Raw genomic sequence first — 72,089 nt, forward strand, 5'->3', positions numbered from 1 at the left:
GCTACAGAACGGGGTGGTTCCGAGATACAGTTTATCGTGTTCCAGGACATTGAGAGAAAGGTTCATTCCAGGACACGTGAGTCCTGGAACCCTTTTAGATCATGAGGCAGTTCCCAGGACGGCAGTAAATTGAATTAAAGTATCGACATACAAAGCGTTTTTGCCCAAGTCGCCTAAAAAGTGTACCGACGAAAGTCTCGGTAACTACCGTAATGAGTTTGAAAATCTCAAAAGATGGCGGCTTCAGGAATCAACATTATTTTGATTGAATAGGTTGTTCTGGAAAATACCATTCAATGTACCAATGAACCGTTGATTTTAATAGTTACGAGGGTAATTATTAGATATGCGAATATTTATTAGAGCAACATTCCTGGGTAAATCGTTGTAGCTATGGAAAACTAATAGATATAGAACAAAGGATCTGGCATTTGGGGATCCGTTTGAATGGTTCAAAGATAAACAAACTATTCGCTGTTAACCTGCATATGAAATATATGAATGAATTTCACTGTAGTGCCTATACATTTTCCGATGGAAATACAGCGTTTTTGGGCAACGTCGCGAAAAGAGTTTTCCGAACAAAGTCCCGGTAACTCCCGCGATGGTTTTGAATACCGTATAACATGGCAGCTTCAGGGACAAACATAATACAGGTTATAAAGTTTGTTCTGGAAATTTTTTTAAGCCCGGTAAATTTAGAAAGTAAAAACAACCCCTATCGCGCCTCGGGACACGACGTAGCAGATTTCTGAGAACTGTCATTTAACTTGAGAAGCACGAGATCGCGCAGCAGCAAGTACAACCTTCGGCACTGTAATTACGCGTGTAACACCGACAAACCCGCCAACTGAAAATAAGCTACCAGCTGCTCAGTTTGATCGTTCCGGTGTTGCAAGCGCACAAATATGAATGTTTTTTTTCGTAGCACTAATGCGATCTCAATTAAAAAATGATTGGGACTCCATTTTTATGTCAAATCGCGTGAAAAGTTCAGAGACGAAAGTCCCGGTAACTGCCGCGATGGTTTTGAATACCTTATAACATGGCAGCTTCAGGGACAAACATAATACAGGTTATAAAGTTTGTTCTGGAAATTTTTTTAAGCCCGGTAGATTTAGAAAGTAAAAACAACCCCTATCGCGCCTCGGGACACGACGTAGCAGATTTCTGAGAACTGTCATTTAACTTGAGAAGCACGAGATCGCGCAGCAGCGAGTACTACCTTCGGCACTGTAATTACGCGAGTAACACCGACAAGCCCGCCAACTGAAAATAAGCTACCAGCTGCTCAGTTTGATCGTTCCGGTGTTGCAAGCGCACCAATATGAATGTTTTCTTTCGTAGCACTAATGCGATCTCCATTAAAAAATGAATGGGACTACATTTTTATGTCAAATCGCGTGAAAAGTGCAGAGACAAAAGTCCCGGTAACTGCCGCGATGGTTCTAAATACCTTATAACATGGCAGCTTCAGGGACAAACATAATACAGGTTATAAAGTTTGTTCTGGAAATTTTTTTAGGCCCGGTAAATTTAGAAAGTAAAAACAACCCCTATCGCGTCTCAGAACACGACGTAGCAGATTTCTGAGAACTGTCATTACACTTGAGAAGCACGAGATCGCGCAGCAGCAAGTACTACCTTCGGCACTGTAATTACGCGAGTAACACCGACAAGCCCGCCAACTGGAAATAAGCTACCAGCTGCTCAGTTTGATCGTTCCGGTGTTGCAAGCGCACAAATATGAATGTTTTTTTTCGTAGCACTAATGCGATCTCCATTAAAAAATGAATGGGACTACATTTTTATGTCAAATCGCGTGAAAAGTGCAGAGACAAAAGTCCCGGTAACTGCCGCGATGGTTGTAAATACCTTATAACATGGCAGCTTCAGGGACAAACATAATACAGGTTATAAAGTTTGTTCTGGAAATTTTTTTAGGCCCGGTAAATTTAGAAAGTAAAAACAACCCCTATCGCGTCTCAGAACACGACGTAGCAGATTTCTGAGAACTGTCATTACACTTGAGAAGCACGAGATCGCGCAGCAGCGAGTACTACCTTCGGCACTGTAATTACGCGAGTAACACCGACAAGCCCGCCAACTGGAAATAAGCTACCAGCTGCTCAGTTTGATCGTTCCGGTGTTGCAAGCGCTCAAATATGAATGTTTTTTTTCGTAGCACTAATGCGATCTCCATTAAAAAATGATTATGACTCCATTTTTATGTCAAATCGCGTGAAAAGTTCAGAGACGAAAGTCCCGGTAACTGCCACAATGGTTTTGAATATCTTATAACATGGCAGCTGCAGGGACAAACATAATACAGGTTATAAAGTATGTTCTGGAAATTTTTTTAAGCCCGGTAAATTTAGAAAGTATAAACAACCCCTATCGCGCCTCGGGACACGACGTAGCAGATTTCTGAGAACTGTCATTTAACTTGAGAAGCACGAGATCGCGCAGCAGCGAGTACTACCTTCGGCACTGTAATTACGCGAGTAACACCGACAAGCCCGCCAACTGAAAATAAGCTACAAGCTGCTCATTTTGATCGTTCCGGTGTTGCAAGCGCACAAATATGAATGTTTTTTTTCGTAGCACTAATGCGATCTCCATTAAAAAATGATTGGGACTACATTTTTATGTCAAATCGCGTGAAAAGTTCAGAGACGAAAGTCGCGGTAACTGCCGCGATGGTTTTGAATACCTTATAATGTGGCAGCTGCAGGGACAAACATAATACAGGTTATAAAGTTTGTTCTGGAAATTTTTTTAAGCCCGGTAAATTTAGAAAGTAAAAACAACCCCTATCGCACCTCGGGACACGACGTAGCAGATTTCTGAGAACTGTCATTTAACTTGAGAAGCACGAGATCGCGCAGCAGCGAGTACTACCTTCGGCACTGTAATTACGCGAGTAACACCGACAAGCCCGCCAACTGAAAATAAGCTATAAGCTGCTCATTTTGATCGTTCCGGTGTTGCAAGCGCACAAATATGAATGTTTTTTTTCGTAGCACTAATGCGATCTCCATTAAAAAATTATGGGGACTCCATTTTTATGTCAAATCGCGTGAAAAGTTCAGAGACGAAAGTCCCGGTAACTGCCGCGATGGTTTTGAATACCTTATAATATGGCAGCTTCAGGGACAAACATAATACAGGTTATAGAGTTTGTCCTGGAAAGTACCGATCCATGCATCGGGGAATCTTCTATTTTGACATTTTCAGAATTAATAGTCGGATATATTGGAAATATTTATTGGAGTTAAATTGCTGTGTAATGTATCGTGGCACTGGTGGAAGATCAATGCATAGCAAAAAGAACAAAACTGAAAACCCTCTGGTTAGCAGTGTCCCATTACACTCTAGGAAAAACTGTAAAATTACAACATGGGATTATTCAGCAAATTATTATGCACCGGCAAGTAGAATATTATGTTGGATGACTGAATGGTTTATTAGCAAAAGAGAAATCCTAAAGCCCTTTAGGTGACGAACACTCTTTCTAGAGCGACATAGATATTATTGATGAAAGACCCAGAAACGACAGCGATGAGCAATTATGGTTACACAGACATTGCAAGGATATCTAGTCATCCTGCATGACAGAACTCGGCGCAGAGAAATTTGATTATTGAAAACACATGCAACTATCATAAGAATGTTGTTACGGCATGACAAGACTTTTTCATATGACTGTGAGGTCATAAAATGAAAACTGTCCCATCCAATTTCTTTAGAGTCAGCGTAAACTTTTTTGCAAGGAAATGCTATCCTTGATAATACACAAATCCTACAGCGGCAGGGACAAACATTGATTGACACATCGGTTGGTCTCTGGATGCTATTTTGGTAATTTATCATTTCAGGACACTGCGAAGAGATCTTTTAGAACTGAAAAGGAATTGGGCTATCACAAAAAAAGTTGTACTAGGAGAAATCAATCATTTATTGGCACAGCGGCAGGTTGACAAGTATAATGAAAGTCACCATGCGTAAGAGCACATATAGCGTGAATCACTTATTTCGATATGAAAAATACACTGCAACACAACTAAATCATGGTACATCACGAATAAACGCTCGTTAGATTTCTCGTTGCTGTATAAACGAACAGACATAACCGAACGTTAATAGCACTACCCAAGCAATGTTGCAGGTTAGGAACGTTGTGTCGATCGCGGAACTTTTCCGAAAGAGAAATGCATGATTTTTTTAGGCCCGGTGAATTTCGAGAGTAAAAACCACCTCTATCGCGTCTCGGGACACGACGTAGCAGATTTCCGCGAATTGTCATTACACTTGAGAAGCACGAGATCGCGCAGCAGCGAGTACTATCTTCGGCATTGTAATTACGCGGATAACACCGACAAGCCCGCCAACTGAAAATAAGCTACAAGCCGCTCATTTTGATCGTTCCGGTTTTGCAAGCGCTCAAATTTGAATGTTTTTTTTCGAAGCACTAACGCGATCTCCATTAAAAAATTATTTGGACACCATTTTTATGTCAAATCACGTGAAAAGTTCAGAGACGAAAGTCCCGGTAACTGCCGCGATGGTTTTGAATACCTTTTAACATGGCAGCTTCAGGGACAAACATAATACAGGTTATAAAGTTTGTCCTGGAAAGTACCGATCCATGCATCGGGGAATCTTCTGTTTTGACAGTTTCAGAATTAATAATCGAATATATTGGAAATATTTATTGCAGTTAAATTGCTGGGTAATGTATCGTGGCACTGTTGGAAGATCAATACATAGCGAAGAGAACAAAAATGAAAACCCTCTGGTTAGCAGTGTCCCATTACACTCTAGGAAAAACTGTAAAATTGCAACATGCGCTTATTCAGCAAATTATTATGCACCGGCAAGTAGAATATTTCGTCGGATGACTGCATGGTTTATTAGCAAAAAAGAACTCCTAAAGCCATTTAGGTGACGAACACTCTTTCTAGAGCGACATAGATATTATTGATGAAAGACCCAGAAACGACAGCGATGAGCGATTATGGTTACACAGACATTGCAAGGATATCTAGTCATCCTGCATGACAGAACTCAGCGCATAGAAATTTGATTATTGAAAACACATGCAACTATCATCAGAGGTTTGTTGCGACATGAAAAGACTTTTTCATATGAATGTGAGGTCATAAAATGAAAACTGACTTATCTAATATCTTTAGAGTCAGCATAAACTTTTTTGCAAGGCAATGTTATCTTTGATGATACACAAATGCTACAGCGGCAGGGTCAAACATTGATTGACACATCGGTTGGTCTGTGGTTGCTATTTTGGTAATCTATCACTTCAGGACACTGCGAAGAGGTCTTTCAGCACTGAAAAGGAATTGGGCTATCACAAAAAAAGTTGTACTAGGAGAAATCAATCATTTATTGGCACAGCCGCAGGTTAACAAGTATAATGAAAGTCACCATGAGTAAGAGCATATATAGCGTGAATCACTTATTTCGATATGAAAAATACACTGCAACAAAACTGAAACTTGGTACATCACGAATAAACTCTCGTTACATTTCTCGTTGGTGTATAAAAGAAAAGACATAACCGAACGTTAATAGCACTACCCAAGCAATGTTGCAGGTTAGGAACGTTGTGTCGATCGCGGAACTTTTCCGAAAGAGAAATGCATGATTTTTTTAGGCCCGGTGAATTTCGAGAGTAAAAACCACCTCTATCGCGTCTCGGGACACGACGTAGCAGATTTCCGCGAATTGTCATTACACTTGAGAAGCACGAGATCGCGCAGCAGCGAGTACTATCTTCGGCATTGTAATTACGCGAGTAACACCGACAAGCCCGCCAACTGAAAATAAGCTACAAGCTGCTCATTTTGATCGTTCCGGTGTTGCAAGCGCACAAATATAAATGTTTTTTTTCGTAGCACTAATGCGATCTCCATTAAAAAATTATTGGGAGTCCATTTTTATGTCAAATTGCGTGAAAAGTTCAGAGACGAAAGTCCCGGTAACTGCCGCGATGGTTTTCAATACCTTATAATATGGCAGCTTCAGGGACAAACATAATACAGGTTATAGAGTTTGTCCTGGAAAGTACCGATCCATGCATCGGGGAATCTTCTGTTTTGACATTTTCAGAATTAATAGTCGGATATATTGGAAATATTTATTGGAGTTAAATTGCTGTGTAATGTATCGTGGCACTGGTGGAAGATCAATGCATAGCAAAAAGAACAAAACTGAAAACCCTCTGGTTAGCAGTGTCCCATTACACTCTAGGAAAAACTGTAAAATTACAACATGGGATTATTCAGCAAATTATTATGCACCGGCAAGTAGAATATTATGTAGGATGACTGAATGGTTTATTAGCAAAAGAGAAATCCTAAAGCCTTTTAGGTGACGAACACTCTTTCTAGAGCGACATAGATATTATTGATGAAAGACCCAGAAACGACAGCGATGAGCAATTATGGTTACACAGACATTGCAAGGATATCTAGTCATCCTACATGACAGAACTCAGCGCAGAGAAATTTGATTATTGAAAACACATGCAACTATCATAAGAATGTTGTTACGGCATGACAAGACTTTTTCATATGACTGTGAGGTCATAAAATGAAAACTGTCCCATCCAATTTCTTTAGAGTCAGCGTAAACTTTTTTGCAAGGAAATGCTATCCTTGATAATACACAAATGCTACAGCGGCAGGGTCAAACATTGATTGACACATCGGTTGGTCTCTGGATGCTATTTTGGTAATTTATCATTTCAGGACACTGCGAAGAGATCTTTCAGGACTGAAAAGGAATTGGGCTATCACAAAAAAAGTTGTACTAGGAGAAATCAATCATTTATTGGCACAGCGGCGGGTTGACAAGTATAATGAAAGTCACCATGCGTAAGAGCACATATAGCGTGAATCACTTATTTCGATATGAAAAATACACTGCAACACAACTAAATCATGGTACATCACGAATAAACGCTCGTTAGATTTCTCGTTGGTGTATAAACGAACAGACATAACCGAACGTTAATAGCACTACCCAAGCAATGTTGCAGGTTAGGAACGTTATGTCGATCGCGGAACTTTTCCGAAAGAGAAATGCACGATTTTTTTAGGCCCGGTGAATTTCGAGAGTAAAAACCACCTCTATCGCGTCTCGGGATACGACGTACCAGATTTCCGAGAATTGTCATTACACTTGAGAAGCACGAGATCGCGCAGCAGCGAGTACTATCTTCGGCATTGTAATTACGCGAGTAACACCGACAAGCCCGCCAACTGAAAATAAGCTACAAGCTGCTCATTTTGATCGTTCCGGTGTTGCAAGCGCACAAATATAAATGTTTTTTTTCGTAGCACTAATGCGATCTCCATTAAAAAATTATTGGGAGTCCATTTTTATGTCAAATTGCGTGAAAAGTTCAGAGACGAAAGTCCCGGTAACTGCCGCGATGGTTTTCAATACCTTATAATATGGCAGCTTCAGGGACAAACATAATACAGGTTATAGAGTTTGTCCTGGAAAGTACCGATCCATGCATCGGGGAATCTTCTGTTTTGACATTTTCAGAATTAATAGTCGGATATATTGGAAATATTTATTGGAGTTAAATTGCTGTGTAATGTATCGTGGCACTGGTGGAAGATCAATGCATAGCGAAGAGAACAAAAATGAAAACCCTTTGGTTAGCAGTGTCCCATTACACTCTAGGAAAAACGGTAAAATTACAACATGGGATTATTCAGCAAATTATTATGCACCGGCAAGTAGAATATTTTGTAGGATGACTGAATGGTTTATTAGCAAAAGAAAAATCCTAAAGCTATTTAGGTGCCGAACACTCTTTCTAGAACGACATAGATATGATTGATGAAAGACCCAGAAACGACAGCGATGAGCCATTATGGTTACACAGACATTGCAAGCATATCTAGTCATCCTGCATGACAGAACTCTGCGCAGAGAAATTTGATTATTGAAAACACATGCAACTATCGTGAGAATGTTGTTGCGGCATGAAAGGACATTTTCATATGACTGTGAGGTCATAAAATGAAAACTGTCCCATCCAATTTCTTTAGAGTCAGCGTAAACTTTTTTGCAAGGAAATGCTATCCTTGATAATACACAAATGCTACAGCGGCAGGGTCAAACATTGATGACACATCGGTTGGTCTCTGGATGCTATTTTGCTAATTTATCATTTGACGTCACTGCGAAGAGATCTTTCAGAACTAAAAAGGAATTGGGCTATCACAAAAAAAGTTGTACGAGGAGAAATCAATCATTTATTGGCACAGCGGCAGGTTAACAAGTATAATGAAAGTCACCATGAGTAAGAGCACATATAGCGTGAATCACTTATTTCGATATGAAAAATACACTGCAACAAAACTGAATACATCACGAATAAACGCTCGTTACATTTCTTGTTGGTGTATAAACGAACAGACATAACCGAACGTTAATAGCACTACCCGAGCAATGTTGCAGGTTAGGAACGTTATGTCGATCGCGGAACTTTTCCGAAAGAGAAATGCACGATTTTTTTAGGCCCGGTGAATTTCGAGAGTAAAAACCACCTCTATCGCGTCTCGGGATACGACGTACCAGATTTCCGAGAATTGTCATTACACTTGAGAAGCACGAGATCGCGCAGCAGCGAGTACTATCTTCGGCATTGTAATTACGCGAGTAACACCGACAAGCCCGCCAACCGAAAATAAGCTACAAGCTGCTCATTTTGATCGTTCCGGTGTTGCAAGCGCACAAATATGAATGATTTTTTTCGTAGCACTAAAGCGATCTCCATTAAAAAATGCTTGGGACTACATTTTTATGTCAAATCCCGTGAAAAGTTCAGAGACGAAAGTCCCGGTAACTGCCGCGATGGTTTTGAATACCTTATAACATGGAAGCTTCAGGGACAAACATAATACAGGTTATAAAGTTTGTCCTGGAAAGTACCGATCCATGCATCAGGGAATCTTCTGTTTTGACAGTTTCAGAATTAATAATCGAATATATTGGAAATATTCATTGGAGTTAAATTGCTGGGTAATGTATCGTGGCACTGTTGGAAGATCAATACTTAGCGAAGAGAACAAAAATGAAAACCCTCTGGTTAGCAGTGTCCCATTACACTCTAGGAAAAACTGGAAAATTACAACATGGGCTTATTCAGCAAATTATTATGCACCGGCAAGTAGAATATTTTGGAGGATGACTGAACGGCTTATTAGCAAAAAGAAACTCTTAAAGCAATTTAGGTGACGAACACTCTTTCTAGAGCGACATAGATATTATTGATGAAAGACCCAGAAACGACAGCGATGGGTAATTATCGTAACACAGACATTGCAAGGAAATCTAGTCACCCTGCATGACAGAACTCGGCGCAGACAAATTTGACTATTGAAAACACATGCAGCTATCATAAGAGTGTTGTTGCGGCATGAAAAGACTTTTTCATATGACTGTGAGGTCATAAAATGAAAACTGTCTTATCCAATATCTTTAGAGTCAGCGTAAACTTTTTTGCAAGGAAATGCTATCCTTGATAATACACAAATGTTACAGCGGCAGGGTCAAACATTGATTGACACATCGGTTGGTCTCTGGATGCTATTTTGGTAATTTATCATTTCAGGACACTGCGAAGAGATCTTTCAGAACTGAAAAGGAATTGGGCTATCACAAAAAAAGTTGTACTAGGAGAAATCAATCATTTATTGGCACAGCGGCAGGTTAACAAGTATAATGAAAGTCACCATGAGTAAGAGCACATATAGCGTGAATCACTTATTTCGATATGAAAAATACACTGCAACAAAACTGAATGCATTACGAATAAACGCTCGTTACATTTCTTGTTGGTGTATAAACGAACAGACATAACCGAACGTTAATAGCACTACCCAAGCAATGTTGCAGGTTAGGAACGTTATGTCGATCGCGGAACTTTTCCGAAAGAGAAATGCATGGTTTTTTTAGGCCCGGTGAATTTCGAGAGTAAAAACCACCTCTATCGCGTCTCGGGACACGACGTAGCAGATTTCCGCGAATTGTCATTACACTTGAGAAGCACGAGATCGCGCAGCAGCGAGTACTATCTTCGGCATTGTAATTACGCGGATAACACCGACAAGCCCGCCAACTGAAAATAAGCTACAAGCCGCTCATTTTGATCGTTCCGGTTTTGCAAGCGCTCAAATTTGAATGTTTTTTTTCGAAGCACTAACGCGATCTCCATTAAAAAATTATTTGGACACCATTTTTATGTCAAATCACGTGAAAAGTTCAGAGACGAAAGTCCCGGTAACTGCCGCGATGGTTTTGAATACCTTTTAACATGGCAGCTTCAGGGACAAACATAATACAGGTTATAAAGTTTGTCCTGGAAAGTACCGATCCATGCATCGGGGAATCTTCTGTTTTGACAGTTTCAGAATTAATAATCGAATATATTGGAAATATTTATTGCAGTTAAATTGCTGGGTAATGTATCGTGGCACTGTTGGAAGATCAATACATAGCGAAGAGAACAAAAATGAAAACCCTCTGGTTAGCAGTGTCCCATTACACTCTAGGAAAAACTGTAAAATTGCAACATGCGCTTATTCAGCAAATTATTATGCACCGGCAAGTAGAATATTTCGTCGGATGACTGCATGGTTTATTAGCAAAAAAGAACTCCTAAAGCCATTTAGGTGACGAACACTCTTTCTAGAGCGACATAGATATTATTGATGAAAGACCCAGAAACGACAGCGATGAGCGATTATGGTTACACAGACATTGCAAGGATATCTAGTCATCCTGCATGACAGAACTCGGCGCAGACAAATTTGACTATTGAAAACACATGCAGCTATCATAAGAGTGTTGTTGCGGCATGAAAAGACTTTTTCATATGACTGTGAGGTCATAAAATGAAAACTGTCTTATCCAATATCTTTAGAGTCAGCGTAAACTTTTTTGCAAGGAAATGCTATCCTTGATAATACACAAATGTTACAGCGGCAGGGTCAAACATTGATTGACACATCGGTTGGTCTCTGGATGCTATTTTGGTAATTTATCATTTCAGGACACTGCGAAGAGATCTTTCAGAACTGAAAAGGAATTGGGCTATCACAAAAAAAGTTGTACTAGGAGAAATCAATCATTTATTGGCACAGCGGCAGGTTAACAAGTATAATGAAAGTCACCATGAGTAAGAGCACATATAGCGTGAATCACTTATTTCGATATGAAAAATACACTGCAACAAAACTGAATGCATTACGAATAAACGCTCGTTACATTTCTTGTTGGTGTATAAACGAACAGACATAACCGAACGTTAATAGCACTACCCAAGCAATGTTGCAGGTTAGGAACGTTATGTCGATCGCGGAACTTTTCCGAAAGAGAAATGCATGGTTTTTTTAGGCCCGGTGAATTTCGAGAGTAAAAACCACCTCTATCGCGTCTCGGGATGCGACGTAGCAGATTTCCGAGAAATGTCATTTAACTTGAGAAGCACGAGATCGCGCAGCAGCAAGTACTACCTTCGGCACTGTAATTACGCGAGTAACACCGACAAGCCCGCCAACTGAAAATAAGCTACCAGCTGCTTAGTTTGATCGTTCCGGTGTTGCAAGCGCACAAATATGAATGTTTTTTTTCGTAGCACTAATGCGATCTCCATTAAAAAATTATTGGGATTCCATTTTTATGTCAAATCGCGTGAAAAGTTCAGAGACGAAAGTCCCGGTAACTGCCGCGATGGTTTTGAATACCTTATAACATGGCAGCTTCAGGGACAAACATAATACAGGTTATAGAGTTTGTCCTGGAAAGTACCGATCCATGCATCGGGAAATCTTCTGTTCTGACAGTTTCAGAATTATCACTCGGATATATTGGAAATATTTATTGGAGTTAAATTGCTGTGTAATGTGTCGTGGCACTGGTGGAAGATCAATGCATAGCGAAGAGAACAAAAATGAAAACCCTCTGGTTAGCAGTATCCCATTACACTCTAGGAAAAACTGTAAATTTACAACATGGGATTATTCAGCAAATTATTATGCACCGGCAAGTAGAATAATTTGTAGGATGACTGAATAATTTGTAGGATGACTGAATGGATGACTATTTTAAATATTGATTGGAGTTAATTTGTTGTGTAATGTATCGTATCACTGGTGGAAGATCAATGCATAGCGAAGAGAACAAAAATGAAAACCCTCTGGTTAGCAGTGTCTCATTACACTCTAGGAAAAACTGGAACATGGGCTTATTCAGCAAATTATTATGCACCGGCAAGTAGAATATTTTGTAGGATGACTGAATGGTTTATTAGTAAGAAGGAACTCTTAAAGCCATTTAGGTCACGAACACGTTTTCTAGAGTGACATAGATATTATTGATGAAAGACCCAGAAACGACAGCGATGAGCAATTATGGTTACACAGACATTGCAGGGATATCAAGTCATCCTGCATGACAGTACTCGGCGCAGAGAAATTTGACTATTGAAAACACATGCAACTATCATAAGAGTGTTGTTGCGGCATGAAAAGACTTTTTCATATGACTGTGAGGTCATAAAATGAAAACTGTCTTATCCAATATCTTTAGAGTCAGCGTAAACTTTTTTGCAAGGAAATGCTATCCTTGATAATACACAAATGTTACAGCGGCAGTGTCAAACATTGATTGACACATCGGTTGGTCTCTGCATGCTATTTTGGTAATCAGAACACTTCGAAGAGGACTTTCACTACTGAAAAGGAATTAGGCTTTAAGAAAAAAAGTTTCACTATGGGAAATCAATCATTTATTGCCACAGTGGCAGGTTAACAAGTAAATGAAAGTCGCTATGATTTAGAGAACATTGCATGAATCACTGGGGGAATGGGAATATCATGAAACTAAATCTCCAAGTTGACAAGTACCAGTAACTTCGCTCTATATCACGCGTTGTCGTACACGAAATACACGAGTTCCTCAGCATTCAAATCACTGCATGAATAACTTAGTTGGTTAGGAATGAAGCTGATCACAAATCTCCTACCAAACTTTTACTCTTGCAATTCATTCCGTCTACGTTCTTTTACCTAGTCCTTTAATGCCGTTTGTTATCAAAATGCCGTATAAACGCAGCCATGGTATCTGCATAATCAAACATTATTTTGAATAGATAGTTTGTCCTGGAAACCACCGTTCGATGTAACCGTTTTTTAAACATCACCAGTAAAAAGAATTATCATACCGAATATTATCCTCTTTTTCCATTAAACATATCACGACTTCAAAATCATTCTTTTTCTTTTAAACAGTCTAATCTGTACTGCTCAAATAAAATTCCAATTTATAAATGGTTTTGGCGGCTAACTTCACGGAAGTGTTGTTTACATGTTCTCTCAAATTGGCGGTTCAAATTGGCGGTTTCGTTTCTGCTCAGTCTCCTGTACCCGGTGTCCGCACTTACACGTGATTTCTGATATATTGTTATTCTAAATCAGTTCTGTTTTTATTTTTCTATTTTGAGTATTAGTTGATTTCGTTTCAATGCCGAAATATGCGTTATTGTTGGGATCAGATGACGCGTATTATGTGCGGAAAACCTCATTTCTCAGGCATCACAGTGGCTTAACGTACGAAATAAAAAAACAACGTCTCATGACGAAATTGATCTGCTTCCACGGTAAGTGCACAAATCTTTTTTTTATCATTATTTATTAATTTGTTGATAGCCAAAGTACTAGAATTTCTTAATATTTTTTTATTCTAGCAAAACGAAAAGTTCTTGTTGAGCTCCGCAATAACCTTGTATCAAGTCGACCATCATTGGAACTATCACCTGCTGAAATTACTTCTCAACCTGTTAATAATGAAGGTTACCATTTATTATTTCCTACATTTATAAAAGGCACATATATTGGCCCTTTTTAATGAATTTCACGTTTTTTTTTTGTGTTTAGTCTCTAATATAAATGAGACTAGGTCGAATGGGGAACCAGTGGCCATCGGAGAGGAGTCGATAGATCCGGGTCCAATGATTTGTGATTTCACATCAAGGGACAATGAAATTGAAAGCGATTTTCTTGGGAATGTTGGTGAGTTTCAATGGTCGGAATGTTTTATCAGTAATAGTATTTTCGTTCTGTTATCTATGTGATTGATACGTTCAATCTATATTACGTTTAGTTTCTTGTTTGTTATATATAATTGTTTTAGTTCAATATTTTTATCTTACACTGGTAGATATATATTATTTCTTTTAATTATTCGCATTCTGAGGGTGAACACTTTTAGTTTGCATGATCTATTATCCAGTGTTCTGAGTTACATTCTCGTCTTCCGCAGATATTCAAACCTATTAAAGGATTTGCCGTAAAGAGATATTGTTTTCTGATTAGAGCGTATATTGGGCATCCATTTAGAAAATGTTCCACTGATTTCGGTGGCAACTTATTGTATATTGAGCATAAGACTTTTTCATCCGCTTTTTATGCGCATAAATCGCCCTATATGTAGATAGTAGAGCTCTTATCACACTGGATCTGAATTGTTTTTTCTTTATACAATATTCAGTAACTGTTTCAATTTCTCTAAAATGTTATTTACTGAGATGCCATTTAATTATCCATTGATCCAATTTTCTTTGAAAAATTCCTCAAGTTTGCCAATTTATATAATTATTTTAAACCAATTAAATACTTAATTAATTTTAATACCAATTACTTGAGTTAATTCATTATTAACTTGAACCAATTAAATATAATTACTCATGTCGATATCAGTAAAATCTTGAGTTATCGATTAAGCAAATGCTATCTTCGGAAAACAGTTCGGTCTCATTTCAAGGAATTCCTCCACATGCAATACCGTTTTCCGTCTTTTTCCATAGAAAGATTTTTTTGTATTTGTAGAGCGTGTATTTTTTATTTCTTTCTTAAACTAATGTTCATTGTAAACTTCTCTAGCTATGGCATATGCTCTCTTGTGCCTAAAATTGTAAGTGTTGATATTCCATTTCCGTTCACTAGGATATACAAGCCGTCGCTTTCCCTATCTGTCACATGATCTTAGACAGCTTTACTCTCAATATTATTGCATAATTATCCATTAATTTGACCAGTTTCAGTTTATCATATATACAGCATGTTTCATTAATGCATATTATTGCGGTGTCTTCCCTACGGTGGCTTTACTGGATTGTGTTGTGTTATGTTTTATTTCAATGTTTTGTATCGGAGTACTGTTTTCAAACGATTCTTGTTCTGACGAAATGAATTTTTCTATTTTCGAGCAGGAATAGATACTTTCATCAACGACCAACTGGGTTTCAATGAAGCAGATGAGTTGCAGCGATGTGATTCACCTGAATACCCTGATAAAAGCGAAAAAAACGCTTGTGAAGACGAACAAAATGATTCAAGTCGTACAGGTATGTTATGGAAATACTAATATGAATTTCAGATACAGCGCAAGAAAACTCAAATATATATTGTCAGAAAAGAATAATATTGTTAATCGCAACAGGAGCCCTTCTAAGACTGACAGGATAATATACGTTGTCAAAAATCAACTCAATTACTAAATTTCAATGATTAGCATGAAATAAAACATGATGAAATCATAATAAATATTTCAGCAGGCCGATCTTTGAAAATAATCGATGAATTAGTATTACTCTAAGACATTCAAACATTTACATGCAGTCATGGAAGTTTTGATTTTTTTCATAATAATATTTTTTTTTTCATATTGATATGAGTAGATATTTTTTATACGATGCATGTGAAATCTAGAGTAGCGATAGCAGCTCAAGATGAGTGAATGTCCAAAAGAGTTCGATTCAAGATGTTCCAACTAGTTTCCAACACTTTCATCAATTATTCATTATTCCAATTCTTTCGGCAATTTGAATTTTTATGAAGAATTTGAGCTCGTCCAATTCTAGCCCATGAAAGGTTAATTTGAAGTATAATAACGAGAAATTTGATTTGATACAGATCTATCACAATTTCTCACTCTGTCAAATAGTTTATTTGAGATTACCGAAAAATAAAAAGGAACATTTCATGGTAATAATTCTGTCTGGGTACAAGGACTGTTTCGTATTGCAGCGAATAAGTGTAGGGTAGTCATCTTATTCAATATTGACTGATTCTTTTCGGGGTTAGTTAATAAAATAGAGTAGTGTTTCATCAAATATTGCCTCTGATTGTATTTGAGTTCCATTTTGAAACATGTATGCAGAATCGATGAAATCTGTCGAACAGAAGGAAATCACTCGGACTACGGCAAAACAACCTCAGTTCCTGGAAAAATCGAAGAGTAATGAAGAAATTGAAAATAATTATTCAACGATCAGTGGTATGTCACTTTAGTTGGTAAATGTAATTGCCAACAAAAGCGGAAATATTATTATCAACAACAATTGATTTTGTCGAATTCCGATTTCATTTGTAACAAAATCTCACGATTTTCAACAGAAAACAACAGTTTCGTTGATGATGAAACAGACTTCAATAAAGAAAATGAACTGAATATCTCTCAGACGCGTCATTGGCCAAAAAATTATTGCGAAAGCGTACACAATGATTCAAGAAGTTCAGGTGAGTTTTAATGAAGGAACCATAATATTTCATCCGAGGGATCTTGCAAAAAATGAATGAATTAATGAAAACGAGATGCTATCATCCGGAAATTAGCATCCCAATATAGTGAATGAGAAAAATTGAGGTGACTATCGATACTCCGTGAATAGTTCCAGAGTTCTTGCTTGTTTATATCGTCAGATGCTCTGCCTTGAGAATTTCTCCCTTTTGAGATGATTTTCATTAATAAAAAACTTTACCACGGCTGAATACTAGCATCGTATATAGGTTCCAGCTTACTTAATCGTTTTGAATGATGAATAGAGTCTTCCTGTATGAACTTGATTAGTAGCATAATTTAGTGAAAAAGCATAACGAATGTAATAAACTTTATGATATTCCAACAGATGAGAACAACACCGATGATGTCCAAATGGATTCCCTTGAAGCTAGGGAAGGAAATGAACCTAATACCCCGCAGCCTGATGATTTATCAATAAGTAACAGCGAATTTGACGAAAATTTTCCAAGTAGGGCAGGTGAGTTCTGGTCCTAAAAAATAAAATTTCAGATACCGGATGAAACGACTGAAGTACAAATTAACATATACGATTGAATATGATGCAGGGACATTGTCATGCCGATAAGGTAATTCACGTCAATAAAAATAGCTTTAACGTTTTGTATGAGAGTGCATTCTCTATTGCAATAAAACACGAGCTTCCTATGTATTTTTCTTTCTACTGACGGTTTTTTTGACAATCTTACAGTCATATTTTTATATCAAGCATGATGGGTGCAATTTTTGAAGCATGTAGCCAAGTTATGACAAATTTTAATGTTCATTTGATTCGCTTGAGCCTAAGCAATTGAATTTTGATGTATTTAAGATCCAAAAAATGTATTATTCAAATTTAATAATAAGCGTTTTTTTTCGTAGAAGTAGATGCTCGACCAAACGTAACTGAAAACCGGTTTCCCAGAACTGTATCGTCTGACTCCGAATACAATCCGGATTCTGATCTTGACGGAGTATCGACCGACTCCGAAAACAATGAAAATGTTCATGACGAATTGATGAACACGGCGAGTACTAAAGAAACAGCAGATGATTCATTGGATAGCACAACCAAGCAGACAAATGTATCCAATGATTTGGAAAAGTCACGAGAAGCCCCAATCGATCAGAATTTTCCATTCAATGTTGCAGGCACATCCGCGTGCAACCTGGGAAGTTTAAAAACTGAACTCTCGCGTGGGCCCAAGGGGGATAACAAAAAAAATGTTTGCCTCTATTGTCAAAAACCCCAATCTAAAATCGCGCGGCATTTAGAATTGGTGCACGGAAATGAAACGAAAGTAAAAGAATTTATATCTCTGCCTCCAAATAATAAACAAAGAAAAATGTTGATTGGACTGATACGAAAAAAAGGAAACTTCATAAACATCGATAGAAAGAGAAACAACGATGGGTTAATAGTTCCAGTTCGACGACCTCGAGATCCAACCAAGTGCAGCGGTGAATATTATCGCCCTTGCCCAAAGTGCTTAGGGATGTTTTCAAAGAATAATATAAGACATCACCTTTGCCAAAGTGACGTAACAACGACTAAAGGCATAATGCTGGAAGCAAGACGAGTCGCCGGGCAAGTCCACCCCGAGGCTTCGAAAAAAATGCGCCAGGAGATATTGCCTCGTTTGCAGGACGGTCCAGTTAGCAATGCTGTAAAATTTGATAAGCTTATCGTGCTTTATGGCAATGATATGAGTAGTCGACACCGAAAACAATACTTGGAGTCGATGGTGCGATCAGAATTAAGGCTACTGGGACGGTTTTTACTCGTCATGAAAAAATTGGACAACACTATCGTTGACTTGACTTCGGTATTCGATCCGAAGTACTGGAAACAAATGCTCAAAGCTCTTGACATCATGGGTAAGCTTGATCCGAAGAAAAATATATATGAAACACCGACCGTGCCATTCCAGCTACAAATAACTTTGAGGAAAGTTTGCGATGTACTCATACGAGAAACAATTCAAGATCACGAGGAGGTTAAAAAAAAAAATGCCAAAGATATGTTAAAACTTATGAATCAAGGCTTCGTTAACACAGTCAACAAAACCGTGACTGAATCCCAAGTCGAGCTAAGAAGACAAAAATCAACCAAATTGCCATTAACGTCTGACATTGAAAAACTTTCCACATATTTGGAGGCGAAAATGGATGATTATAGTAAGTTGTTGCAACAATCATTTTCATCCGAAAATTGGCGAACTTTGGCAGAAGTCACTCTTATTTCCATGTTGGTTTACAATCGGAGACGTCCAGGAGAGCTCGAACGAATGTTGAAATTGGACTACGGAAATCTGCAAGGAATAAACGAAGACGATGAAGAATATCAACAGCTTTCGCGTCAAGGTCAAACTTCCGCTCATGAATATGCTCGACTTGAAATACGAGGTAAATTAAACCGTACGGTTCCCGTTTTACTTGATCAACGCATGAAGAAGTGCACAGATCTGATTTTAAAATATTCTAAAAGAGCGGGAGTTGGTTCGAAAAACCCACATGTTTTTGGAATTCCGAGTCAGGACAAACATCGTTTTCCTTTTCTACGAGCCACCATACTTTTACGCCGTTTTGCAACAGACTGTGGTGCGAAGAAACCAGAGTTGTTGCGAGCAACAAATCTACGGAAACATATGGCAACAAAATGTGCAAATATGAATTTGGCATCGAAAGAAACTAATAAGGTTGCCCATTTCTTGGGACACAATCCTAACATTCACACAAATGTCTACCAGCAGCGAAAAACATCGGATATCGTGGTGATGTCGAACTTTCTCAAAACAGCACAAGGTCGCCCAAGTACTTTGGCTGACGAAAAATCTCTCGATTATTCCACCGGTTTGGACACGACAGCTGATACAAATATTTTATCCTCCACGGTAGTCAACACAGACATGATAAATGAGGCAGCGACGAACGATTCCAATGACTCAACTGGTAACATTTTATGCATATTTCAATCAATTAATGAACATTTGCGAACAACAACGGAATCCTGAATATTTTTTTAAAATAATTTTCAGATTATGAAGTTCCGGTTGTTTCCGACATAACTGTAAATAATAAACGGACTCCCAAACGAAAACGAAAGAAAGGTGAACCTGCGAAACATGCACCTCGTAAGTATAAAATATCGAAAATAATAAGTGAGTAAAAAAAATTGATGGCATTAAATTTTGAGTAGCTCGATCCTTATACTGTTTTTAATTTCTGTTGTAGAGAAGAGACGGAGCAATCAGAAAAAGAGATGGAGTGAAGAGGAAATTGCAGCTGTGAGTAAGCACTTCAAGAAGTATTTGCAGTCCGGAACTCTGCCGTCCATGAGTCTTATCAAACAGTTCCAAAAAATAAACAACACTTTGAATGAACGAAAACCAGCAACAATAAAAGTTTGGCTTCATAATCAAATAAAAAAAAACAGACCTGGTATTCTAGGCGGCGAAATAACGGCTAGCGAAGAATCTGACTGAAAAATATTTTTGTTACAATTTTTTTATTTTATGGAGCCCGCTAATTTCCCAAAGTTTAATTTTTGATTTTCGAAACTTTTTTATAGCACGGTTCCTATGGGTTACGGCCAAAAACGTTTTTGATATGATAAAAGTTTTCTCTGAAAAAAAAAGATTTTTTTACGTCTTAAAATACGTAACAGTTCCTCGATACAAACTTCTCAATTGGAATTGGGTAAAAAGACAATTGTTCCCAATCAGCATTATAAATTATAACTTTTATATGTGTAGATAACGAAAAATACTCGTGTGTACTACCTTGTTGCAGTAACCTAAAGAGAGTATATTTTTATTACAAAACTGTTATCGCTGTGATATTTTCGTATAAAGCTACTAATTTGTTGGACAAACACAGTATTACTCGGTTTTGTATGATAAAACAGTGTAACTTTAAACTAAAGAAAGTACATTTCATATGAATTTTCATGTAAGGGAGAAAGTGATACTAATTTGCTAAGAGATCGGAAAGTTTTCGATAAAAAAAATGTGATGATAGTTAAGCTAACAATAATTTTGTTTAAAAAAAAACAAAGCTGTGAACAAAACGAAGTATTAATGTAAGTACGCGTTAATAAAAAAATTGGCAATTTCTAAAATGTGCATTTTTACAAAAAAAAAAAAATATTCCAGAGGTTTCTAGAACACTTAATTCCCCACATTTCTCGATACGTTGACAGTTTCCAGGACAATGTTATTTTTCGAGGTACCGATTTGTTTTCCTATAGTTTCCGGGACATTGTTATGTTTTATAGAATCATTCCGTAATCCGAACATTTCCTGCTTAGTAATTTTTCGACACTTGTTGATACTTTGGTAGTTTCCAGGACAATATTATTTCCAGGGGGAGTCAGTATATTTCGATAGTTTACCGCATGATCATTTTGTGAATCGGTATTCTGTATTATACTAGCTTCATGGACATGATTATTTCGGAGGAATTGCCGGCCACCTTCTATTCTACCATAAATGTGAAATGATTACATCCAGTTGATAAAACCGTGGTCAACTCGATAATTTCCGTACGAAAACGACTCGCGTACTAGTTCAGGAAAACTGCTCGGGAATAAAAATACGCCTTTATAAAAAATCGACGATCAATTTGATGAACGTATTATAATCTATAGTGAGAGAATGTCATACCCTAGAGTGTTTGAGAGTATAGTGCTCCGGTATTTTACTTCAATGGTTCAGAAAAAATACATGCACCGGTCTCATAAATGCCTTCTGTATGCTTGCCGCGTACCCAAGTAAAGCTGGCCTGGAATCTACAAAGATTTATTAACCATGTACCTAGATCTCGAGATAGCGGTGAAATCCAAATGTTTCTGCAGATGTGTCCTGGAATCTACCTGATATTGATCAGTCGGGACTTTCCAGGACAATGATATGTACGTACATTAGAATTTATACCGTCAAATGTACGTACATATGAATGTACGTACATTTGCGTCCCGAAACCTACCGATAAATCGAATTGGCAGTTTCCAGGACGTCCTGGAAAGCACCGCATGTCCTAAAAGCGTTCCAGGACTGTCCCCAAAACTGCCAAATGTCCCGGTAAAGGCCCCCATAAACATAAAAATGTCCCGAAACCCACCGCTGGACCTACATAGAAAAATATAGTCCAGTGCGAATATATTGTCAGTGGCGTGGTTATATATCATGTGTACATAGGTTATATATACGAATAAATACAACAAAAATACACGCAACTGTTAGAATGATATTAGAAACTTTAATTGAATAAATGTTTTTTAATTTATTTCTTGTGTCGTCATTATTTTTAAACATCCCCATATTTTGCTTGATATTCAGTTTGGCTCTGCCCTCTCCGATCCTTTTGTTTTCACCCGCTCAGTTTGCAGCGGATCGATTCATATTATTAATTCGTTCCCTAATATGTGTTCTATAATTTTCTACTCCTTCATGATGATTGTGGTAACATGATTCGAGAGCTTTCTAACCATGATCTTGAATTGCACATTTTGTAAATCAGATTTTCAAAAAAATTCTGGTCTTGGTATAGTGTGTAGTTATTCTTTTCCCATTAGGTCTGTCGAGTGATAAATTTGGAAACTTTTCCAGAAAGCCTTTGGATGCTTTTTTTGCTAATGATATGAAAAGTCGTATCTCAGGAATGTGGTATGCAAACACAAATTTTGATAACAAAACTTATAGAATGACATGTATGTTGAGTATTTCCACTTTGCAAACTACAAATATGGAATTATTATAAAAAAAATTCATTCCGATAAGTCTACTATTGCTCAGTTTTGGATGCGATCAAATATGATGCCTACCAACATCCCCAGAAACTTACTGAGTTGCTGAATGCAATGTGCGCTATGTCATTTTAATGTAACATCATGACTTTTAACAACTTTTCACTATAATACTATAGATTTGGATCATTGAAATACAGCAAAAATCTGCAAACTATAAAATTTATATACTGTGCTATTCATTTTACTTTTCGACTCTCACTGTAACATAAACATAAAGTGAAAAATTCATTACAAAAGTCTTCAGTTGCTCATTTATGGGTGGATTTGAAATTGCTGTCTTCCAAACTCATTGCACAGATACATTGAATCGCAGCAGATACCTGCGAACTTTGAAATTTCTGTGGATAAATATGTGCTAAGTATCACTCCCTATCTTTGATTATGGTAATATGTAATGGAACTTGGTTGAGCAAGTTTTAAAGTGTTTCTTTTCAAATAGTATTGAAGTTTGTATTATTGCGGTATGGAGCGAATACCTTCAAACTTTCATATTTTTGTGTCGCAGCATTTGTGCCAAACATTCAAATTATTTACTCCAATCGTAGCAAGTAATCTGGAAAATTCATCACAAAGGTCTTCAATTTTTCTGAATTTCTTAATTTTTATTTTTCTATTCTATTCTGAATTTTTACATTTCTGAATTCATTTCTAAATTCTCCTGAAATTGTTTTTCTCCAAAACCAATGAAGGTACCTTAAACGTTTTTGAATTCTGTTGCTCTGTTGAATTAAGTACGCTCAATTTTTTTTGCTTTTTTGAGTTCTGACATAATAAATGTTTCCGGGTGCCTTTTTTCGGCCACTGGCATACTTTCGAAATATATTTCATCGGGGGCACGTTTTGGATGACACGAAAATATCTAGATTCAGAATGCAAAAGCAACATTTAAAAATGGACAATTCTGCTGGATTTGTTGTGTCTTGAATTTGATCAATCTTTCCTCTTTTCCTTTCTTTTTTCTAACTTTCTAACGTTATAAGCCGAAAATCATATCTCAGCCCGCAACACGTATTTCGGCATGCTCTTGGGTTGCCAATAAGCATAACATATTAAAGTATAAGGAAAGAAATCGCCAAAGTCCAAGGATAGACCTGTGACGAAATATTTCCAGTACAATTTCGACGAAAAATAGGTCTTTTTTCGTGAAAACCAACGTTATAAGCCGAAAATCATAAATAATTTATAGAAATTGAAACTAAAATCCTATAGTCATCTGAACATAAATAAGGAACTTTCGAGAAAAAAGACGTGATATCAAACCATAAACTTCCCCTAGGAAAAAAAAGGTTGGGACAAGTACATTGAAGGTCCCTCGTTTGCTGATAATTCTATCCATAAAAAAAACTTGAAAAAATTTTTTTTTTTTAATTGTAAAAAAAATTATTTTACAAAAAAAAATACAGAACAATTCGAAAAAAATTTTTCAAATCTTGAAAAAACATTATCTTTGAAAATAACTAATCTGTATCTATTATTTAAAGTGTCAAAAGATTCAAAAAACAAGTAAAAAATAAAAAACCGAAAAATCATGCTTGAAATCATTTTGGAAACCGATGCCTCATTCTTCTTATTTGATTCGAACAACTAAATCAATTGAAAAAATTCCATCTAATTTACGTGCAGCATTAAAATTTATGATATCAATCGGTGGACAAGTATTTTATTAGTAACTCCAAATTTTGACATTATTAAATTCTTCTAAGAAGCTTTTAAATCCAAAAAAATCACATGAAAGCTAGTCATTTGTTACTCTATGATGGCAGAGACTTATAAGAAAATCGATTCTTCTCAGACTTTCAGGATCCTCTGGTATTATTCACAAAATTCGACGTCGATTGGATCGATACAAATTATGTTTAAATATGTGTTAAAAGTACTTGTCCGGCCCATCACTTTTCGTTCAAATTGTTTATCCAAATAAAAATCCGTGCTTGTCTAGAACTGATGAGTCACAAGTATTCATGTAGAGGGAATTGAGAGAATTATCTTCAAGTAATTGTTGCTTAATTGCACTAATTTAATAAAAAACGGAAACAAATTGTTTCGCAATATACAAGGGATATTATTGTGAATCGATAAATGAAAAAAATTGTACATAATACATATGTTTTAGCTTCCAAAATAACTCTCCAGTTTATATTCAATAACGGCAATTTTTACTTCCCACTTATTCTTCCAGCGAACGAATTCCATTCGGAATAAGAACTAACTTATATTATTATTAAGAACATTAAATTAATAATGAATCGCACTTCAACAAATTTTTAACCAGATTATGCCGTACAATTTCGTTTTTTTATGATTGATTTTTTATTGAATGAATAGTGATGGGCCGGACAAGTACTTTTAACACATATTTAAACATAATTTGTATCGATCCAATCGACGTCGAATTTTGTGAATAATACCAGAGGATCCTGAAAGTCTGAGAAGAATCGATTTTCTTATAAGTCTCTGCCATCATAGAGTAACAAATGACTAGCTTTCATGTGATTTTTTTGGATTTAAAAGCTTCTTAGAAGAATTTAATAACATAAAAAAAACTTTAAAAATATTTTCTTTTTAAATGGTCAAAAAAATGATTTTATAAAAAAAAATACAGAACAATTCGAAAAAATTTGCACAAATCTTGAAAAAACATTATCTGTAAAAAAAACTAATCTGTATCTATTTTTTAAAGTGTCAAAAGAATCAAATAACAAGTAAAAAATAAAAAACCGAAAAATCGCGCTTGAAATCATTTTGGAAACCGATGCCTCATTCTTCTTATTTGATTCGAACAGCTAAATCAATTGAAAAAAATTCCATCTATTTTACGTGCAGCATTAAAATTTATTATATCAATTCGAGGCCAAGTATTTTCTAATGAATTGAAAAAAGTTACCACTTGAGTTACATGCAGCACTAAAATTTATGATATCAATCGAAGGACAAGTAATTTATGAGTAACTCCAAATTTCAACATTATGGAATTGTTCTAAGAAGCTTTTAAATCCAAAAAAATCACATGCAAGCTAGTCATTTCTTACTCTATGGTGGCAAAGACTTATAAGAAAATCGATTCTTTTCAGACTTTCAGGAGCTTCTGATATTATTCACAATATTCGACGTCGATTGGATCGATACAAATTATGTTTAAATATGAGTTAAAAGTACTTGTCCGGCCCATCACTATTCATTCAAATAAAAATCAATCATAAAAAAACGAAATTGTACGGCAGAATCCGGTTAAAAATTTATTGACATGGGATTTATTATTAGTTTAATGTTCTTAATAATAGTATAGGTTAGTTATACCGAATGAAATTCGTTCGCTGGAAAAAGTGAGAAGTAAAAATTGCCGTCATTCCAATACCAACTGGGGAGTTATTTTTGGAAGCTTGAACATATTTAATGTGCAAAATTTTTTTTATTTATCGATGCACAATAGCATCCCTTGTATAGTACAGGACAATTCGTTTCCATTCTTATTCAATTAGTGCAATTAAGGGAATATTACTTGAAGATAACTCTCTAAATTCGCTCTGCATGAATATTTGTGCTCGATCAGTTCTAGAGAAGCCCTGATTTTTATTTGAATAAACAATTTTAATGGAAAGTGATGGGCCGGACAAGTACTTTTAACTCATATTTAAACATAATTTGTATCGATCCAATCGACGTCGAATATTGTGAATAATATCAGAAGCTCCTGAAAGTCTGAAAAGAATCGATTTTCTTATAAGTCTTTGCCACCATAGAGTAAGAAATGACTAGCTTGCATGTGATTTTTTTGGATTTAAAAGCTTCTTAGAACAATTCCATAATGTTGAAATTTGGAGTTACTCATAAATTACTTGTCCTTCGATTGATATCATAAATTTTAGTGCTGCATGTAACTCAAGTGGTAACTTTTTTCAATTCATTAGAAAATACTTGGCCTCGAATTGATATAATAAATTTTAATGCTGCACGTAAAATAGATGGAATTTTTTTCAATTGATTTAGCTGTTCGAATCAAATAAGAAGAATGAGGCATCGGTTTCCAAAATGATTACAAGCGCGATTTTTCGGTTTTTTATTTTTTACTTGTTATTTGATTCTTTTGACACTTTAAAAAATAGATACAGATTAGTTTTTTTTACAGATAATGTTTTTTCAAGATTTGTGCAAATTTTTTCGAATTGTTCTGTATTTTTTTTTATAAAATCATTTTTTTGACCATTTAAAAAGAAAATATTTTTAAAGTTTTTTTTATGGATGTATATATTTATCCACAGAAATTTCAGAGTTCGCAGGTATCTGCTGCGGTTCAATGTATCTGCGCAATGAGCTTCGAAGACAGCAATTTCAAATCTATCGATAAATGAGCAACTGAAGACTTTTATAATCAATTTTTTACTTCATATATATGTTACGGTTAGAGTCAAAATGTAAAATGAATGGCACAGTATATAAATTGTATAGTTTGCAGATTTTCGCTGTATTTCAATGATCTGAATCTACAGCATTATAATGAAAAGTTGTCAAAAGTCATGATGTTGCATTAAAATGACATAGCGCACATTGCATTCAGAAATTCTGTATATTTCCATAGATGTTGGCAGGCATGATATTTGATCGTATCCAAAACTGAGCAACTGCAGACTTATCATAATGAATCATTTCACTATTAATTCCACATTTGCAGTTTGCAAAGTGGGAATACTCAACACACATGTCATTTCATAAGTTCTATTGTCAAAATTTGTGTTTACCCACTACATTCCGAAGATACGACTTTTCATATCATCAGAAAAAAGTCTCCAAAGGCTTTCTGGAACAAGTTTCCAAATTTATCACTCGATAGACCAAGTAGAAAAAGAATAACTATACTTATACCAAGACCAGAAATTTTTTTGAAAATCTGATTTACAAAATGTGCAATTCAAGATTATGGTTAGAAACCTCTCGAATTATGTTACCACAATCATCATGAAGAAGGAGTAGAAAATCATAGGACACATATTAGGGAACGAATTAATAATATGTATCGATCCTCTGCAAACTGATGGGGTGAAAACAAGGATCGGAGAGGGCAGAGCCAAACTGAATATCAAGCAAAATATGGGAATGTTTATATATAATGTTGACACAGGAAATAAATTAGAAAACATTTATTCAAGTAAAGTTTCTAATATCATTCTAACAGTTCCGTGTGTTTTTGTTCTATTTATTCGTATGTATAACCTATTTACACATGATATATAACCACGCCAGTGACGATATATTCGCACTGGGCAATATTTTGTAATTTGGTTTAATTGAAGGATTATTTCAGTCAACACTTATTTCCAATCGAACGAAATAATGAAATCTTGAAAAGTTTCGTTGACATATGCATTGCGCATTTTTTATATTCTTTTTCACACACACATCACAGACTACATTTACGCGGCCGCTTTGATACCGGTTTAATATATCACAAATTTTAACAAAATAAATAGTAATATGCACTTCTTTAGATGACGAAAATTATTTTTCTATTTATCCCGCACGCACTTCGTAATGTCGAAACTCTGTTCATGCGATCAAAAACTGACACATGGTTTGTACATATATATATGTATATCGATCGAATTTATGACTGCTGTTACCAGCTGTGCTGCGCCGTGTGCTACGTTATGAAGTTGACGTCAGATTTCCAATCATCAACAACTAATTTCAACAACCAATCACAACGTCTAAAAATGGATGTCGTCAGATCCAACCAATCAGAAACTCGATAGCATCAAAGTGCCTTTGATGGTGTTATACTATAATATACAGACACATAAATTTTTGAATGTGTTGGTAACTTTTGCATAATCTTGAGCCCGTGCAAAGTTTTTTCTCAGCAATTACGCCACCAATAATGCTGTTTTTGGGCTCATTCGATAGAGAATTTCTCAATTAGCTGAAAGTTCAATTTTCAAAGTCGTACATAACTCATAGGCTTCGCAATTAAAGAAAATCACATGCCAATTTTACCCCCACCGCCGCGAATCGTTTTATTCAGAGAAAGTATAGTCTCGGCGAGAGCCTCGGGCCAGCAGACGACAGGGCTGTCAATGTACTTGTCCCGAGACTCTACCGAGTCTCTTGATGTCAAAATTTGGAGTTTTTACTATTTATTCTAAGATTATTATCTCATTATGGTTTCTAGGTTTTCTCTGGATACAACGGGTGTGTAAGTATATTTAATATCTTCTTATAACAATTAATTGGTTGTTTATTAATTAATTACGAATCGATGTTTATTTTATTGATTGATTGCCATTTTCTATTTTCAGGTTCTTCTGGATCCAACGGTGAGTAAATTTCGGGTTGGTAAGTACAATTATTGTTTATTTAATTAATTATTTTGTTGTTTTATAAATATTATTTTGTTCGCAGGATCTCTACGGGTGTTTACAATGATTTGGACGGAGCGCAGCGAAGTTTCATCGGTAAGTGTGCTTTTCTACATATTTTCTTTTATTGTTTAACATTTGACGATTAATTTTTTGTGCGTTTTTCAGGAAGTTTTGTACAGCGTTTTGACGAGGACTGTCGCATCTGGCATGTGCGTGACTTCGCCTAAGAGACTCTTGAGAAGTTTTTTTCTAGAGTCCTTTCTTTTTGCTGGGAAAAACCCTTGAAAAGTTGGAAAGAAAGGGTCGTAAAAAAGGACTCGAGTGAAGGGTCAGGGTTGACGAGTGTCGACGTATGAATTTTGGTAAGTTTGGAAAGCAAAATTATTTAGTTTTGTTTGTGCGTGAATTCGCGTAATTAATTCTTTTGATAGGCTGTACTGTCGCGCTACGCCGGATGAAGATATCGGGTTTCACCTCGCGGATTTTCTGATGACAATAATCAATACGAGGTTTATCCTCTGCGAGTGGGTGAATTATTATTATTTTATTTGTATAAAAATATGCTTTCAGACAGGAAATGCATTTGCAGTTTTTTGTAAATAAGTGTTCCAGAGATTCACCTATGTGAATTTATTTCGTAGCCTAAGCATTATATAAGAAGCGTTTCAGCGAGTCTATGTACATACATGTCCTTACATATCTATTGTAACGTATCGCTCTTGCCGACCCGGCCTGAACGCCGCCACGCGTCGGTTCGAGCTACCTTAATTTCAAAAGGAGCAGGTATGAACGAGACGAGAGACAAGAATTGTGTTGATAAGATAACAAAATGAATTTATTAAACAATACTATTATGTTTTTACAAAATGATACGCGTTTTTTAATTTTAATTATGTTTTTACAAAAATGATACGCGTTTTTTAATTTTAATCTTTGTCTGTCCGCGTTGTTTAACCAAGTCAGGCGAGAGAAGACTCGAAAGACCCGGAAAAACGGAGCGTTTTACTGTATGAAATTGTCGATTGAATTTTCAAATTTGTTTTTGTTTTTGTTTATACAATAAAGAACGCTTTATGGTTTATCGTGCCCCTGCTTATTCTATTGCCTCTCCTTTCCACTTGCATGAGATTTTTCAGACAAAAAAAACAAACAAAAAATAATGAAATTCGCAACACTACTAATTGACAACCGATGTGTCCTGTAATCCTAACCGCTTGACCCTGAATTCTTACGCTTCCTAGAAATTCAAGAGTGTTGTACGCTTTTGTTTTTACAATTTTTTTCAATTTGTGATCGCTTGGATGCTATACAAACTCTAGTCTTACCGCTGCCTCTTGAATCAACGCTTTTATCTGCTTGTTATTTGTTATAATCGATTATAATTTGATTAGATGATTTATCTTGACTTTGGAGTCGTACAATGGTTCAAATGGGGTGCGGATTATTGATTTATTTAATTCTAATGCTAATTAATTCGTTCGACCCAACCAAATCGGATAAATTATGAAACAATTTTGAATTTAATAATAATTAATCATAAAATCATTTATTTACCGCCTCTATTCTCAATAAACCCAAAAATGCTAGGTGGAAAGTTTGTGCTTGACCACGGGCCTCAAACGTCGCCGAATGGCGTCAATGCTCAAAAACACAAGACAGGTTAGGATGTGAACCCCAGACCACGGGCTCGATACGTCGCCGAGTCTCGCCAATGTCCTGAGCATTCACTAGGTTAGGTAATTTTGCCCACGGACCACGGGATCGATACGTCACCGAGTCTCACCAATGCCCCGTGCAGCAAAATTCGGAAATTATAGGTTATGTGGAATGGACCCTGGACTACGGGATCGATACGTCGCCGAGTCTCACCAATACCCCAGGCATCCAAAGGAATAATAGGAAAAAGGATTTTAGGTTATATCAGAATAGAGTGTATTTTTCTATTTGAGTCTGCTAGTTCTTCTAGGAGATCCGAGTTGGTTCTAGAGGTAGGGTGAACTGCCTACCGAATGAGCCGTGCACCGACTCTTATACCCCGTTCCCCACTCTAAATTCTCTCAAACGCCGAATTTCTCAGTTTCGGACGCGTTCTGCGCATTCTTTTGTAACGGGCTTCCCTATTGGCTCGCTGCCTTAATTCGCGCCTTGCTATTGGCTGATCGCTATTTTGCCCGATGCGCCGAATTCCGCTTTGATTAATTTTCCGCTCTACACGACTTAAAAATAATGAAATTTCAATGCCAATTCTTATTGTTTAATTATTTAAGCGATTTGGCTTCATTGTTTTATTTAATATCATTTACTTTAATTTTATTTGAAAAATCGTAAAAAGTCACGTTCGGGTCCTGTAGCCCATCGACGCTTATGCCTGCGCATGCGCTGTGAGCTCGCGTTTCTTTTTATTTGAAACTATACAAATTTGTTACCAATTTTATTCTTTTCATTATTTTCCTCGGATAGCTGCCATTTTTCCCGTCATTTTGACCCTAATTACGTTCATATTAATTAATAAAAGGATTGGGAATAATTGAAAATAAAAATACAATTTTGGTTCGAATTTGGGGCTTGTGGCGCCGTTCAGTGCGTTGCCCGCCGGCTCGCTCGGGCCTTTGTGCCAGTAGCCAAGATGGCCGCCGGTCGGGTCGCACGCCCGTCATCGCGCCGCGATGTTTTTCACATGCGTAGTATCTAGCAGTTCGAGCGGGCTCGGGCCGCTACGCGAGTGTTACGTCTCAAATGCCCCCCAGAACAAAAAGATCTTTGAAACGATGCTTTTTGTTCTCATAAACTCGTTTAAGGAGTCAAAACAAAAAGAAGAAAAAAAAAATACAGAAATTCAAATTCTCGAAAACCGGAGATGGGATTGGGACCGTAGACAATTTAAAAATGCAATTTTGACTCGGGGATAAAGGGAGGACAGGGCGATGATGTTTTGAAGATGATGATTTGCAGGTTTCTCGATGATCTTGATGTTTTTCAGCTTGTCTTCCATCAGCGGAGTTGATTGACCTCGTTCATTTGTTCTTCTTCCAAGTCTAGGAGTCGCAGATGTTCTAGTTGTCTCAGCTCTGCCGCAATAGGATTGAAAGGCTCCTGTAGTTGCTCTCCATTCGCCAATCTTTGTATTTCTTCAGGCGTTGCACACTTTACGTCGTCCTGAAGGCTGAATCGATATTCGCCAGGTAGAGCATATTGGTGCCTGACCAAGCTTTCTCCCAGATTGACCCGTTGAGGTGTTATGAAAAGGTGAACTTCGTGGCCCTTCTTCGTAGGATGATCGCCGATGATAGTGATTCTAGCTTTTTGATCAACCAGCTTCCGTTGATAATGGAGGCTGCAGGTCATCTCCCATCTGTTTCCATAAAATGGCCTGATTCCCGAAATGAATGCTTTCGTGCAGAAAGAAGGCACGTTGACATATCGATGAGGTAGATTCTGAAGCTCATGAACCGGATGCATGAGTGTAACCCCTCTATCGATAAGCAGTAAGGTAGCTTCTCCATCTTCCACGTCGACCAATTTCCCTCTGTAGGCAGTTTCTTGACTGACGACCGCGTATATTCGGTCGATGGAAGCATAAACCCTTGGATAGTGGTTTCTTTCTGCGATGTCGGTGAATAACTGCTCCTCGAATGCACACAACTCCTCAAATTTTGTCAGAGTTGTATAGGAAAAATTTGTTGGGTTAAGGAACTCCAGTATGATGATCTCGAAACTTCCTTCCCAGGTCGCTGGCCATGGAGAAGGCGTTGGGACTCCAGGAATCACTGAGTCGATTCGCATCTTGGTAGTTGTAAAGATTTAGATTATCAAAGTCGCTTTGAGTAACTAGGTAGAGCTCCCGATGTCGTCCAATCGCTTGGGTAGCTCCAGGTGTTGTTTGAAGCTTGACAGAGGCTCGAATGACGCTCCAGAGCCTGCTGCTCCGACCTTTATACCCATTCTCTATCCCCACTCCTTTCATTTCCCCCACTCCTCTATTTCTGTCCATTTTACCCCACTTTGCCTTTTTCAGTCCCTTCTCGCACCTCATTCGTCCATTTTACCCCACTTTACCTTTCTCAGTTCCTTCTCGCACTTCATTCGCCCATTTTACCCCACTTTTATTATTTTTGTCTCTCCATTAGTTCATATTTTCCCCTCTTTCACTTGTAGCCTTATTATTCGTCCCTTTTATCTCTTTTTACTCCCACTCCCTCTTTATTCGTCTATTTCATTCCCTTTATTGTTTTTATCCCCCCTTTTCTTTTTATTTTCAGGTTTTCATCATTTTTTTCAGGTTTATTTACTTATTTACAGGTTATGTTCTTCTATTTTCAGATTTATTTTATTTTACAGGTTATGTTCTTTTACTTTCAGGTTTTTTTTTTTTTTTTTTTTTTTTTTATTCTATCTCATTTTCTATTTTTATGCCACCCTTACACTCACGCTCCCTTTTTATAATCAGTTGTACCCTATTTCCATACTTCCCGTACTCCCTTAATTCCTCTTGCCCCTTGTTTCATTTTACGTTGATTCATTTTACCCCATTTCCTTGTCATTTCTCCCCCATTCTCCTCTTTTCTCTCCTTTTACTTTCTCATTAATCTCTTTTACCCCATTTTCCTTTCCCCTTTTTTTTATTCCTTTTCTCCTCTTTTTTCTTATTTCTAGGTTTTTCGGCGTTTTCCGGAGTAATTTTTTCAGATAGGTAAGTATTCTTTTCATTCTATAGCTATTTTTTTATTACTTTCTAATCATTTTTGTTTTTCTTTTTCAGTTTCACGGACTCCAGGACATCGGACTCATCGGTAAGTAATTTTTCATGATTTACAATCTATTTTTATCACTTATTAATCAAACTTCCATTTTCTAGGTGCAGAGACATCCAGGACATCAATTCTTTGTCGTAAGTGATTTTTCTACATTTTTGTAATTTGATTTAGTATTTTTACTAATTTATTTTTCCTTTTTAGGCGCGGAGACCATCGATAGAATGTTTTTCGCATGTTTTTCCAGGTTTTAGGGTTCATGTTTGGACGGTAAATAAACACAGGAAACACGGACTACATCAACCAAAATAAAACGTCCTTTATTCCTTTATAATTATTAACGTTCGAATTATAATATTGGATATTGAGATCCCTCCCTATTAAACAATTATAAAAATAGTTTTTTACAAAAATACAGTTCAGCTATGTCTCGAGACTTCCTCCTTCAAGCTCCCTTTTAATCTGTTGACGTATACGAGACATATCGGCCTGACAGAAATCGAGATTCTTATTCGCTGCCTCGTACCTAGCGAACATACACATAAACACCCCGCAATCATATCCATTTGATTGTTTCGGAATGCTTTTCTTTACCGCGAGGGTCCATTCTTCTCTATTCAAATCATTCTCTCCTTTTTCTTTGGCCTCTGACACCAGGTATTTGAATAGATCCTCCAAATATTGATAGTTTTCTCTTCCAAAACTGTCATAGTAAACGATCATCTGCTTGGAGAAATTAATGACCGACAGAGACCAGTGATTTCCGAGATGGATCGGAACTAATACTTTATCAAATTTAAAAAGATTCACTTTCTTCGTCCATCTTTTTATGGCCAGATATCCATTAACGCGCAATCGTGGAAAGAAAAAAGAGCTCATTGCATACACTCGTTGACCTATGACATCGTTCTCGCATATCAACTCTAAGTATGAGTTAATAATTTGGTCATTCAACCACCTTGTCCCTTCCAGTGTTTCCAAATCTTCTTGTTTCATCCTTTTTACATCTGATTTATTATTATTGTGATCATCCCTCTTTCTCTTCTCTTTCTTTTGTCGATCGATGTTATTGTTATTTACCTCGCTTCCATCCTTGATAATCTGTATGGGTATTTCGTCACCCTTACCGTCCTTCCTTTTGTCGTTTCCAATTTTTTCTTGGCTCTCATTATGCTGTTGTTTACTCACTTGCTCGATATCCCATACAAACTCTCCCACCTTCCACTCTTTCCACTGCTCGCCTACTTCCCTCGCTTCACCATTGTTTTGAATTGGAGAAATCATGCTTGGGACTTTAAATTCCTCTTTAATCAAGGAAAAAAAATGCTGACGCGCGAGATGGTGCAGAAGCATTTCTCGGCTTGATGTACGAGTGCCATCCATTTCAATTTCGTGGAGTACCCATTCCGTCTGCACTGATTTATCCTTCTTTATTTTGCTGGTTTGCGTAGACTCATTCTTCTTGCTTGTCTTATGTTTCGGTTGACTGCACACACTAATAAAAACAATGTCATCTTTCTCCAGTTGGATTCCTTCCTCAACGATCTCTACATTGTTGTCTTCGATAATCCATCGTCCAGCTCCATCCCCCGTTTGTTGCGTGAAGTGTTTTGCCAAACCCGCAGCAGTTTGTGTTGATGCGTCTCGTCGGCTTGTCCCGATGTTTCCTGTAATTTTCTCTGGATTTATTCTCTTTTTCTCCCGTCTCGTCCTCCAAAATTATTCTCATTTACTTTTCATTATTTTCCTCCTTCATTGTGCTTGAATTACTCATTATTACCTGTCATTTTGTTCCCATTCATTTCCAATTCCTTTTTTAATTTGAACTTTTAATTCTCCTTCTGCAGAGATCACTCGTTCGAATGAAAAGTTCGTTGTCAAATGACGTCACGAACGTCGCGCGTCCGCTTGTACGAGTTCGGCGGGGCTACTTAAACTTAGCCCCCCTATTTCGACTTTTTAAATTTTTTCTAACGCGAATCGTTTGAGGGTCGTTTGACGGTGATTGTTTGATCAATTAAAACGTTTGTTTGATCATAATAATTCTAAAAAACGAAATTGAAAATTTGAAAAAAGTTAGCCCCAATTTTTTAATATTTTTATAGTAGCAAGGTCTAATTAGGGTCAAATCGACGGGGAATCGTTTGACGGTGATGAATATACGTTTGTTTGATCACAGTTATTGTAAAAAGAAGAAAAAAAGACATTCCAAAAAATGTTTGATGATCGGCCATTTCACCCAGAGCAGTCAATCTCAAAAAATATCGCTGTTCTTCTAATTTTCACTGAAACCATTTCATAATCGTTTGGTAGTGATTGTTAGATTAATTGAGACATTTAAAAAATATATAATCACTCTAAAATAGGAAATAGAAAATTTCGTCGAAGTCCGATCGATTTTTCTGATACACCCAATAGATGCGAAGAATCGTCTCGGAGCATTACGAGACCCCATATTGCAACTTGATATGCTCTTTAATGAAAATTATGATATGAAGTTTTGTATCCTTCGCAAATCATGAGTTTGTATATTTCAAAAATTAGTATATTGATTTATTATATCGAATTTTGAAAGAACTTTTTCCTATCATCCTTTTGTATTCCTATAGTCATTTTTTAAATTTCAGACTTGCTGGAGTCATCCAATCCAAGCCAGGACTTCAAAATAGAACATAATAAAATGGAAAAAGCATAAATAAAAATAATTAAGAAAACTATAAAAGTGGATAGCTGTATAAGTGATTAACTGCATATAATAACATAATATATTGATATTAGCTTTGCCCGGTTGTCCCTCGCTCTAATAATAATCTTTCAGTCTTTTTGAATCTTCTTAATTTTTTTAACTTTTGTTATTTGCAACAAACAATCCCCTAGAGTAGTAATATGGCGTATTGTCGAAAACGTTACGAACAGATGTAATTTCATCACAACAATAAAAAGTTTTGAAGAATTTAAAGTAATGAGTTTGAGGAATGTCAAGAGAGTAATATATATTTTCTCAAGTAGAGAGGGAAAAAGTTATCTAATCACCATCATTGACATAACAACATTGTATTGTACTGCAAAAAGTACAATTACAGAGAACATTTGAAATTTTTATAGAAAAAGATATTTTGATGGCAATTAAGGAGTTTCGGTACAAAAGTCTAAATGTTAAGAAATTGATGAAATTTGGTGATAATGTTCTTCAACATCAAGTGCGAAAACACAAATTTTTTCAAATTTTTTTTCTACTTAGTTATCGAGTAATTACGCATTAAAGCAGATTTCTTATGCCCGGAATGTATACCTATATATATGGAAACGCTATGCTTATACACGTGAACTTTAGTGATCAATTACTCGATAACTGTGTAGAAGAAAAATCTTAAAAAATTTGTATAGTCAAATTTGGCACTAAAGAATATGTTCACCAAATTTTATACAATTCTGAACTTTTTAATTTTTTTAGCATGGGTTAGCATGGCAACATTGTATCGCCTGTACCGAAACTCCTTAAAGTTTTTTATCAAATTTTACATGGTTTCGTGACTGCAAAGCACCGAAAGACCTCACTCCTTCCCTCCTAAGGCTAGCAAAGCTCAAAATTCTCGAGGGAAAACACGACTGGCGAAAACTCCTGACAGCGGATCTTCCGAGAAAAAATTTCCAGAAAAACGTCAATGATTCAAATTTCAACGAAGTTTCCATTCGAGATAAAATCGACAATGGTCTCTCAAAGTTTCGAGCATTGAGTAATTCTCATAAAAACTTACATTCCTTTTTTACTATTTCCTGCTTCTAATGATACTGACGAATTTTTCGTTGAATTTTGAATCTAAATTCGGAAACTTCAATCGATAATAATATCGACGAACTTCCTCATTTCTGTAAAGACACAAATTTTCGGTTAAAGGAGGCGAATTTCATTTTCATAGTTCAAAATTATGAATGGGGACCGATGTATTATTAGGAGTTTCTTCTCTTCTTTCCCTCGCGAATTTGACAACTGAGGAAGAAATAATTTTCATATCAATATTTATTGTGCAAAATGTATGAATACCTCACGAAAAAAATTCCTTTTTGCGACTAATAATGTTGTTGTTAAATAAATAAGAAAAAAAATGAGAAGCACCAGAACCAATATTTGTCACGAATATGACTAGAGGACTAAAGGAGTTGGAGATCAAGAATTTTGGTATTCAGTTGAAATCAATTATTTTGTTCCAAATCCATATTCTCATGAATATTTGAAAGGTTTTATTTGATTTTTCATAGAAATTGTCGACATAGATGCTTACGCCTAGCTGGAATTTATTTACCAATAAATATAATCGGTCATTGAGTCGTTACAGAAAAAAATTATCAAGAAGATTGAAAAAAGCGCATTATCTGATAAAAATTGATTAACTAAGCTCAGTATATAGATTTATAGATTCTCCTGTTACCGAACAACGATTTCGGTCGAAATCTTATGTAGACAAAAAAAGCGGATGAGATCAAGTTTTTTTCAACTTTCACGAGTTGGAGTCTTTTTTTGACTTTTTTCCGTTTTTTATAACTCTTTTTTTTTTTAATTTGTATTTATGTCGATGTTTACGTGGCGTCGGAGACCGTGGACTGTTCAATCGGTGGTTCCTGGATGTTCGCGAGGACAAGAAAAATACTGTTTAAGGCATCCGGCAAATCTGGAGCGGTAAAGGAGTCACGGGTGCTTATTCTTGTACGGAAATCACGAACGACACTTGCTCCATGGCGGTCTGCTTTGTGATCTGTAAAAATGATGAAAAATATGGAATCAGCAGTTCTCTAGTGTAAATAAACGATTCTTTGAACCATTTTTCGCTGGGTCATTTCCGCCCGAGCAAAAACTCACTAATTTATATTTCATTTCTTATCATTACTCTTTGACGCATAACTCGCGTTTATATTCAAATTCGTGAGAACCGGTGGTGTCAGATGCTCAACGAAAGCTTGGAAGCAGTTCTGCGACAAGAAATTTGTTAGGAAATCTTGGATATACTGGTTCAAATTTCTATGATGTATTGAATCTTATAGCAGATCTAGATCCTCCTCTTCTTCATCCTCATCAACGATACCTTCAATTCCAAATATTTGAAAATTAGATTTCCGAAAAATGATCAATTTCCTTAACATAGAAAGTTCAAAACTTATGAACAGTTTGAAAGGAGCCGGAAAATACTTACGAAGTAAATCAGAGCCGTCGTCTGGATCAAGTATCGTGTCTCCACCGTTCTCGTCATTCCCGCTATCCAAAGCCTGCATCGTTTAAAAAATAATTGTTTTTATGAATATAGAAAATAATAACTCAGTCAATTTCTCATTTGACAAAAGATAAAAAATACAATACGAACCTCGGTGTCATTTTTCACGGCAATTGCTTCCACATCAGCCGACAATTCATTTACAAAATTTCACAATTGTGACAAGCACAGGAATGATAGTCCACTGAAAAGGTAGCGTGAGAAATTTGCTTCTCGTTCTAACGCCGCCTTCGTTATGTAAAAAAATTGACTCGTTACTTTTTTCTCATTGAAACTCAAGTAAATCCAAAAAAAACCAAAAATCTGCGAATCCGTGAATATCTGTTCACCTTTGACTGTGATCTCGTTCAATCTCGTGTCATTGTTAGTCACACGGTGCTCAAGGACGTTCGACAACGCTGTCATCATTAGATTCCTATCATAACCACTGAAAAACAGATATTGCCACTCTATAAGCGACCGGACCGTTCTAGTGAAATATATTGTTAAATCTCTTGCAAAGTCAAGCCTGCATGGTTTTGGGTGTGATAGTTCGCAGTGCCAAAGAATCTGACAGTGGTGAACCCGAACAAAATAAATCTGAAATGAAAATCAATAGAATTTCGGTCATTTGCAATGAAAGGGGGTAGCTTTTTATTATGACTCACCGTAAATTGAAGCTCTTTGCTGAAAATATTTGAGGCAGCAGAAGACGGTGACCTTGTGTCTCGCCCCATTGAAAGATGATAACGCCTCCTAACAAATACGCAAGAATCTATATTCTGCTTGTCCGTCCAGGATGACGTCCTGAAAACTTAGAACAGAACTTGTTCAATTCTCTTGGCAATCTTGTTCTTCACTTCTCACCCTTGTTCTTTACCCTCGTAGAGCGGATTGATATATATCATTGTTCTACTCATATTCATTGGAATACTTAGAGCTTAAGTTATTATATCCACTGTATAACGAGGGAATGAAATTTGTCAAAAGAAATGACAAACAAGAATGATTTTGTCAATTTTATTACCTTGCAATCCAGGTTGAACTTGATTTTCCTGAAGTAATACTAGAGGTAAAACTCTGATTGCAATTAAACTGCAGCTCTGTAAATCGCCGGATATTTCCTGATACTTTGGAGGCTCGCTCTTGAGGAAAAAGATTTTTATGAAAGATTATTTCAAGAATTATTAATTATGACCATTATTATTATTAATAAACACTAATTAATCACATCACTGATAATTACCCTATTTACTTTTAATTAACCATGATTCATCATTTATTGAATTGCACTCCGCATCCAATAGCTCTTCGGGGATCATAACCTAACACGTCAATATACGTGCAACCTGGGCAACCACGAAAACGTGCGTATATCTATATATTCATATCAGCGAAATTTGTAATTTCGTATTTTAGAGTGATTATATTTTTTAAAAATGTCTCAATTGATCTAACAATCACTACCAAACGATTATAAAATGGTTTCAGTGAAAATTAGAAGAACAGCGATATTTTTTGAGATTGACTGCTCTGGGTGAAATGGCCGATCATCAAACATTTTTTGGAATGTCTTTCTTTCTTCTTTTTACAATAACTGTGATCAAACAAACGTATATTCATCACCGTCAAACGATTCCGCGTCGATTTGACCCTAATTAAACCTTGCTACTATAAAAATATTAAAAAATTGGGGCTAACTTTTTTCAAATTTTCAATTTCGTTTTTTAGAATTATTATGATCAAACAAACGTTTTATTTGATCAAACAAACACCGTCAAACGACCCTCAAACGATTCGCGTTAGAAAAAATTAAAAAAGTCGAAATAGGGGGGCTAAGTTTAAGTACCCGTTCGGCGGTTGCTACGCGAGTTCGGCTGCTTTCAGCGCCACTCGCCGCGTACGGATTACTCGGGAACTAAAGTCTAGAGTCCTAGGTACGGGTACCGTCTGAAGTTCGCCGCTACAACGACGTGGCGTTACCAGGATTTAGAAAATGCGTTTTTGACTGTTTTAACGGTTTTTTCCGTCATAACACGTTTAATTTAGCCATAATAATTACTAATAAACCCTTTAGAATGATTATCTTCGTAAATATTAATATTTTTACTATCGGAAATATGTTTTTCGTGATCTAGTGTATCCCTAGAGTGAGATGGAGCATGACACTGCTTGTTTTGTACATAACTTCCAATTTTTCAAAAATTTGACTATCGTAAATTCGTTTTTCGACATTTGAAGTGTTTAAGTGTAATAAATCTGTATTCTCGCTAGTAACTTTTAAACAATCAACATTTTCATTATCGGAAATGGAATTTTTGAATACAAAATTGTTATTATTTATAAAAATAGTAATAAACATATAGTTTTCTCTTTTCTTTTCTATTTTATTTATTTTTTTGTGTTTTTCTACTGTTTTTATGTGTTTTAGGTCGTCCCGTAGAAGAATTATGGATTCAACAGGTGAGTATGAGTGTTACGTCACTCTGACTGTGAAATTATTCATTATTTATTAATTTGAAATCTTTTTTCAGCGGATACGTTTGGAAGTAATAAACAAAGGTAAGTTATATAGCTTAGAACAATACATCCTGGTAATTTAATTTGTAATTTCGTGTTTTTGATCAATTTTTGTATTTTTTCAGATTTGCGGCGTGGTACATGCCTCTCTCCATCTCAGTCTCAGGATTCTCCAGGATAAACGTGGCTGTGGCTATTTGTTTTTTTATTCTATATGGCCCCTCGTAAATCGAGAAGAATTTGGCCATTTTTTTATTTACAGGGTCGCTAACGTTGCACGCTTTGGCCAAAACTAAATCTCCTACATTAAATTGAATCAATTTGTGTTTTGAGTCGAATTTTCTTGCTCTTTCTCTACCTTTTCTTTCTATCCTATTCCTAGCAAGCATCAATTTTGCTTCGATCCCGTCTTCCTCATCTAATTCTTCATCCCTCTCTATTTTCATCCAATTCCTCCAGATTCTTTGAGGCTTAACATTTTTCTGTATCTCGACTGGTGTCATTTCAGTCGTTTCGTGGTGCGTTTCATTCATACAATCCTCGATAACTTTGACCCATTTCAGCCAGTCGGTGTGTTTATCGGTCAGAAATGTTCGAAAAAATCTACCGATCTCTCGATTGACTCTCTCTACTATGTTTCCTTGCGGATGCCTAATAGAAGAGAAAACTGGCTGAATTCCTTCGCTAGCTAATTTCCCTAGCCATAATCGCGAAGTAAATTGCGTGCCATGGTCAAATTGAAGCTTTTTTGGTTTACCGAACTCGGGAATGTAATGGTTAAAGATTTTGTTAATTGTTGCTGGCGCTGTTGCCGCTTTTAAGGGATATAAAACAACAAATTTGGAAAAAGCATCAATTGTGACGAGGATGTGTTTCATTCCTCCTTTCGTCACGGGTAAAGGACCAAAAAAATCAATTGAAACAATATCTCCCGGTCCCTCCGGAACGATATTCTGCTGTGCCGCATATGAATGCTGGTTTGGGACTTTATTTCTTTGGCAAGAATCGCAAGAAGCAAGAATCTGTCTGATAGAGTGGTACAGTCTCGGGTAAGTAAAATCTTCTGTAATTATTTTCCATATCTTTTTAGCTCCTACATGACCATACATTTGATGTGTTTCAGATACCAGAGGATGGAGGATCTCTCTTGGCAGAACTATTTTCCAGGATTCGGGATTTATTGCTTTTAATAAAATATTATTTTTGATTTTATATTTATCGTTGTTGATATTTTCCAATCCTTCCCTGATTTCCCTAATTCTGTCTTCCCTTTCCTGCCAAACTCCTATTTGTTTAATCATTTGTTCCAATTCCTTCGATGGTTTGATCGCCAACATTGTGCTGATCACTATCTCCTTGCCCTTTCGCCCCCCAGTATCTGGTGGATTTAATCTACTTAACACATCGGCCACTACGTTCCTTTCCCTGGGACAAAATTCGAATTCAATATTGTAGTCTTGAATCGCTAAAATCCATCGAGTTAGTCTCTCGTTTAATAACTGACAATTTTTCAAAAATGTGATGGCTCGATGGTCTGTAATAACATCAATTTTTGCCCCAAGTAAATAAGTTCTAAATTTCTTCAAAGACCACACAATTGCTAGTAATTCTTTCTCGGTGGTTGTGTAAGCTAGCTCGGCCCCTTTCAGTGTTCTACTGGCAAACATTATCACTCCCAAATCGCCATTTTCATCCTTTTGAGCCAGGGTGCCCCCCAAAGCATAGCTACTTGCATCGGTCTGTAAAATGAATCCCTTTTCTGGGTCTGGATGTTGTAAAAGAACGTCATTTACGAATAAATCTTTAATTCTTTGGAAAGCAATTTTCTCTGGTTCTTCCCACCGCCATTTTGTTTCCTTCTTCAGTAATTTCAAAAGCGGGATTGTTTCCTCTGCATGTTTTTTTGTGAATTTAGTATAATAATTGATTAATCCCAAAAACCCTCTCAACTGTTTCAAATTTCTAGGTGCAGGGAAATCATGAATTGCTTGAATCTTTTCTGGTTGTGGCTTTATACCCTTAGTTGTTAAGATGTGACCTAGAAACTCTACTTCTTCCCGAAAGAATTTAGCCTTTTTCAATTTAATTGTCATTCCGTGTTGTTGCAGTCGTTCTAGTAATTCGTCTAAATGTCTCATGTGTTCGTCAAAATTAGAAGAAATGCATAATAGATCATCTACAAAATTAATTACATGATCTCCCAAACCATGGAGAATGATGTCTAATGCTCTCAGTAATGCGGCGGTACTTGTTTTCAGCCCGAAAGGCGTGACCGTGAATTCATAAACTTTTCCCCTATATCGAAACGCAGTATACTTCATTGAATCTGGATGAAGAGGGATCTGCCAAAAACTGTTTGTTAGATCTAACGTTGTCATAACCTTTGCCGAATGACATTTTTGGAATATTTCCTCCATATTTGGTACTGACTCATGGTCGTTTGCCATAACCTGATTTAACTTTCGAGCGTCCAAACAAAGTCTAACTGTACCATCTTTTTCAATTACCGGGATTATCGGATTAATCCACGGACTATTCGATCTCTGTATTATTCCAAAATCTAGTAACTTTTCTATTTCTTTATCTACTTTTTCCCTATGCATTAGAGGAACTTCGTAAGCGTGTGCAACTATTGGCTTATCCGTTGTGATATCTAATCGATGCTCATAAACTGAAATTCTACCTGTTATTTTACGAAAGACTTCCCTTCTATTCCAAATTACTTCTTTATGTACTTGCTTTTGTTCTAATGAGAGCTCAGTTTGTTCCACGATCTCATTAATCTCCTCAAGAGTTATTTCCTCATCACTTCTATTATCAAAAATCAAATTTTGGATTGGTTCACAAATTTTCTCACTGTTACTCTTTTCAAATTTCAAATTTTGCTCCGGCTTAAAATTCTCTTTTTCTTCTTCTTCTACTTCTTTAACTTTCTTTTCAAAAACAATTTCTCGTAAAAAATTTTCTTTTTCTGTAGTCCCAATCGTGGGCACTACATCAATAATTTCATTATATTTCACCTGGAGAGACATTGCTCCCAGGTCAATTAAACTCTTAAGCGGTTGCAAAGAATCTACACCAAGCAACACATCCCTAATCAAGCCGGGCACTATCAAAAATTTTACGTAGGTTTTAATTTTTCCGATTTCAGTCATCGCCATTATTTGATTTCTAACCTTCGTTAATTTCCCTTTTATTGCTCCTTTCACCGTCACTCCCGTGACAGGCAAAAGTGGACAATCTTTCAAAATCTCCCTATTTTCCAAATAAAATTCCTCAGAGATCGTGGTAACTCTAGAACCTGAATCTACCAACGCTGTAACCTGAATACCTTCTATTTTAGCATAAATCTCTGGACACTCAATAATTGGCAAAGCTTCTTCATTTATTCCCTCTTCCATTAAAAACTCCCTAGTATCCGTAAAAATCGTGTTTATTGCCACCTTTATATCCTGAATTCCGTTTTTCGGTTTGTTTACATCTCTTATTTTGTGGAGGTCCTCCGATAAACCATCCTGAGATCCTTTTTTCTTAATCTTCTTCTTTTTCTCCGTTGTACCTCGTTTGTTTCCTTTATTATCACTCTGATCATTGTTATTAAGCACGGGTACAACGTTTATTCGTTTCCCGCCCGAGATGTCGACGGCTGAGGCTCTTGGTGGACCTCTATCGCTTGAATTTCTTGCCGTTGTCGTTCGTTGGTTTGACGATGGTCGTTCGGATTATTCGGCGGCCGGTATCCTCCATTGTTTTGTTGCGGTCTCCAATTCGGATTCTGATTTTGTCGATTATATCCGTTCTGTTGATTATTATTTCCGTTATTTCGATTTTGTTGAGGGTATCCGTTGTTTGGCCGCTGGTTATAATTTTGTTGATAATTGTTGTTGGGCCTTTGATTGTAATTTTGCTGGTAATTGCGGTTTTGTTGATTGTTCCAGCCGTTATTGTTGTTATAACCTCCATTAGGTCGGTTATTTTGGTTCCAGTTTGGATTTCCCCGGTTGAAATTGTTTTGGAATCCACCTTGGTTATTCCAATTGTTGTTTTGAGGCATACGGAATGGCCTTTGCTCGTTTTTATTTTGATTTGGATTCGTTGAGGTTTCTTTTTCTTTTTTGGAATTTATTGGTCCATGCCGATCGATCTTTCCCAAGAATTCAATCAATTGTTCCAATGTTTTGAATCCACGGCTTATTATAGTTGCCTGAATCTCATCCGTATAATGCTGCGAGAGTGATGCAATTATGTCTTCATCGCTTGGAGGAGGGATGAGATCCTTCGCGGCTCCGAAAATGTTGATCGTATACTCCACTTTAGATGTTTTGTTATCCTTATCAGAGTAGTGTCCGAATTCGAGGTCTTTCCTCACCTTTCTCTGAACGTCGGTGCTCCAGAAACGCTCAACGAATTTCTTTTCCACTTCCTCGAAATCCTCTACACGGTCCTCAATAAGAACCCACCATTCTTTTGCGGCTTTCTCGAGACACTGTCCCAGCAAATATTTCATTTCAGTGATTGTGGGATTTGTCACCTCACAATACCGCCGGAACTCCTTAATAAACTTCATCGGTCTTTTCCTTTCCGATCCATCGTATGTGGGAGGATTAATTTTAATTTTGTTTGGATGCATGTCCATTGGCAGCATCGTCTGAATCCTTTCTGTTTTCTCTTCGGGCTCATATTTTTCCTCTTCGTTCTCGGATTCGTCATCTGAAATTACTTTATTGGGCTTCGGGACGATCCGGGTGCTCTCAGTGTTTGGACTTATGAATTTTGTCCTTCGATTCGAGATTCTCCACCCTTTTCTTGATTGCACTGACGTCAAGTTGTATTTGAGCCACACTAACCTCAATAACGGCACTTTTTGACTCATTTTCCTGTACTATTCTCGTTAAGCCCGTTACGTGGCGTTTCATTGGGTCATAGATTTTATGGACATCACTAGCGATTGTAGCTTGCAAAGTCTTGAATTTTTCCGTAAATTCAGACCTCAAATCGCTAGTGGCCTGATTATTTCGGGCAATCTCGTTAGCGATGCTCTGGACTTGTGTTTTCATCTCTTTCATTGCGTCAATTAGGCTCATCAATAACTCATGATTTAATTCCGCGAATTCAATTTTCCCTTTATTCGATTTAGGGGTTTCAAATTCCTCCATTTTAATTTCTTCATTTTGATCTTTATTATCATCGTCAAATTTCTCTTGTTGTTCAAATCCAAAGTTACCGCGAGATTCATTAAAAATGTTCCCCGCCCCTGGAGGAGGAATTGAGGTAGTCAAATCGACATTTTGTGCCGTTCGCTCATCGGGATTTTGGAACCCGGAATCTCTCGCTGTTTCGTTTCTGTCGGTCTTCTCTGCCATTTTGACGTAATTAATTAATTTCATTCAAGCCAATCTCACGCTCGTTTGCAATACCTGTCCCTGTTCGGGCGCCAGTTGTAACGTAACGCTCTTGCCGACCCGGCCTGAACGCCGCCACGCGTCGGTTCGAGCTACCTTAATTTCAAAAGGAGCAGGTATGAACGAGACGAGAGACAAGAATTGTGTTGATAAGATAACAAAATGAATTTATTAAACAATACTATTATGTTTTTACAAAATGATACGCGTTTTTTAATTTTAATTATGTTTTTACAAAAATGATACGCGTTTTTTAATTTTAATCTTTGTCTGTCCGCGTTGTTTAACCAAGTCAGGCGAGAGAAGACTCGAAAGACCCGGAAAAACGGAGCGTTTTACTGTATGAAATTGTCGATTGAATTTTCAAATTTGTTTTTGTTTTTGTTTATACAATAAAGAACGCTTTATGGTTTATCGTGCCCCTGCTTATTCTATTGCCTCTCCTTTCCACTTGCATGAGATTTTTCAGACAAAAAAAACAAACAAAAAATAATGAAATTCGCAACACTACTAATTGACAACCGATGTCCTGTAATCCTAACCGCTTGACCCTGAATTCTTACGCTTCCTAGAAATTCAAGAGTGTTGTACGCTTTTGTTTTTACAATTTTTTTCAATTTGTGATCGCTTGGATGCTATACAAACTCTAGTCTTACCGCTGCCTCTTGAATCAACGCTTTTATCTGCTTGTTATTTGTTATAATCGATTATAATTTGATTAGATGATTTATCTTGACTTTGGAGTCGTACAATGGTTCAAATGGGGTGCGGATTATTGATTTATTTAATTCTAATGCTAATTAATTCGTTCGACCCAACCAAATCGGATAAATTATGAAACAATTTTGAATTTAATAATAATTAATCATAAAATCATTTATTTACCGCCTCTATTCTCAATAAACCCAAAAATGCTAGGTGGAAAGTTTGTGCTTGACCACGGGCCTCAAACGTCGCCGAATGGCGTCAATGCTCAAAAACACAAGACAGGTTAGGATGTGAACCCCAGACCACGGGCTCGATACGTCGCCGAGTCTCGCCAATGTCCTGAGCATTCACTAGGTTAGGTAATTTTGCCCACGGACCACGGGATCGATACGTCACCGAGTCTCACCAATGCCCCGTGCAGCAAAATTCGGAAATTATAGGTTATGTGGAATGGACCCTGGACTACGGGATCGATACGTCGCCGAGTCTCACCAATACCCCAGGCATCCAAAGGAATAATAGGAAAAAGGATTTTAGGTTATATCAGAATAGAGTGTATTTTTCTATTTGAGTCTGCTAGTTCTTCTAGGAGATCCGAGTTGGTTCTAGAGGTAGGGTGAACTGCCTACCGAATGAGCCGTGCACCGACTCTTATACCCCGTTCCCCACTCTAAATTCTCTCAAACGCCGAATTTCTCAGTTTCGGACGCGTTCTGCGCATTCTTTTGTAACGGGCTTCCCTATTGGCTCGCTGCCTTAATTCGCGCCTTGCTATTGGCTGATCGCTATTTTGCCCGATGCGCCGAATTCCGCTTTGATTAATTTTCCGCTCTACACGACTTAAAAATAATGAAATTTCAATGCCAATTCTTATTGTTTAATTATTTAAGCGATTTGGCTTCATTGTTTTATTTAATATCATTTACTTTAATTTTATTTGAAAAATCGTAAAAAGTCACGTTCGGGTCCTGTAGCCCATCGACGCTTATGCCTGCGCATGCGCTGTGAGCTCGCGTTTCTTTTTATTTGAAACTATACAAATTTGTTACCAATTTTATTCTTTTCATTATTTTCCTCGGATAGCTGCCATTTTTCCCGTCATTTTGACCCTAATTACGTTCATATTAATTAATAAAAGGATTGGGAATAATTGAAAATAAAAATACAATTTTGGTTCGAATTTGGGGCTTGTGGCGCCGTTCAGTGCGTTGCCCGCCGGCTCGCTCGGGCCTTTGTGCCAGTAGCCAAGATGGCCGCCGGTCGGGTCGCACGCCCGTCATCGCGCCGCGATGTTTTTCACATGCGTAGTATCTAGTAGTTCGAGCGGGCTCGGGCCGCTACGCGAGTGTTACGTCTCACTATATATACTTTAACTTATGTATAAACCTTATATACTCATATAGCTCGATAGAAATAGCGAAATAAGCGTTTCTGTTCCCCATATATATATATATATATACTTTAACTTATGTATAAACCTTATATACTCATATACCTCGATAGAAATAGCGAAATAAGCGTTTCTGTTCCCCATATACATATATTTGTGTTTCTTGATTGAAAATAAAGATAATTTGTTTGTAACGAAATTTGTTTATTTATTAACAATTATTGTTTATATGCTTAAAAATGTGTCAATCGCTTTTGAACTGTGTCCTATGTCGCCTTGCTATGAAATCCCATTGATTTCCTGAGTTTTTGATGTATTTTGGGTGATCCGCGGTTTTCCGCGGTTGTTCGCGGTTAACCCGCGAATTGATATATCGGCGAAATATTTGTGTAAAGTGGTCGAGTTTGTAATCATTTTAAAGGGCATTGAATTCCCTATCGTTTGAGAGTAACAGAGATAACTTATCCACATAATTGTTAATTAATGAAATTAAATATTGTTAAATTTTTATGTTTCGGAAACGTTGTAAAAAGCACCCAAGTTACTTATTATGGTCTTTGCTATTGAATCTAATCGTTTGGAACTTGATTTTCGACGTTTTTGGACGATTCGCGGTAATTCGCGGTTATTCGCGGTTTTTCCGCGAATTGATAACTCACAGAAGAATTATTCCAAAATGGTCGTGCGAGTATTCATTTGAAAGGGATTTTGATCTAGAACATGCTCGTAGCGTTAAAATTTAGATAACTGTAAAATTGATAGTTAATGAAATTTGAAATTGTTAACTTTTGATATTTGGTAAAAATGATTAAAAGGTACCCGTGTGAGGTATCAAAATAAAGCTCTTTCCATAAGAAACACGTTCCAATTGTTAAAAATGCTCTAAGTCGATTATTGTTAGTTAATGAAAATTGAAATTTCGAGAGCGCTGAGTGATGACTCATCGGGCGCTCGGGCTCCGTGAGGCAGGTCAGTTGCGCGCGGGGCTTGCTAGTCTACATACTATAGCGTTTACTGAACTATAGCGCTCCTTAAAAGTTATTTTCGCCTTTCTATGTTGGTCACTATTATTTCGAATAATAAATTTTATTTTTTAAGCGGGAATTTTAAATATATTTTCTTTATGTTACAGATACATACCAGCCAACACGATGGTGGAGACCCTAGGACGTAACAAGTGTATCGGTGATCACCAATGTTCATGCTTATGAACGTTCGGAAACGACATCACTCGATTGTAAGGTATGATCTCGAATCGCACGTCGGAAAGCTGTTCAGTTCGAAATGTCAGTGAATCTTGTTAATTTTTATCGATTCACACAAAAGTGTATCGGTGATCACCAATGGTCATGTTTATGAACGTTCGGAAACGACATCACTCGATTGTAAGGTGTGATCGCGATTCGCACATCGGAAAGCGATCCAGAACGAAATGTCAGTGAATCTGGTTAATTTGTGTCGAAACACACAAAAGTATATCGGTGATCTGCAATTTTTACGTTTATGAACGTTCGGAAACGACATCACTCGATTGTAATGTATGATCTCGATTCGCACATCGGAAAGCGATTCAGAACGAAATGTCAGTGAATCTTGTCAATTTGTGTCGATTCACACAAAAGTGTATCGGTGATCACCAATTTTCATGTTTATGAACGTTAGGAAACGACATCACTCGATTGTAAGGTATGATCTCGAATTGCACGTCGGAAAGCTGTTCAGTTCGAAATGTCAGTGAATCTTGTTAATTTTTATCAATTCACACAAAAGTGTATCGGTGATCACCAATTTTCACGTTTATGATGGTTCGGAAACGACATCACTCGATTGTAATGTTTGATCTCGATTTGCACATCGGAAAGCGATTCAGAACGAAATGTCAGTGAATCTTGTTAATTTGTGTCGATTCACACAAAAGTGTATCGGTGATCACCAATTTTCATGTTTATGAACGTTCGGAAACGGCATCACTCGATTGTAATTAAAGATCTCGAATCGAAATGTCATTGAATATTGTTAATTTGTCATGAATTGAACAAAAATTTTATTGGTGATTACCAATCTTCATGTTTATGAACGTTCGGAAACGTTTTCATCGCTCGATTGACAGTACAGATCTCAAATGGCCCTTCGGATTACGATACTAAATGTCTGTAAAATTAGTGATATGTGACGTTTATCGGTGAACGTTTCACATCTTTCATAAACACGAAAATAGGTAATCAGCGATAATCTTTTGTGTTAATCGTTACAAATTAACAATTTTTTCCGACATTTCTATCAGAATCGCAATCCGAAATGCGATTCGAGACCGGAACTGACATTCGAACGATGTCGTTTCTGAACGTTCACAAATATGAAAATTGGTGATCACAAATAAACTTTTGTGAGAATCGTTACAAATTATCAAGATTCACTGACAATTCGAACAGAATCGGTTTCCGATGTGCGAATCGCGATCACACCTTACAATCGAGTGATGTCGTTTCCGAACCATCAAAAACGTGAAAATTTGATGATCACCGATACACTTTTGTGTAAATCGATAAAAATTAACAAGATTCACTGACATTTCGTTCTGAATCGCTTTCCGATGTGCGAATCGAGATCATACATTACAATCGAGTGATGTCGTTTCCGAACGTTCATAAACGTGAAAATTGGAGATCACCGATATACTTTTGTGTGAATCGACACAAATTAACCAGATTCACTGACATTTCGTTCTGAATCGCTTTCCGATGTGCGAATCGAAATCATACATTACAATCGAGTGATGTCGTTTCCGAACCATCATAAACGTGAAAATTGGTGATCACCGATACACTTTTGTGTGAATCGATAAAAATTAACAAGATTCACTGACATTTCGAACTGAACAGCTTTCCGACGTGCGATTCGAGATCATACCTTACAATCGAGTGATGTCGTTTCCTAACGTTCATAAACATGAAAATTGGTGATCACCGATACACTTTTGTGTGAATCGACACAAATTGACAAGATTCACTGACATTTCGTTCTGAATCGCTTTCCGATGTGCGAATCGAAATCATACATTACAATCGAGTGATGTCGTTTCCGAACGTTCATAAACATGACCATTGGTGATCACCGATACACTTTTGTGTGAATCGATAAAAATTAACAAGATTCACTGACATTTCGAACTGAACAGCTTTCCGACGTGCGATTCGAGATCATACCTTACAATCGAGTGATGTCGTTTCCTAACGTTCATAAACATGAAAATTGGTGATCACCGATACACTTTTGTGTGAATCGCTAAAAATTAACAAGATTCACTGACATTTGAACTGAACAGCTTTCCGACGTGCGATTCGAGATCAAACATTACAATCGAGTGATGTCGTTTCCGAACGTTCATAAACGTGAAAATTGGTGATCACCGATACACTTTTTAGAGAATCGCAACAAATCAAGAAGATTCACTGACATTTCGAACAGAACAGCTTTCCGACGTGCGATCCGAGATCATACCTTACAATCGAGTGATGTCGTTTCCGAACGTTCATAAACATGAAAATTGGTGATCACTGATACACTTTTGTGTGAATCGATACAATTTAACAACATTTACTGACATTTCGACCAGCATCGCTTTCCGACGTGCGATTCGAGATCATTACACGTCGGAAAGCGATTCAGAACGAAATGTCAGTGAACCTTGTTTATTTGTATCGATTCGCCCAAAAGTGTATCGGTGATCACAAATTTTCATGTTTATGAACGTTCGGAAACGACATCACTCGATTGTGTATGTTATGATCTCAAATCGCACGTCGGAAAGCTGTTCTGTTCGAAATATCAGTGAATGTTGATAAATTGTATCGATTCACACAAAAGTGTATCGGTGATCTCCAATTTTCACGTTTATGAACGTTCGGAATCGACATCACTCGATTGTAAGTTATGATCTCGTATCGCACGCGTCGGAAAGCTGCTCTTTTCGAAATGTTAGAGAATGTTGTTAAATTGTATCGATTCACACAAAAGTGTATCGGTGATCTCCAATTTTCACGTTTATGATGGTTCGGAAACGACATCACTCGATTGTAAGTGATGATCTCGATTCGCACATCGGAAAGCGATTCAGAACGAAATGTCGGTGAATCTTGTTAATTTCTATCGATTCACACAAAAGTGAATCGGTGATCACCAATTTTCATGATTATGCACGTTCGGAAACGACATCACTCGATTGTAATTTATGATCTTGGATCGCACGTCGGAAAGCTGTTCTGTTCGAAATGTCAGTGAATCTTCTTGATTTGTTGCGATTCTCACAAAAGTGTATCGGTGATCACCAAGTTTCACGTTTATGAACGTTCGGAAATGACATCACTCGATTGTAAGGTATGATCTCGATTCGCACATCGGAAAGCGATTCAGAATGAAATGTCAGGGAATCTGGTTAATTTGTGTCGATTCACACAAAAGTGTATCGGTGATCTCCAATTTTCACGTTTATGAACGTTCGGAAACGACATCACTCGATTGTAAGTTATGATCTCGAATCGCACTTCGGAAAGCTGCTCTTTTCGAAATGTTAGTGAATGTCGTTAAATTGTATCGATTCACACAAAAGTGTATCGGTGATCTCCAATTTTTACGTTTATGATGGTTCGTAAACGACATCACTCGATTGTAAGTTATGATCTCGGATCGCACGCGTCGGAAAGCTGCTCTTTTCGAAATGTTAGAGAATGTTGTTAAATTGTATCGATTCACACAAAAGTGCATCGGTGATCTCCAATTTTCACGTTTATGAACGTTCGGAAACGACATCACTCGATTGTAAGTTATTATCTCGAATCGCACGTCGGAAAGCTGTTCTGTTCGAAATATCAGTGAATGTTGATAAATTGTATCGATTCACACAAAATTGTATCGGTCATCACCAATTTTCACGTTTATGATGGTTCGGAAACGACATCACTGGATTGTAAGTTATGATCTCGATCCGCACATCGGAAAGCGATTCAGAACGAAATGTCTGTGAATCTTGTTAATTTCTATCGATTCACACAAAAGTGAATCGGTGATCACCAATTTTCATGTTTATGCACGTTCGGAAACGACATGACTCGATTGTAAATTATGATCTCGATCGCACGTCAGAAAGCGATTCTGTTCGAAATGTCATAGAATCTTGTTAATGTGTGATGACTTGAACAAAAAGTTTATCGTGATCACCGTTTTCCATGTATACGAACTTTCGGAAACGACATCACTCGATTGTAAGTTTTGATCTCGAATCGCACGTCGGAAACCGATTCTGTTCGAATTGTCAGTGAATCTTGATAATTTGTAACGATTCTCACAAAAGTTTATTTGTGATCACCAATTTTCATATTTGTGAACGTTCAGAAACGACATCGTTCGAATGTCAGTTCCGGTCTGGAATCGCATTTCGGATTGCGATTCTGATAGAAATATCGGAAAAAATTGTTAATTTGTAACGATTAACACAAAAGATTATCGCTGATTACCTATTTTCGTGTTTATGAAAGATTGGAAACGTTCACCGATAAACGTCACATATCACTAATTTTACAGACATTTAGTATCGCAATCCGAAGGGCCATTTGAGATCTGAACTGACAATCGAGCGATGAAAACGTTTCCGAACGTTCATACACATGAAGATTGGTGATCACCAATAAAATTTTTGTTCAATTCATGACAAATTAATAATATTCAATGACATTTCGATTCGAGATCATAAATTACATTCGAGTGATGTCGTTTCCGAACGTTCATAAACATGAAAATTGGAGATCACCGATATACTTTTATGTGAATCGACACAAATTAACCAGATTCACAGACATTTCGTTCTGAATCGCTTTCCGATGTGCGAATCGCGATCGCACCTTACAATCGAGTGATGTCGTTTCCGAACCATCATAAACGTGAAAATTGGTGATCACAGATACACTTTTGTGTGAATCGATAAAAATTAACAAGATTCACTGACATTTCGAACTGAACAGCTTTCCGACGTGCGATTCGAGATCATACCTTACAATCGAGTGATGTCGTTTCCTACCGTTCATAAACATGAAAATTGGTGATCACCGATACACTTTTGTGTGAATCGACACAAATTAACAAGACTCGCTGACATTTCGAACTGAACAGCTTTCCGACGTGCGATTCGATATCATACCTTACAATCGAGTGATGTCGTTTCCGAACGTTCATAAGCATGAACATTGGTGATCACCGATACACTTTAGTGTGAATCGATAAAAATTAACAAGATTCACTGACATTCGAACTGAACAGCTTTCCGACGTGCGATTCGAGATCATACCTTACAATCGAGTGATGTCGTTTCCGAACGTTCATAAACATGAAAATTGGTGATCACCGATACACTTTTGTGTGTATCGACACAAATTAAACAGATTCACTGACATTTCGAACTGAACAGCTTTCCGACGTGCGATTCGAGATCATACCTTACAATCGAGTGATGTCGTTTCCGAACGTTCATAAACATGAAAATTGGTGATCACTGATACACTTTTGTGTGAATCGATACAATTTAACAACATTCACTGACATTTCGACCAGCATCGTTTTCCGACGTGCGATTCGAGATCATTACACGTCGGAAAGCGATTCAGAACGAAATGTCAGTGAATGTTGTTAAATTGTATCGATTCACACAAAAGTGTATCAGTGATCACCAATTTTCATGTTTATGAACGTTCGGAAACGACATCACTCGATTGTGTATGTTATGATCTCAAATCGCACGTCGGAAAGCTGTTCTGTTCGAAATATCAGTGAATGTTGATAAATTGTATCGATTCACACAAAAGTGTATCGGTGATCTCCAATTTTCACGTTTATGAACGTTCGGAAACGACATCACTCGATTGTAAGTGATGATCTCGATTCGCACATCGGAAAGCGATTCAGAACGAAATGTCGGTGAATCTTGTTAATTTCTATCGATTCACACAAAAGTGAATCGGTGATCACCAATTTTCACATTTATGAACGTTCGGAAATGACATAACTCGATTGTAACTTATGATCTCAGATCGCACGTCGGAAAGCTGTTCTGTTCGAAATGTGAGTGAATCTTCTTGATTTGTTGCGATTCTCACAAAAGTGTATCGGTGATCACCAAGTTTCACGTTTATGAACGTTCGGAAATGACATCACTCGATTGTAATGTATGATCTCGATTCGCACATCGGAAAGCGATTCAGAACGAAATGTCAGTGAATCTTGTTAATTTTTATCGATTTACACAAAAGTGTATCGGTGATCACCAATTTTCATGTTTATGAACGTTCGGAAACGACATCACTCGATTGTGTATGTTATGATCTCAAATCGCACGTCGGAAAGCTGTTCTGTTCGAATCTGTTAAATTGTATCGATTCACACAAAATTGTATCGGTGATCACCAATTTTCACGTTTATGAACGTTCGGAAATGACATAACTCGATTGTAACTTATGATCTCGGATCGCACGTCGGAAAGCTGTTCTGTTCCAAATGTGAGTGAATCTTCTTGATTTGTTGCGATTCTCACAAAAGTGTATCGGTGATCTCCAATTTTTACGTTTATGATGGTTCGTAAACGACATCACTCGATTGTAAGTTATGATCTCGATCCGCACATCGGAAAGCGATTCAGAACGAAATGTCTGGGAATCTTTTTAATTTCTATCGATTCACACAAAATTGTATCGGTGATCTCCAATTTTCACGTTTATGAACGTTCGGAAACGACATCACTCGATTGTAAGGTATGATCTCGGATCGCACGTCGGAAAGCTGTTCTGTTCGAAATGTCAGTGAATCTTCTTGATTTGTTGCGATTCTCACTAAAGTGTATCGGTGATCACCAAGTTTCATGTTTATGAACGTTCGGAAATGACATCACTCGATTGTAAGGTATGATCTCGATTCGCACATCGGAAAGCGATTCAGAAAGAAATGTCAGTGAATGTCGTTAAATTGTATCGATTCACACAAAAGTGTATCGGTGATCATCAAATTTTCACGTTTTTGATGGTTCGGAAACGACATCACTCGATTGTAAGGTGTGATCGCGATTCGCACATCGGAAACCGATTCTGTTCGAATTGTCAGTGAATCTTGATAATTTGTAACGATTCTCACAAAAGTTTATTTGTGATCACCAATTTTCATATTTGTGAACGTTCAGAAACGACATCGTTCGAATGTCAGTTCCGGTCTCGAATCGCATTTCGGATTGCGATTCTGATAGAAATGTCGGAAAAAATTGTTAATTTGTAACGATTAACACAAAAGATTATCGCTGATTACCTATTTTCGTGTTTATGAAAGATTGGAAACGTTCACCGATAAACGTCACATATCACTAATTTTACAGACATTTATTATCGCAATCCGAAGGGCCATTTGAGATCTGAACTGACAATCGAGCGATGAAAATGTTTCCGAACGTTCATAAACATGAAGATTGGTAATCACCAATAAAATTTTTGTTCAATTCATGAGAAATTAACAATATTCAATGACATTTCGATTCGAGATCATAAATTACAATCGAGTGATGTCGTTTCCGAACGTTCATAAACATGAAAATTGGTGATCACCGATACACTTTTGTGTGAATCGACACAAATTAACAAGATTCACTGACATTTCGTTCTGAATCGCTTTCCGATGTGCAAATCGAGATCAAATATTACAATCGAGTGATGTCGTTACCGAACCATCATAAACGTGAAAATTGGTGATCACAGATACACTTTTGTGTGAATCGATAAAAATTAACAAGATTCACTGACATTTCGAACTGAACAGCTTTCCGACATGCGATTCGAGATCATACCTTACAATCGAGTGATGTCGTTTCCTAACGTTCATAAACATGAAAATTGGTGATCACCGATACACTTTTGTGTGAATCGACACAAATTGACAAGATTCACTGACATTTCGTTCTGAATCGCTTTCCGATGTGCAAATCGAGATCAAATATTACAATCGAGTGATGTCGTTTCCGAACCATCATAAACGTGAAAATTGGTGATCACAGATACACTTTTGTGTGAATCGATAAAAATTAACAAGATTCACTGACATTTCGAACTGAACAGCTTTCCGACGTGCGATTCGAGATCATACCTTACAATCGAGTGATGTCGTTTCCTAACGTTCATAAACATGAAAATTGGTGATCACCGATACACTTTTGTGTGAATCGACACAAATTGATAAGATTCACTGACATTTCGTTCTGAATCGCTTTCCGATGTGCAAATCGAGATCAAATATTACAATCGAGTGATGTCGTTTCCGAACCATCATAAACGTGAAAATTGGTGATCACAGATACACTTTTGTGTGAATCGATAAAAATTAACAAGATTCACTGACATTTCGAACTGAACAGCTTTCCGACGTGCGATTCGAGACCATACCTTACAATCGAGTGATGTCGTTTTCGAACGTTCATAAGCATGAAAATTAGTGATCACCGATACACTTTTGTGTGAATCGACACAAATTAAACAGATTCACTGACATTTCGAACTGAACAGCTTTCCGACGTGCGATTCGAGATCATACCTTACAATCGAGTGATGTCGTTTCCGAACGTTCATAAACATGAAAATTGGTGATCACTGATACACTTTTGTGTGAATCGATACAATTTAACAAAATTCACTGACATTTCGACCAGCATCGTTTTCCGACGTGCGATTCGAGATCATTACACGTCGGAAAGCGATTCAGAACGAAATGTCAGTGAATGTTGTTAAATTGTATCGATTCACACAAAAGTGTATCAGTGATCACCAATTTTCATGTTTATGAACGTTCGGAAACGACATCACTCGATTGTGTATGTTATGATCTCAAATCGCACGTCGGAAAGCTGTTCTGTTCGAATCTGTTAAATTGTATCGATTCACACAAAATTGTATCGGTGATCACCAATTTTCACGTTTATGAACGTTCGGAAATGACATAACTCGATTGTAACTTATGATCTCGGATCGCACGTCGGAAAGCTGTTCTGTTCGAAATGTGAGTGAATCTTCTTGATTTGTTGCTATTCTCACAAAAGTGTATCGGTGATCACCAAGTTTCACGTTTATGAACGTTCGGAAATGACATCACTCGATTGTAAGTTATGATCTCGAATCGCACTTCGGAAAGCTGCTCTTTTCGAAATGTCAGTGAATGTCGTTAAATTGTATCGATTCACACAAAAGTGTATCGGTGATCTCCAGTTTTTACGTTTATGATGGTTCGTAAACGACATCACTCGATTGTAAGGTATGATCTCGGATCGCACGTCGGAAAGCTGTTCTGTTCGAAATGTCAGTGAATCTTCTTGATTTGTTGCGATTCTCACAAAAGTGTATCGGTGATCACCAAGTTTCACGTTTATGAACGTTCGGAAATGACATCACTCGATTGTAAGGTATGATCTCGATTCGCACATCGGAAAGCGATTCAGAAAGAAATGTCGGTGAATGTCGTTAAATTGTATCGATTCACACAAAAGTGTATCGGTGATCATCAAATTTTCACGTTTTTGATGGTTCGGAAACGACATCACTCGATTGTAAGGTGTGATCGCGATTCGCACATCGGAAACCGATTCTGTTCGAATTGTCAGTGAATCTTGATAATTTGTAACGATTCTCACAAAAGTTTATTTGTGATCACCAATTTTCATATTTGTGAACGTTCAGAAACGACATCGTTCGAATGTCAGTTCCGGTCTCGAATCGCATTTCGGATTGCGATTCTGATAGAAATGTCGGAAAAAATTGTTAATTTGTAACGATTAACACAAAAGATTATCGCTGATTACCTATTTTCGTGTTTATGAAAGATTGGAAACGTTCACCGATAAACGTCACATATCACTAATTTTACAGACATTTAGTATCGCAATCCGAAGGGCCATTTGAGATCTGAACTGACAATCGAGCGATGAAAACGTTTCCGAACGTTCATAAACATGAAGATTGGTAATGACCAATAAAATTTTTGTTCAATTCATGACAAATTAACAATATTCAATGACATTTCGATTCGAGATCATAAATTACAATCGAGTGATGTCGTTTCCGAACGTTCATAAACATGAAAATTGGTGATCACCGATACACTTTGTGTGAATCGACACAAATTAACAAGATTCACTGACATTTCGTTCTGAATCGCTTTCCGATGTGCAAATCGTGATCAAATATTACAATCGAGTGATGTCGTTTCCGAACCATCATAAACGTGAAAATTGGTGATCACAGATACACTTTTGTGTGAATCGATAAAAATTAACAAGATTCACTGACATTTCGAACTGAACAGCTTTCCGACGTGCGATTCGAGATCATACCTTACAATCGAGTGATGTCGTTTCCTAACGTTCATAAACATGAAAATTGGTGATCCACCGATACACTTTTGTGTGAATCGACACAAATTGACAAGATTCACTGACATTTCGTTCTGAATCGCTTTCCGATGTGCAAATCGAGATCAAACATTACAATCGAGTGATGTCGTTTCCGAACGTGCATAAACGTGAAAATTGGAGATCGCCGATATACTTTTGTGTGAATCGAAACAAATTAACCAGATTCACAGACATTTCGTTCTGAATCGCTTTCCGATGTGCGAATCGCGATCACACTTTACAATCGAGTGAAGTCGTTTCCGAACGTTCATAAACATGACCATTGATGATCACCGATACACTTTTGTGTGAATCGATAAAAATTAACAAGATTCACTGACATTTCGAACTGAACAGCTTTCCGACGTGCGATTCGAGTTCATAACTTACAATCGAGTGATGTCGTTTTCGAACGTTCATAAGCATGAAAATTGGTGATCACCGATCAAGAGACTCGGTAGAGTCTCGGGACAAGTACATTGACAGCCCTGTCGTCTGCTGGCCCGAGGCTCTCTCCGAGACTATACTTTCTCTGAATAAAACGATTCGCGGTGGTGGGGGTAAAATTGGCATGTGATTTTCTTTAATAGCGAAGCTCATGAGTTATGTACGGCTTTGAAAATTGAACTTTAAGCTAATTAAGAAGTTCTCTGTCGAACGAGCCCAAAATCAGCATTCTCGGTGGCGTATTTGCTGAGAAAAAACTTTGCACGGGCTCAAGATTATGCAAAAAGTACCAACACATTTACGCAGCTGATGTATCCGTATATGGGTTCAGACCGATACATACAAGGGCTTCTTGATGCCCATCATAACCAATCACCGGTGAGAATCTATCCGTCTCGACCAATCGCCGATGAGAAAGTTTCTGATAGTCCTCAATGTTTTCTTGTATACCGTCTGTTATGTTATTATAAAGTGATTGCGATCGTAGCCCCGTGGATCAACGGTGCAAGATTTGCAAATTTCGTTTAAATAAATAAAACATTATTGGAAATAGCAGTGGATATAATCAATTTTATTTTTTTCATAAAAGAAGTTTCAATAAGTTTCGAGCCCAATTCACGACAATAATATCTATAATAAATAAAACCTCAAAAGTGGATTAATTGATCTCATACAGTGTACTGAGAGTGAGTAAAATATTGAGAAGTGAAAACGTGAATAATGTGTGTCGTGAAAATTAAGAATTATCTGTTCTACTTCGATATCGTAATATATACATAGATAGCAAATTTGCGAGATTTCGCGTCATGTTGACGTTTGAGGTTATGACCGCCGGAGTGCTGTAGCGTACAGAGTGTAGAAAAATAAAAGTGTTTATTGAAAAGTGGAAGGAATCGATATTATTAATGACGTGACTAATTAGTGTTGAATAATAATAATAATAACAATGAGAAAAAAAACGTTCGTTCATTATAACCTCTAAAGCGTTCTTTCCAAACAGAAATTCTATGTTGTGTAATTACATTAAAGAAAGAGGTGGATGGTTGTGTGTAAACGAATTCAAATAAATTTTAAAAAACTTTGGTCAAGTAATTCAATGTATTGTTGTCATAATTTCTTTCATTTAGTTTGGCTGTGTTCACCGGTCCCTTTTTTCCACCTCCTTAGCTTACAGTGTATTGTCATACCAATTTCTATTTGTTCTCCAGACAATACGAGAGATATTCATATTTCTATTTTTTTTATATTAATTTCAACAAGATAATTTGAAATATTTATAACAAAAAGCCTTCATAATTGCTTGTTCATACACCCAAGTTTTGAAAAATCTTTGAGCCATGTAATAATGTATAGATATATTCACTTGAGTTGTTACATGATAAATTTGGAAATTTATTTCAATAAGTCATTGGGTGCTTAATTTTCATGTTATCAAAATTTGTATCTTCGAAATGCAATGAACACCTCTAAAGTTCGACAAAGTGATGAAGCGACATGTATATTGAATATTTCCAGACCATGTTTGCGATTGGCATTGTGGGTTGAAAAATTCATGTCTGTAAGTCTACACCTGATCATTTTTGGATGTGATCAAATATTTTGTCTGCGGATAACCATGGAGACATACAAAATTACAGCATTTTGCTTGCTTCAACATGCATCGTATCTGTCACTTTTTTTTTGAATGTGTCATAATAAGTTTCAAAAATGTGGTTCATGTAATTTTGAAGTGTTTTTCCCTATAGCACCAAAGTCTGTATAACTGGTACGTAGCAAGTACCTATGAACTTTGATATTTCTGTGAAATAGCAGGTATGCCAATCTTTTAGCTTTTTGGTTCCGACTGGAATATATTAACGAAGATATTCATTACTAAAGTCTTCACCTACTTATTTCTGAATAGATCTGAAATTACTGTCTTTAGAAACTAATGCACAGATACATGAAACAATTTTGATTTCTGTTCTCTTTCAATTGCGCTGTCTTTTTTATTTTTAACTATGGCTCTGCTCTTTCCGATCCTTGTTTTGACTCCATCGGTTTGCAGCGGATCGATGCATATTATTAATTGGTTGCCTAATATGTGTCCTATGATTTTCTACTATTTCTTCATGCTGATTGTGGTAACGTGATTCAAGAGGTTTCCAATTATGATCATCAATCGCACATTTTGTACAACAGATTCTCAAAACAGTTTCTGGTCTTGATATAAGTGTAGTTATTCTTTTTCCACCTGGTCTGTCGAGTAATAAATTTTGAAACTTGTTCCAAAAAGTCTTGGGATGCTTTTTTTGCTGATAATATGAAAATTTGAATCGTCGGAATGTGGTAGGCAAACACAAATATTGACAACAATACTTATGAAATGACGTGTATGTTGAGTATTCCTATTCTGCAAACTGCAAATGTGGAATATTGGTGAAAACATTCATTACGATAAGTGTACAGTTGCTCAGTTTTCGATGCGACTAAGTATAATACCTGCCAACATCATGGAAACCTACAGAATTTCTGAATGTTATGTGCGCTATGTGATTTTAATGTAACATCATGACTTCTAACAACTTTCCACTCTAATACTATAGATTTGGATCATTGAAATACAGCAAAAATCTGCAAACTATAAAATTTATATACTGTGCCATTCATTTTATTTTTTGACTCCCACCGTAACATAAATATGAAGTGAAAAATTCATTACAAAAGTCTTCAGTTGCTCATTTATGGATGGATTTGAAACTGCTGTCTTCCAAACTCATTGCGCAGATACATTGAATTGCAGCCGATACCTGCGAATTTGGAAATTTCTGTGGATAAGTATATGTGCTAAGTATCACCCCCTATCTTTGATTATGGTAATATGTAATGGAGCTTTGTTCAGCAAGTTTTAAAGTGTTTCCTTTCAAATAGTGTTGAAGTTTGTATTACTGCAGTATGGAGCGAATACCTTCAAACTTTGATATTTTTGTGTCGCAGCATGTGTGCCAATCATTTAAATTTTTTACTCCAACCGTAACATGTAATTTCAAAAATTCATCACAAAAGTTTTCAGCTTTACTAATTATCTTAATTTTCCTTTTTCTAAATTCTATGCTAAATTTCTGAATTTCCTAACTTATTTCTAAATTATCCTGAAATGAAATTGTTTTCCTCCACAAGCAATGCAGGTACCTTAAACGTCTTTGAATTCCGTTGCTCTGTTGAATCAAGTACGCTCAGTTTTTTTTACTTCTTTGAATTCTGACATAATAAATGTTTCCGGGTGTCTTTTTTCTGCAACTATCAAACTGTAGATAATTGGATCTCCGCGACCACTTGCAAACTTTGGAAATATATTTCATCGGGGGCATGTTTTGGATGACACGAAAATGTCTAGATTCAGAATGCCAAAACGACATTTAAAAATGGCCAATTCTGTTGTATTCGTTGTGTCTTGAATTTGATCTATCTTTTCTCTTTTCCTTTCTTTTCACTAACGTTATAAGCCGGAAATCATATCTCAGCCCGTAACACGCATTGCTACATGCTCTTGAGTTTCCAATGGACAAAACATATTAGAAGACAAGGAGAAAAATCACCAAAGTCCAAGAACAAACCTCTATCGAAATATTTCCAGTTCAAATTTGACGAAATTTAGGTCTTTTTTCGTGGAAACCAACGTTATAAGCCGAAAATCATATCACGACCTACAACCTGCTTTTCACCGTACTCTTTGGTTCCTAATTGACAAAACATATTAGAGTACAAGGAAAAAAATCGCCAAAGTCCAAGGAGAGACCTGTGACGAAATATTTTCAGTTCAATTTTTACGAAAAATAGGTCTTTTTTCGTGGAAACCTACGCTATAAGCCGAAAATCATATCCCGGCCTCCAACCCGCTTGCGGCCGTGCTCTTGGGTTCCTAATTGACAAAACATATTAGAGTACAAGGGAAAAAATCGCCGAAGTCCGAGGACAGACCTGTGACGAAATATGTCCAGTACAATTTTGACGAAAACTAGGTCTTTTTTCGTGAAAACCAACGTTATAAGACGAAAATCATAAATAATTCATAGAAATTTAAACTAATATCCTATAGTCAACTGAACATAAATAAGGAATTTTTGAGAAAAAAGACGTGATATCAAACCATAAACTTCCCCTAGGAAAAAAAAGGTTGGGACAAGTACATTGATGGTCCCTCGTTTGTTGATAATTCCATCCATGAAAAAAACTTTAAAACAAATTTTTTATAAAAAATGGGCAAAAAAATTATTTTATAAAAAAAATACAGAACAATTCGAAAAAAATTTCACAAATCTTGAAAAAGCATCATCTTTAAAAAAAACTTAACTTTATCTCTTTTTTAAAGTGTTAAAAGAATCAAATAACAAGTAAAAAATAAAAACCGAATAATCGCGCTTGAAATCATTTTGGAAACCGATGCCTCATTCTTCTTATTTGATTCGAAGGGCTAAATCAACTAAAAAAAATTCCATCTAATTTACGTGCAGCATTAAAATTTATTATATCAATTCGAGGCCAAGTATTTTCTAATAAATTGAAAAAAGTTACCATTTGAGTTACGTGCAGCACTAAAATTTATGATATCAATCGAAGGACAAGTAATTTATGAGTAACTCCAAATCTCAACATCATGGAACTGTTTTAAGAAGCTTTTAAATCCAAAAAAATCACATGCAAGCTAGTCATTTCTTACTCTATGATGGCAGAGACAATCGATTTTTTTCAGACTTTCAGGAGCTACTGATATTATTCACAATATTCGACGTCGATTGGATCGATAGAAATTATGTTTAAATATGAGTTAAAAGTACTTGTCCGGCCCATCACTTTTCATTTAAATCAAATAAAAATCAATCATAAAAAAACGAAACTGTACGGGAGAATCCGGTTAAAAATTTATTGAAATGCGATTTAGGTTAGTTATGCCGAATGAAATTCGTTCGCTGGAAGAAGTGAGAATTAAACACTGCCGTCATAGCAATACAAACTGGGGAGTTATTTTGGAAGCTTCAACATATTTAATGTGCAAAATGTTTTTTATTTATCGATGCACAATACAATCTTTTGTATATTACAGGACAATTTGTTTCCATTCTTATTAAATTAGTGCAATTAAGAGAAAATTACTTGAAAATAACTCTCTAAATTCCCTCTGCATGAATATTTGTGCTCCAACAGTTCTAAAAAAGCCCTGATTTTTATTTAAATATAATAAGTTTAATGGAAAGTGATGGGCCGGACAAGTACTTTTAACTCATATTTAAACATAATTTCTATCGATCCAATCGACGTCGAATATTGTGAATAATATCAGTAGCTCCTGAAAGTCTGAAAAAAATCGATTGTCTCTGCCATCATAGAGTAAGAAATGACTAGCTTGCATGTGATTTTTTTGGATTTAAAAGCTTCTTAAAACAGTTCCATGATGTTGAAATTTGGAGTTACTCATAAATTACTTGTCCTTCGATTGATATCATAAATTTTAGTGCTGCACGTAACTCAAATGGTAACTTTTTTCAATTTATTAGAAAATACTTGGCCTCGAATTGATATAATAAATTTTAATGCTGCACGTAAATTAGATGGAATTTTTTTTAGTTGATTTAGCCCTTCGAATCAAATAAGAAGAATGAGGCATCGGTTTCCAAAATGATTTCAAGCGCGATTTTTCGGTTTTTATTTTTTACTTGTTATTTGATTCTTTTAACACTTTAAAAAAGAGATAAAGTTAAGTTTTTTTTAAAGATGATGCTTTTTCAAGATTTGTGAAATTTTTTTCGAATTGTTCTGTATTTTTTTTATAAAATAATTTTTTTGCCCATTTTTTACACTTTTGTGTGAATCGACACAAATTAAACAGATTCACTGACATTTCGAACTGAACAGCTTTCCGACGTGCGATTCGAGATCATACCTTACAATCGAGTGATGCCGTTTCCGAACGTTCATAAACATGAAAATTGGTGATCACCGATACACTTTTGTGTGAATCGACACAAATTAACAAGATTCACTGACATTTCGTTCTGAATCGCTTTCCGATGTGCAAATCGAGTTCATACATTACAATCGAGTGATGTCGTTTCCTAACGTTCATAAACATGAAAATTGGTGATCACCGATACACTTTTGTGTGAATCGACACAAATTGACAAGATTCACTGACATTTCGTTCTGAATCGCTTTCCGATGTGCGAATCGAGATCATACATTACAATCGAGTGATGTCGTTTCCGAACGTTCATAAACGTGAAAATTGCAGATCACCGATATACTTTTGTGTGAATCGACACAAATTAACCAGATTCACAGACATTTCGTTCTGAATCGCTTTCCGATGTGCGAATCGCGATCACACCTTACAATCGAGTGATGTCGTTTCCGAACCATCATAAACATGAAAATTGGTGATCACCGATACACTTTTTTGTGAATCGACACAAATTAACAAGATTCACTGACATTCCGTTCTAAATCGCTTTCCGATGTGCGAATCGAGATCATACATTACAATCGAGTGATGTCGTTTCCGAACGTTCATAAACGTGAAAATTGCAGATCACCGATATACTTTTGTGTGAATCGACACAAATTAACCAGATTCACAGACATTTCGTTCTGAATCGCTTTCCGATGTGCGAATCGCGATCACACCTTACAATCGAGTGATGTCGTTTCCGAACCATCATAAACATGAAAATTGGTGATCACCGATACACTTTTTTGTGAATCGACACAAATTAACAAGATTCACTGACATTCCGTTCTGAATCGCTTTCCGATGTGCAAATCGAGATCAAATATTACAATCGAGTGATGTCGATTCCGAACCATCATAAACGTGAAAATTGGTGATCACAGATACACTTTTGTGTGAATCGATAAAAATTAACAAGATTCACTGACATTTCGAACTGAACAGCTTTCCGACGTGCGATTCGAGATCATACCTTACAATCGAGTGATGTCGTTTCCTAACGTTCATAAACATGAAAATTGGTGATCACCGATACACTTTTGTGTGAATCGACACAAATTGACAAGATTCACTGACATTTCGTTCTGAATCGCTTTCCGATGTGCAAATCGAGATCATACCTTACAATCGAGTGATGTCGTTTCCGAACGTTCATAAACGTGAAAATTGGTGATCACCGATACACTTTTGTGAGAATCGCAACAAATCAAGAAGATTCACTGACATTTCGAACAGAACAGCTTTCCGACGTGCGATCCGAGATCATAACTTACAATCGAGTTAGGTCATTTCCGAACGTTCATAAACGTGAAAATTAGTGATTACCGATACACTTTTGTGTGAATCGATACAATTTAACACATTCACTGACATTTCGAACAGAACAGCTTTTCGACGTGCGATCCGAGATCATAACTTACAATCGAGTGATGTCGTTTCCGAACGTTCATAAACATGAAAATTGGTGATCACCGATACACTTTTGTGTAAATCGACACAAATTAACAAGATTCACTGACATTTCGTTCTGAATCGCTTTCCGATGTGCAAATCGAGATCAAACATTACAATCGAGTGATGTCGTTTCCGAACGTTCATAAACGTGAAAATTGGTGATCACCGATACACTTTTTAGAGAATCGCAACAAATCAAGAAGATTCACTGACATTTCGAACAGAACAGCTTTCCGACGTGCGATCCGAGATCATAACTTACAATCGAGTTATGTCATTTCCGAACGTTCATAAACGTGAAAATTGGTGATCACCGATACACTTTTGTGTGAATCGATACAATTTAACACATTCACTGACATTTCAAACAGTACAGCTTTTCGACGTGCGATCCGAGATCATAACTTACAATCGAGTGATGTCATTTCCGAACGTTCATAAACGTGAAAATTGGTGATCACCGATACACTTTTTAGAGAATCGCAACAAATCAAGAAGATTCACTGACATTTCGAACTGAACAGCTTTCCGACGTGCGATTCGAGATCATATCTTACAATCGAGTGATGTCGTTTTCGAACGTTCATAAGCATGAAAATTGGTGATCACCGATACACTTTTGTGTGAATCGACACAATTTAACAACATTCACTAACATTTCGACCAGCATCGTTTTCCGACGTGCGATTCGAGATCATTACACGTCTGAAAGCGATTCAGAACGAAATGTCAGTGAATGTTGTTAAATTGTATAGATTCACACAAAAGTGTATCAGTGATCACCAATTTTCATGTTTATGAACGTTCGGAAACGACATCACTCGATTGTGTATGTTATGATCTCAAATCGCACGTCGGAAAGCTGTTCTGTTCGAATCTGTTAAATTGTATCGATTCACACAAAATTGTATCGGTGATCACCAATTTTCACGTTCATGAACGTTCGGAAATGACATAACTCGATTGTAACTTATGATCTCGGATCGCACGTCGGAAAGCTGTTCTGTTCGAAATGTGAGTGAATCTTCTTGATTTGTTGCGATTCTCACAAAAGTGTATCGGTGATCACCAAGTTTCACGTTTATGAACGTTCGGAAATGACATCACTCGATTGTAATGTATGATCTCGATTCGCACATCGGAAAGCGATTCAGAACGAAAAGTCAGTGAATCTTGTTAATTTTTATCGATTTACACAAAAGTGTATCGGTGATCACCAATTTTCACGTTTTTGATGGTTCGGAAACGACATCACTCGATTGTATGGAGTGATCTCGATTCGCACATCGGAAAGCGATTCAGAACGAAATGTCAGTGAATCTTGTTAATTTCTATCGATTCACACAAAAGTGAATCGGTGATCACCAATTTTCATGATTATGCACGTTCGGAAACGACATCACTCGATTGTAATTTATGATCTCGGATCGCACGTCGGAAAGCTGTTCTGTTCGAAATGTCAGTGAATCTTCTTGATTTGTTGCGATTCTCACAAAAGTGTATCGGTGATCACCAAGTTTCACGTTTATGAACGTTCGGAAATGACATCACTCGATTGTAAGGTATGATCTCGATTCGCACATCGGAAAGCGATTCAGAATGAAATGTCAGTGAATCTGTTTAATTTGTGTCGATTCACACAAAAGTGTATCGTTGATCTCCAATTTTCACGTTTATGAACGTTCGGAAACGACATCACTCGATTGTAAGTTATGATCTCGAATCGCACTTCGGAAAGCTGCTCTTTTCGAAATTTCAGTGAATGTCGTTAAATTGTATCGATTCACACAAAAGTGTATCGGTGATCTCCAATTTTTACGTTTATGATGGTTCGTAAACGACATCACTCGATTGTAAGTTATGATCTCGGATCGCACGCGTCGGAAAGCTGCTCTTTTCGAAATGTTAGAGAATGTTGTTAAATTGTATCGATTCACACAAAAGTGCATCGGTGATCTCCAATTTTCACGTTTATGAACGTTCGGAAACGACATCACTCGATTGTAAGTTATGATCTCGAATCGCACGTCGGAAAGCTGCTCTTTTCGAAATGTCAGTGACTGTTGTTAAATTGTATCGATTCACACAAAAGTGTATCGGTGATCTCCAATTTTGACGTTTATGATGGTTCGGAAACGACATCACTGGATTGTAAGTTATGATCTCGATCCGCACATCGGAAAGCGATTCAGAACGAAATGTCTGTGAATCTTGTTAATTTCTATCGATTCACACAAAAGTGAATCGGTGATCACCAATTTTCATGTTTATGCACGTTCGGAAACGACATGACTCGATTGTAAATTATGATCTCGATCGCACGTCAGAAAGCGATTCTGTTCGAAATGTCATAGAATCTTGTTAATGTGTGATGACTTGAACAAAACGTTTATCGTGATCACCGTTTTCCATGTATACGAACTTTCGGAAACGACATCACTCGATTGTAAGTTTTGATCTCGAATCGCACGTCGGAAACCGATTCTGTTCGAATTGTCAGTGAATCTTGATAATTTGTAACGATTCTCACAAAAGTTTATTTGTGATCACCAATTTTCATATTTGTGAACGTTCAGAAACGACATCGTTCGAATGTCAGTTCCGGTCTGGAATCGCATTTCGGATTGCGATTCTGATAGAAATATCGGAAAAAATTGTTAATTTGTAACGATTAACACAAAAGATTATCGCTGATTACCTATTTTCGTGTTTATGAAAGATTGGAAACGTTCACCGATAAACGTCACATATCACTAATTTTACAGACATTTAGTATCGCAATCCGAAGGGCCATTTGAGATCTGAACTGACAATCGAGCGATGAAAACGTTTCCGAACGTTCATAAACATGAAGATTGGTGATCACCAATAAAATTTTTGTTCAATTCATGACAAATTAATAATATTCAATGACATTTCGATTCGAGATCATAAATTACAATCGAGTGATGTCGTTTCCGAACGTTCATAAACATGAAAATTGGAGATCACCGATATACTTTTATGTGAATCGACACAAATTAACCAGATTCACAGACATTTCGTTCTGAATCGCTTTCCGATGTGCGAATCGCGATCACACCTTACAATCGAGTGATGTCGTTTCCGAACCATCATAAACGTGAAAATTGGTGATCACCAATAAACTATTGTGTAAATCGATAAAAATTAACTAGATTTACTGACATTTGGAACTGAACAGCTTTCTGTCGTGCGATTCGAGATCATGCCTTACAATCGAGTGACGTCGTTTCCGAACGTTCATATACATGAAAATTGGTGTTCACCGATACACTTTTGTATGAATCGATAGAAATTAACAAGATTCACTGACATTTCGTTCTGAATCGCTTTCCGATGTGCAAATCGAGATCATACCTTACAATCGAGTGATGTCGTTTCCGAACGTTCATAAACGTGAAAATTGGTGATCACCGATACACTTCTGTGCGAATCGCAACAAATCAAGAAGATTCACTGACATTTCGAACAGAACAGCTTTCCGACGTGCGATCCGAGATCATAACTTACAATCGAGTTATGTCATTTCCGAACGTTCAAAAACGTGAAAATTGGTGATCACCGATACACTTTTGTGTGAATCGCTAAAATTTAACAACATTCACTGACATTTCGAACAGATCAGCTTTCCCACCTGCGATTCCAGATCATACCTTACAATCGAGTGATGTCGTTTCCGAACGTTCATAAACATGAAAATTAGTTATCACCGATACACTTTTGTGTGAATCGACAAAAATTAACAAGATTCACTGACATTTCGTTCTGAATCGCTTTCCGATGTGCAAATCGAGATCAAACATTACAATCGAGTGATGTCGTTTCCGAACGTTCATAAACGTGAAAATTGGAGATCACCGATATACTTTTGTGTGAATCGA

At 36.7% G+C, this 72,089-nt stretch overlaps 2 protein-coding genes across 7 annotated transcripts; one reads left to right on the plus strand and one right to left on the minus strand.

The window, feature by feature from the left end:
• The first annotated feature begins 12,966 nt into the window (after positions 1 to 12,966).
• On the plus strand, positions 12,967 to 20,776 carry LOC122412342 (uncharacterized). 2 transcript variants are annotated; one of them, XM_043421813.1, is made up of 10 exons: positions 12,974 to 13,702; positions 13,790 to 13,894; positions 13,980 to 14,114; positions 15,314 to 15,448; positions 16,264 to 16,380; positions 16,500 to 16,622; positions 17,012 to 17,143; positions 17,545 to 19,614; positions 19,701 to 19,796; positions 19,897 to 20,776. In XM_043421813.1, exons 1-10 carry the CDS (start codon positions 13,567 to 13,569, stop codon positions 20,145 to 20,147), a joined length of 3,300 nt encoding a protein of 1,099 aa, XP_043277748.1. In that variant the 5' UTR covers positions 12,974 to 13,566; the 3' UTR covers positions 20,148 to 20,776. The 2 variants fall into 2 exon arrangements, with proteins under 2 accessions (XP_043277749.1, XP_043277748.1); XM_043421814.1 differs by lacking the exons at positions 19,701 to 19,796; positions 19,897 to 20,776 and having other exon boundaries at positions 12,967 to 13,702; positions 17,545 to 19,068; positions 19,151 to 19,468.
• A 17,018-nt stretch (positions 20,777 to 37,794) lies between these two features.
• LOC122412384 (uncharacterized) lies at positions 37,795 to 40,274 on the minus strand. Of its 5 annotated transcripts, none has more exons than XR_006261337.1 (8): positions 40,068 to 40,250; positions 39,849 to 39,966; positions 39,490 to 39,635; positions 39,172 to 39,421; positions 38,933 to 39,099; positions 38,765 to 38,837; positions 38,434 to 38,656; positions 37,795 to 38,329 (listed from the first exon to the last, which is right to left on the minus strand). XR_006261337.1 is itself a non-coding variant. In XM_043421858.1 (5 exons), the coding sequence occupies exons 3-5, from the start codon at positions 39,556 to 39,558 to the stop codon at positions 38,154 to 38,156; spliced, it is 495 nt and encodes a 164-aa protein (XP_043277793.1). In that variant the 5' UTR covers positions 39,559 to 39,628; positions 39,849 to 39,966; positions 40,068 to 40,274; the 3' UTR covers positions 37,795 to 38,153. The 5 variants fall into 5 exon arrangements, 2 of the variants coding, with proteins under 2 accessions (XP_043277793.1, XP_043277792.1); XR_006261336.1 differs by having other exon boundaries at positions 38,462 to 38,656; positions 38,933 to 39,070; positions 40,068 to 40,202; XR_006261335.1 differs by having other exon boundaries at positions 38,933 to 39,070; positions 40,068 to 40,202.
• Between the last annotated feature and the right edge of the window lie 31,815 nt (positions 40,275 to 72,089).

Source organism: Venturia canescens, chromosome 6 (genome assembly GCF_019457755.1).
Source record: "Venturia canescens isolate UGA chromosome 6, ASM1945775v1, whole genome shotgun sequence".
NCBI lineage: Eukaryota > Metazoa > Arthropoda > Insecta > Hymenoptera > Ichneumonidae > Venturia > Venturia canescens.

Coding starts and splice junctions, on each gene's coding strand:
- LOC122412342 (XM_043421813.1), top strand. CDS start 13,567: ATGCCGAAATATGCGTTATTGTTGGGATCAGATGACGCGTATTATGTG. Junction 16,623..17,011: donor CAATGATTCAAGAAGTTCAG/GTGAGTTTTAAT, acceptor ATATTCCAACAG/ATGAGAACAACACCGATGAT. Junction 17,144..17,544: donor AAATTTTCCAAGTAGGGCAG/GTGAGTTCTGGT, acceptor TTTTTTTCGTAG/AAGTAGATGCTCGACCAAAC.
- LOC122412384 (XM_043421858.1), bottom strand. CDS start 39,558: ATGGGGCGAGACACAAGGTCACCGTCTTCTGCTGCCTCAAATATTTTC. Junction 39,422..39,489: donor GCAAAGAGCTTCAATTTACG/GTGAGTCATAAT, acceptor TTTTCATTTCAG/ATTTATTTTGTTCGGGTTCA. Junction 38,330..39,171: donor GAACGAGATCACAGTCAAAG/GTGAACAGATAT, acceptor TCATTTTTACAG/ATCACAAAGCAGACCGCCAT.